General features: G+C 40.3%; 2 protein-coding genes across 5 annotated transcripts; both read left to right on the top strand.

Moving 5' to 3' along the window:
- Positions 1-3,324: 3,324 nt before the first annotated feature.
- On the top strand, positions 3,325-15,831 carry gm2a (ganglioside GM2 activator). The gene is made up of 4 exons (XM_026184865.2): positions 3,325-3,529; positions 7,170-7,322; positions 14,074-14,256; positions 14,401-15,831. Exons 1-4 carry the CDS (start codon positions 3,434-3,436, stop codon positions 14,554-14,556), a joined length of 588 nt encoding a protein of 195 aa, XP_026040650.1. The 5' UTR covers positions 3,325-3,433; the 3' UTR covers positions 14,557-15,831.
- A 7,928-nt stretch (positions 15,832-23,759) lies between these two features.
- Positions 23,760-41,441, top strand: pcdh12 (protocadherin 12). 4 transcript variants are annotated; one of them, XM_080305527.1, is made up of 6 exons: positions 23,760-23,832; positions 24,117-27,068; positions 31,159-31,250; positions 34,397-34,548; positions 39,513-39,677; positions 39,866-41,441. In XM_080305527.1, exons 2-6 carry the CDS (start codon positions 24,216-24,218, stop codon positions 40,102-40,104), a joined length of 3,501 nt encoding a protein of 1,166 aa, XP_080161653.1. In that variant the 5' UTR covers positions 23,760-23,832; positions 24,117-24,215; the 3' UTR covers positions 40,105-41,441. The 4 variants fall into 4 exon arrangements, with proteins under 4 accessions (XP_080161653.1, XP_026040623.2, XP_026040616.2 ...); XM_026184838.2 differs by having other exon boundaries at positions 23,770-23,838; positions 24,117-27,062; XM_026184831.2 differs by having other exon boundaries at positions 23,770-23,838; positions 31,162-31,250.
- Positions 41,442-72,089: the final 30,648 nt, after the last annotated feature.

Below are 72,089 nucleotides of genomic sequence, written 5' to 3'. Positions count from 1 at the left end.
AAGTTTAAAGCTTTTTTTCTTTATTTTGTGTTCTTTTCTTCACTTCTTTATTATTGTGGTCATGATTATTATTTGATTATAAAATGTCTGGGCTTGAGTACTGCCCTAATAATATTCATAAGTATTTTTTTTCCCCATTACAGCTGTTTATAGTTCAGTTGCTAATGGGAGAAAAAAAAAAATCAGATTCATGTGAAGGACAACTTCAAATCGATGTGTTTAAATTTAAAGTGGTGTGTTATGGTCGTATTAACACACCATAACTATCATTTTACTTCTGGTTTACATTAAAAACATGATTTGAATAATAACCACAGAACCACATTAACACGTCAGTGTAACCATTGTTTTCTACAGTCAATGAGTGTAACTATCAGAGTATCATGTGTCCACTGAAGCTGAATCACATCAATTTTACAAAATTAATGCTTCCTGCTGCGAGCTCAACTTCTTCTGCACGTTGTGTTTTTAGGTATTTGATGAAGAATTTTAGATAATTACTAATCCTACTTCAAATTGGAATACTATACCCGTGTTCATGTTTTCTAAGTTAGGTGGCACTGAATTTTTCCTTAACTGTAATTTTGATATTGATAAAATCTCTATAAAAATCTCTGCTTTTCATCATCAAGCTTTTTTAGCATGGACTCTTATTTACAAGCATAACTTTAGTCCACACAATTATTATATCTCAAATAACAAGGATATTTTATTTAAAAGAAAATCTTTCTTCTTAGTTGGTTTAGGAATAACATTGTTTTAGTCAACCAATTATTTGATTCAAATGGTATGCTTCTCCTATGAAGAATTTTGTTTACGTTTCAATTTAGCTATAAATCGTCATTATTATACAAAAGTATTTGGCTCAATACCATCAGGGGTTTGTATGCAGTTTGAATCAACCTAATATCACTTCATTCCACAGGCTGTTGGCATCTCCTATACAAACTTTTGTCAGCAAGATTTGGTTTTCTAAGCAATCTAAAACAATAAATCTATCAGATCTTTATTTCAGAGTAGTATAACCACGGTACCATATGTAATTTTTTTTCTGGAACCGGTTGTCAGATGGTATTATGTGGAACGAAGTATGGAGACTCCCTAATCAGTTTTTAATTACCAACAAAATTAAAGATAGTTCTTATAAATTAATACACAGAATTTATCATTCTAAAGATTATCTTCAAAGCAAATTCAATTTAGACATTGATACTGTCAGGAGTCGCTGTGTGCACGCAGGAATAGGACCCAAAGTGCAGACTCACAGCAAGCAAAAGTGTATTTCAAAACGCAGCTTTTATTGCTGGATGGCAAAACGTAACAAAACAATCCAAATAAACTTACATGAGCGAGCAGGCAGGCCACACAGCATAAATGAGGGTAGATAACGACACAGACATAAAGAAACACAGGGCTTAAATACACAGAGGGAGCAATCAGGGAATGGGTAACAGGAGGGAAACACAGCTGGGGCAAATCAGGCGAGACAAGGGGAAGCAAAACCAGATACATTAACATCAGACATAGCCCTTCAACTGACACAAAACACAAACCAACACAAACCAAAGACAATTCAACTTTGATAACAGATATATGATTAACTTGTTAATTTTAATGGCTAAATTTCATATTCACAAGTCCAAATGTTTAGGAAGACATCCCTCTTTTTATGTATTCTCCTTTGAACTTGTACAGTATCTTAATTCAATTAAGAACTCCACTAACCCAAAAGCTATAAAAACTATTGGTGTTTGTGAAAAAATCAAGATCTTTCAATCACTTTATTCTTTGGCTTGATTGGTTACTTTCCTCCTAGCATATTTATATTGTAGGTTCTGAAAATTGTTCTTTTATTTGGTTGTCTATAGTATCCAATTTTTTTGTAAGTACAACACCATTAATACAGTACTGTTTAATTCTATTTTGTATTGTACTGAGGTTTAAATAAAGGTTTGAATGAAAAAAAAAACTTTAGATAATTTCTATTCTGTCCTACAGCGACATCTACAGGCGTTATGGTGCAGATACAGGACGTAATTTAATTCCATGCTGTAGAAAAATGATTTTGCTGTTACCACAGAAAGAATATTGTAGTGTTTTTGTTTTTGCATTGAAAAAGCTTCTGCTGATTATCATTTATTTATTTTCCACGGTAATACGTTCTTTAAACACTGTGCTCAGAGTCAATCAACTGAGACACACATGACCAGGTCAGGTACATGAGTGTGAGACTCCACCTCTGCTCTCCCCTCCTGTTTCTGCATTGTCTCTCTGTGTTCGGATGTTTTTATATGTAAAATAAAAATCTTTTCTGCTGCTTTTGAACAGACTTTGTCAAAAATACTTACTTCACTGAGAAAATAGTCAACTTGTTCATTTGGATGTATTTCACTGCACAGAGAACAAACACAACTTTAAAAAAATCTTTTTTTAAATTTTTTTTATCCAAATTTCACTCTGACATCTGAGCACCATTGAATTTCCACAGCAGTGTTTAATTCCTGGTTTAAACCCCCCACAAAGGTTGGATGTGATGAATGGTTTCAATACTGTTAGCTGTCCAGTGGATTGAAGATCCAAGACCACTGAGATCTGTGATACACTCAGATCCTAGCTCATCATTGGCTAGTTTGCTAGGCAGTCACTCAGATTGCAGACCTGATGTTCTGATGGAGATTCACCAAACAGTTATAAAGAGTTACTATGGTGGGGTTTATGGTCACTGTCTTATGGGTACCACTGCATCATGGAGTTAAGGGAAATGATAAGGGCAGTAGGACAGAGATTAAGAGCAAAATACAGCACAAAATGAAAGAAAGGTCGCAAAAGCAATGGGAAGAAGACAGGAAAAGGCGAAAAATCCAAAGGAAAACAGGCGAAATGAGAAGCACAGGAAGGAACAGGAGAGAGTAAACGATTATATCCTGACTCAGATTTGGGCACACTGGTTTGAATAGTATGTTGTTTTTAATAGGAAAACATCGTACAGTAAGTGTGACTGCAATAGAGAAGAAGAAATAATAGAGCATGTTTCAGTGCACTGTCAGAAATATGATGCTGAAAGAAGACAACTGATCGAAAAGCTTGCTGATATGAAAGTGAAACTGGACTTGGTTGATTTATTTCGTAAGAACTCGAGAAGTGAAAGTTATCAGGCCTTATTTAATTTTTAAGGCAGACCGATTTGTTTGCTAGGATTTGAATTTTGTATTTATTTATTTATTTTTCATTTCTGTTCACACTCCACACCAGTTGGTGGCGGTAATACACCATTTTGCTGTTTGGCAACCGCCAATAAACAATATAAAGAAGAAGACGTGCTGTTTCGTCACGTGACTACAGTCAGCGCGATCGTAAATACGGAAGTGCTGCAAGGTATAAGCCGTCGACGCTCTGTTTAAAGGCACTGTGGAACTGTGCCACAAACGTGAGGATGGACAAACGTGTGGCGGTAACGGTGCTCGTAGCTGCCGCTTTAGCTCAGGTGAGCTGCGGCTCCTTCGGGTGGAAGAACGTCAGGAACGTACAGGTGAGCCAAATCCCGCCGGGTACCAAAGCCTCTGTACGGGTTTTATTTATCCACACCGAAGCTCCCACCGTGCTGTTTTAGGGGACTTCACGTACTAAATGTGGACGGTTCATCCGTGAAACCTGACTGGTGTCAAGCCAGCCTCCAATTCGAGACTTGCAGTCAAGCCAGCCTCCAGTTTGTTTTACGTTCCCTGTGTATTCAAAGTATTACGGGAATGGATGTGGAAACCGGATTTCAAAATAAAAGCCAACTTCGAGTGAATTAACAGATATGTTAAGAACATAATAACATATAATTTAGGCTTTTTTTTTTTACAAACTCTAATGTTAGATCTATATGACACAGCCTTGTACCCTAATTGTGCCCTGTCACTATCAAGGCCATCTTATTTTGGATTTCAAAGTAAAAGCCCTGTGAATCTTCATTTTTGAACTACTCTTTCAATGACTTAATAATGCTCTTAAAAGCAAAAGTCGTATTTCCAAATACTATTTGAACTTTATATCAACACTTTCCAACCACAGTCTTTTTACAGTGATACCATATCAATATCAAGTCAGTCTGATTTTGCCTTTCATAGTAATGGCCCTTTGAAATTGTCCATAATTGACTTAATCTTCTAACGATTCAAAATGCTCTAAAATGAAAAATTCTTGTTTCCACAGGGTAATTCCACCTTAGATCAACAGTATACAGCCCCACAGTGATACCATATCAATATCAAGTCATTCTGATTATGCCTTCCAAAATAAATGCCCTTTCAAATTGAGCATATACGGCCTACTTTTTTGACGATTTCAAAATGTTCTTAAACAGAATTTTGCTGTTTCCACAGGATAATTTCACTTTAGTTCAACAGTATACAACCTCACGATGTTACCATATCAATATCAAGTCATTCTGATTATGCCTTCCAAAATAAAAGCCTTTTTAAATTGTCCATAATTGACCTAACTTTCAGTGATTTCAAAATGCTCTAAAATGGAAATTTCGTGTTTCCACAGGATAATTCCACTCCAGATCAACAGTATACAGCCCCACAGTGATACCATATTAATATCAAGTCATTCTGATTATGCCTTCCAAAATAAAAGACTTTTCAAATTGCCAAGATATGACCTACTCTTTTAAAGATTTCAAAATGCTCTAAAAGTGAAAATTGCTGTTTCCACAGGATAATTTCACTTTAGGTCAACAGTATGCAACCTCACGATGTTACCATATCAATTTCAAGTAATTCTGATTATGCCTTCCAAAATAATGGCCTGTTGAAAATGCCCATAATTTACCTAACTTTCAGTGATTTCAGAATGCTCTAAAAAGGAAGATTTCAGTTTCCACAGGGTAATTCCACTTTAAATCAACAGTATACAACCCCACGATGTTACCATGTCAATTTCAAGTCACTCTGATTTTGCCTTCCAAAATAAAAGTATTTTCAAATTGCCCGTAGACGACCTACTCGTTTAACGATTTCAAAATGCTCTAAAAAGGAAATTTTCTGTTTCCACAGGATAATTCCACTTTAGATCAACAGTATACAACCCCACAGAGATACGATGTTAAGATCAAGTCACTCTGATTTCGCCTTTCAAATTAATGGCCCGTCGAATTTGTCCATATGTGATATACTCTTTCAATTATTTCAGAATGTTTTAAAAATGAAAATTGCTGTTTCAACACATATTGGGTTTTCATTTTGAAAAGCAAAATCAGACTCAATTGATTATGACAGAATTGAATCATAAAGATGATGTAAAAGGAAGCTGAAATTGCCACTAGGTTGTAATTGATAGTACGTTTATATTTTAAGTCTGTGGAAAGATGTCATGGTTGGTTTGCAAGCTGTTTTGTAATTTCTTTATTTAGAATGACATCTTTCCACAGACTTAAAATATAAACGTACTATCAATTACAACCTAGTGGCAATTTCAGCTTCCTTTTACATCATCTTTATGATTCAATTCTGTCATAATCAATTGAGTCTGATTTTGCTTTTCAAAATGAAAACCCAATATGTGTTGAAACAGCAATTTTCATTTTTAAAACATTCTGAAATAATTGAAAGAGTATATCACATATGGACAAATTCGACGGGCCATTAATTTGAAAGGCGAAATCAGAGTGACTTGATCTTAACATCGTATCTCTGTGGGGTTGTATACTGTTGATCTAAAGTGGAATTATCCTGTGGAAACAGAAAATTTCCTTTTTAGAGCATTTTGAAATCACTGAAAGTTAGGTAAGTTATTGGCATTTTCAACAGGCCATTATTTTGGAAGGCAAAATCAGAATGACTTGAAATTGAAGTAGTACCATGGTGTGGATGTACACTTTTGATCTAACATGGATTCATCCTGTGGAAAGAGCAAGTTTCATTTTTAGAGCGTTCTGAATTCTTTAAAAGAGTAGGTCGTATATCGGCAATTTGAAAAGTCTTTTATTTTGGAAGGCAACATCAGACTGATTTGATATTGATATGGTATCACTGTGGGGTTGGATACTATTGATCTAAAGTGGAATTATGCTGTGGAAACAGCAATTTTCCATCTTAGAGCATTTTGAATTCGCTCCAAGAGTAAGTCATATATGGGCAAATTGAAAAGTCTTTTATTTTGGAAGGCATAATCAGAATGACTTGATATTGATATGGTATCACTGTGGGGCTGTATACTGTTGATCTAAGGTGGAATTACCCTGTGGAAACAAGAATTTTTCATTTTAGAGCATTTTGAATCGTTAGAAGATTAAGTCAATTATGGACAATTTCAAAGGGCCATTACTATGAAAGGCAAAATCAGACTGACTTGATATTGATATGGTATCACTGTAAAAAGACTGTGGTTGGAAAGTGTTGATATAAAGTTCAAATGGTATTTGGAAATACGACTTTTGCTTTTAAGAGCATTATTAAGTCATTGAAAGAGTAGTTCAAAAATGAAGATTCACAGGGCTTTTACTTTGAAATCCAAAATAAGATGGCCTTGATAGTGACAGGGCACAATTAGGGTACAAGGCTGTGTCATATAGATCTAACATTAGAGTTTGTAAAAAAAAAAAAAAAAAAAGCCTAAATTATATGTTATTATGTTCTTAACATATCTGTTAATTCACTCGAAGTTGGCTTTTATTTTGAAATCCGGTTTCCACATCCATTCCCGTAATACTTTGAATACACAGGGAACGTAAAACAAACTGGAGGCTGGCTTGACTGCAAGTCTCGAATTGGAGGCTGGCTTGACACCAGTGAAACCTGCCGGAGTCGTCGTAGAGCCTTAAAACTGCACGTGCGTGTGGGGGCTCGGCGAGGTCCAGGGTTGAGACTACCGAGCTGTAACAGCTCTTCTAAACTAAACCCGGAAACACAAACTGAGCTGAAGAGAGTGGATCCACAATGGAAACATTAGAGAGAGATAAATAAATAAATAAATAAACGAAAAGGAAAAACACTGCAGTATCCAAGAAACAAACATGAAAGTCGTGAATCCAATGATTCCTTGATTGCTGTCTGTTTGGACTGCGTCACTCAGCTTTCACGTCTGGACAAGTTGATTTTCCTGGAGTACGGAAATGCGGGAACGCTCTGACCGTGATGGGAAATATCTGAGGTTTAAACATAGTTTTATGCATTTTGCAGGTTTTGGGTTTCGACTGGAAGAACTGCGGACCGCCTGATGCTCCAGCTGTGCTGAAGACCCTCACCATGTCTCCAGACCCAATCTCCATCCCAGGTGATCTGACAGCCTCCGCTTCTGGGTCCACGGCCGTTGAACTCGGCACTCCTCTGTCTGTGAGTACGCTTATCTATGGATGGCAGTGACATGAGGATGCTTTCAGTCGAGTTTCACAAATAATTTTTCACTTATGACTAACATCAAAAGGAGCAGATTTTAAAGGAAGCAGTAGGGTACTTTGTTAGTTTTAGCACTTCCCTTTCAGCGCAGCCACAGTGAACAAAGGGCTTAAATGTCTCCCAGTTTGAAATGGTTTTTGTTTAATTTTTTTCATTAGAGGGAGCTGCATTCAGCACACTTCACAAACTCACAAGTTCCAAACACACACAGGCAAATTAACCGGATCAACCGGTTGAGCTGAGATGGAGCCTTTGTCAGCTGTCATCAGGCAAGAGGTGGGCTACACCCTGGGCAGGTGGTCAAACACAAACGAGTATCTCAAGGTTAAAATGTGCACTGTGAGTCTCCTACTCATCAGAAAACTGTGCCTAATATTGCTTATAACTAGAGCTGGGCGATATAAGATTTTTTCATATCACGATAGGTTTTTTCCATTTCAGGCGATAACGATATAAGCCAAATAACTATATTTGTAAGATTTTAATGTGCCGTTGCTCACAAGTAAAATGTGAAATAATCAGCAGCTTGTTTTGACTTAAATATTTATTTCCCATAATAAGTTCAACAGGGTAGATGTACTTAAGGAACATGAGACTTTTTCAGATAAATAAAGGCAAATATTGCAAACTACACAAAAGGCAGCCGCTAAAGCGTTTAAGTTTCAAAATAGAACAAACAAAACAGACTAAATTGTCAATTCCACTTAGAAACAAAATATTAATTCTAAAAATAAATCTTAGTTTGTTTTACAGAAGAACAGACAAAACTGACTAACTTTTGTCAATATCAAATAAACTGAGAACTAAAAGGAAATTCTCAATCTCTCCTTGTTGTATAGCTTAGCTTTTCAAACAGTTTTAACAGTTACTTTAGTCTGACAAAAGCCGAATGACGAATTAGCGCTTCCAGTCAGAGATTGAGCATGCACCGGTTTATTGTATTTCCAGACTTTCTTTCGGCACAATTTATAGTGCGCGCTACTGTTTTTTGTCAGACTTGAAATAGCCGAAATACCTTCACACTAGGAACTTCTATGGCTCTCCCGTTCGACAATCTCTCCGGCATTGGAACCATCATCGATTTTCTTTTCGGTAACCTTCGGTCACGCTCTCGGTTGATTTTTCTCTAGTCGGCACACTCATTTCCTCCATTACCCGGGCGGCACGGCGGCTGGCTGCTTCCCAAACAAATACACATGTGTGGCTTGGCACTTGTGCTGTACGTAACAAGTCACGTGACGCGACGCTGCGGCTGTGATTGGTTCGGCTCTGCGCTACTTAATTTGGATTGGCTGTTCTTTTTTTTTTTTTTTTTTTTTTTTTTTTTAAAGAGGACAAGAGCGGCGAGGTCTATCGCAATAGTTTCATTTTTTGATCGAGAAAAAGTTATATCGCAATACATATCGTTCTATCGCCCAGCTCTACTTATAACTCTTTGTATTTTGCAGGCAAACTAGAGGATATTTTGTTGATGCTTGACTGAGGTGAATAACTTGATGGATTTTAATTAATGAGTGGGTTGAATAACTTAGAGCTGATGGAAACGGACAAAATTCTTTCTCTTCATTCCTTTAGTTAAGTATTGAAATGTTAGGAAAAACCTGACTAGTTTATAGCAGTGTCATCCTCCACAGGGTTAACTTAAGTAACAGGCACAAGGTTACTCAACAGTGGTTTAACTGTCTGGTATAATATTCTTATTATTTGGCAAAGCAAAAAGTCGTCTGACTCTCTGTCAGAATCCTACAAAGTCCCAATGAAGTGTGCCTATCCCTAAATCGAGTACAGTTATTGAGTATTTTTTGAACAGTTATTGAGTTTAGTTAGACCTCGGCCCTGAGGAAACAGCTCCTCGTTTTATTGTTTCATTGCCCACGTGTACTTTCACTTTGACAGTTAAAGTTTATGTGGAGTGAAAGGGTCTTGGTTTTAGTCACTTGTGAGTAGGGATGGGTACCGGTATGGCACCGGTTCTGACATAAACGGTAGTAACCAGACCGAAAAGCAGCGCACATTTCGGTGCTTTTTTTTTCCTGAGATGTCACACACTTTGGATTCTAGCCAATCATTTTACCATTTTACCTAGTAGGCGGGCCCAGGTACATATGTTCTTTTAGAGCAGAGCTACAGATTAAAAACGCCCAAGGCGAAGCGGTCAAAGTCTGGCTGTACTTCATAGCAAAAGATGCAAACTCAGCAGCCTGCAACAAGTGTTTTAAGGTGATACTGTGCAAAGGAGGTAACACCTTGAATCTGATGAAACACCTGGCGACGCATAGCGTTGTTTTTTTTTTTTTTTTTTAAAAGCCGAGAAATGCACCGTATTTGATAGCTTGCTGCAAGAGCTCACATCGAGCACATCTATTGTGGGTGTGGTGCCTGTTATCGGACCCAGAGTTAGCAACATCCCCCAAAAACTCGAAGAGGAGAGTCCTGGCCCCTAGCCCTGCCAGTGTAGCAGAAATGATGACTGATGATGATGGCAGCAGCAGCAGCCATTCTTCTCTGGGTCAGTAGCTTAATGTTGTTTGTGTGTAATTTACGTTGAGTAGGCTCATCACGTTATTAAATTAATGCACGTAAGGTGAACTAGCAAACACTGTCGTAGTTACATGCGGCTGTCTTCTTGTTTGATGGCAGATACTCCCTTCATCCTGGCCAAAAAGGCTAAAATGACCAAAGAAAAAGTGGAAACGGCTAAACATGGGAGGTTTTTGGACAAAGTTGGTGTTTTTTTGTTTTTTTTGTTTTTTTTTTGTTTGTTTTTTTCCCCCCATTGATTAAGCACTGCTTCCAGCCAAGAGTGATACCATAAATCCCCTATACAGTGGGGCAAAAAAGTATTTAGTCAGCCACCGATTGTGCAAGTTCCCCCACTTAAAATGATGACAGAGGTCAGTAATTTGCACCAGAGGTACACTTCAACTGTGAGAGACAGAATGTGAAAAAAAAATCCATGAATTCACATGGTAGGATTTGTAAAGAATTTATTCGTAAATCAGGGTGGAAAATAAGTATTTGGTCACCTCAAACAAGGAAAATCTCTGGCTCTCACAGACCTGTAACGTCTTCTGTAAGAAGCTTTTCTGTCCCCCACTCGTTACCTGTATGAATGGCACCTGTTTGAACTCATCATCTGTATAAAAGACCCCTGTCCACAGCTTCAAACAGTCAGACTCCAAACTCCGCCATGGCCAAGACCAAAGAGCTTTCGAAGGACACCAGGAAAAGTATTGTAGACCTGCACCAGACTGGGAAGAGTGAATCTACAATAGGCAAGCAGCTTGGTGTGAAAAAATCAACTGTGGGAGCAATCATCAGAAAATGGAAGACATACAAGACCACTGATAATCTCCCTCGATCTGGGGCTCCACGCAAGATCTCATCCCGTGGGGTCAAAATGATCATGAGAACGGTGAGCAAAGATCCCAGAACCACACGGGGGGGGACCTGGTGAATGACCTGCAGAGAGCTGGGACCAAAGTAACAAAGGTCACCATCAGTAACACACTACAACGGCAGGGAATCAAATCCCGCAGTGCCAGACGTGTTCCGCTGCTGAAGCCAGTGCATGTCCAGGCCCGTCTGAAGTTTGCCAGAGAGCACATGGATGATACAGCAGAGGATTGGGAGAATGTCATGTGGTCAGATGAAACCAAAGTAGAACTTTTTGGTATAAACTCAACTCGTCGTGTTTGGAGGAAGAAGAATACTGAGTTGCATCCCAAGAACACCATACCTACTGTGAAGCATGGGGGTGGAAACATCATGCTATGGGGCTGTTTTTCTGCCAAGGGGACAGGACGACTGATCCGTGTTAAGGACAGAATGAATGGGGCCATGTATCGTGAGATTTTGAGCCAAAACCTCCTTCCATCAGTGAGAACTTTGAAGATGAAGCGAGGTTGGGTCTTCCAACATGACAATGATCCAAAACACACCGCCCGGGCAACAAAGGAGTGGCTCCGTAAAAAGCATTTGAAAGTCCTGGAGTGGCCTAGCCAGTCTCCAGACCTCAACCCCATAGAAAATCTGTGGCGGGAGTTGAAAGTCTGTGTTGTTCAGCGACAGCCCCAAAACATCACTGCTCTCGAGAAGATCTGCATGGAGGAATGGGCCAAAATACCAGCTACTGTGTGTGCAAACCTGGTAAAGACCTATAGTAGACGTTTGACCTCTGTTATTGCCAACAAAGGTTATGTTACAAAGTATTGAGTTGTATTTTTGTCATTGACCAAATACTTATTTTCCACCCTGATTTACGAATAAATTCTTTACAAATCCTACCATGTGGATTCATGGATTTTTTTTTTTTTTTTTTCTCTCACATTCTGTCTCTCACAGTTGAAGTGTACCTCTGGTGCAAATTACTGACCTCTGTCATCATTTTAGGTGGGGGAACTTGCACAATCGGTGGCTGACTAAATACTTTTTTGCCCCACTGTAGCTGCAGAAAAGGCTAAGATTGTTATCTTTTTACAAAAAAACCCAGCTAAACATGAGAGGTTTTTGGACGAAGTTTGTGTTCTTCATTTAAGCACCGTTTCAAAAGTACCGGTTTGGTACTGGTATTGGATAAAACCTAGACGATACCCATCCCTATTTGTGAGATAGATAGAATTTATTTTGAACATTCAAAAATAACAAGAGAAATAAGAAAAACTTTTAAACAAAATTAAAAAAATCAAGTTTTCATGTATATATCTATATCTACAGAATGTGTGTGCAACTTGTGGTGTAGACTTGAAGCCGTTGATTAGTCTTTAATCTTGGAAAATGAAATTAAACAAAGAATGTTGTTTGGGTTAAATGGTACACTGAAAACAGAAGCTTGTCTGTGAAGCATGGTCACATGTGCCAAATAAAGAGATGAATGAGCTAATATCATCAGAATGAGGAGACAGAAATATTAGAAAGGTATTATTACTTTATATATTTCAACTTTACTTAGAAGCACGCATGAAAACCACTTCCTGTTTCCAATCTGTGTTTGATACAGAGGAATAAAAATACTGTCCGGTTTGCCAAGATATATAAAGCATTTAGAAGAAACACCTGATGGCACAGAGCAGTCAGGTTTTATTGGATTTTATTCAGTTTTCTCAATCGGTTTATTTGTACACATATTAACCAAATAAATAACTAAATAGACAACCAGTTGCCTCCTGTGAGGCCTACACACGGACACCCCCCGGATCAGGGCTGTCATTTATTTTTACAGGTTTAAGATTTTTAAATTTAAATCATTCTGCAAACTAGACACAGCCATATTCTAATGTTTAACAGCAATATTAAAAACTGCAGTGTATGATTGATACACAGTGACACATTACATTCTTCAGGATCACAGTAATATAATGAGCTGCTGGACTAAAGTCAGTAATCACATCACACAGTTACAATTATGTGGTTACTTGTGTGACCAAAGTTCTTTACCTGCACTGCGAACCAAGAGAGAGACAAAACACCACCAACCACGTTGTTTTCTTCATGCATACGTCGCTACGATCAGCTGATTTCAGTTTGTGTGCAGGGAGGACGACGATGGTGGACATTACTTTTATTTTTATCACATGAAAGGACAAGAGCGTGACGGTAAAATTCAAACTGTGAATTATCTGGATTATACTGCTGACGCAGACACACACCGTTCTAACACAAAGACAACCCACAGCTACACCTGATCTTCAGCAGATAACAGTGATCCTGTTACAGTGTGAGCAGTCTGTTTCTAAAGTAGAATCACCATGACGATTGCTTTGAAGCCTGCTGTTTTTCATCTTTGCTCCATGTTCATATTTGAAAACTAAGATGGTGTGTGTGTCCTTATTAGGATGGGAATTTGTGTCGTGTGGGGCCTCAGGTTTTTATTGTTTTTTTGGTGATTATGTCACAGTTTATTACAGAGCAGCTAGAAGGTAATATAATGAGTAGTGTAACATGATGTAGTGGTGATGGTGTGTTTAAGGATGTGAGAGGCACTTGGAGGTTTTTTTTTTTTTTTTTTTTTTGTTTTTTTTTCCTTTCCAGCTGTAAAGCGGCAATCATGCGTCTGAAATGGGAAAAGAAACTTTATCACTCAGCAGAACTTGTTCTTTGTCACATGTGCAGTGATAAGCATGAACTGTAAAACTCTGATTATGATCCTCTTCGAGGTCTCCTAGAATTTCTTTTAGAGTTCTTGGATTTGCTGCAGTGGGTAATTAACCTGAGGCGATTGTGGTGATGAGGAGTTCTATTCTACCTTCACCAAATCAAAGGTCACTGCATCATGTTTGGCCACTTTTAGTTTTTACGTTTGCTTCAACCTGCTGATGTTTTTCTTTATTTTATCTTATTTTTATGATGCTTTTTGTAAAATTGAAAATAATTCTGACATGCTTATGTGGCTGTTGTTGCGTCTTGTTCACGCTGATGAAGGAACCTGCTATGTGGAGAGCTGAGGAAACTGGAGTTTCAAAACTCTGCACATACTGAGGCAATAAACTGAAGCTTCCTGCAGATTTGTAGATTTAAGTTAAAAACCAAATACCTAGCACTTGCACGTTAGCTATGATAAAGGTATATGGAAGTATGTCGGGTATCACCGTTTCCTCTCAACAGGATTAAGGTTGCGGCACGGCGCTGGTGACGCTGCAGCATTTTTAACACATGTGCTGCTGTTTCTCTGTCTCCTCTCAATCTTTAGCTAAATGTAACTCTGGAGAAGGAGGTGGCAGGTTTCTGGGTGAAGGTGCCCTGTCTGGATGAGGTGGGCAGTTGTCACTATAAGGATGCCTGCGATATCCTGAGCCAGCTGATCCCGCCCGGTCAGGACTGTCCCGAACCGCTTCACACCTACGGCCTACCCTGCCACTGCCCCTTCAAAGCTGTAAGTCTTTGATTTCAAATCAGATCACTTCTCAGTAGCTGAGATTGAAACGTGTAGAAAACCATTTAGGGATGAAACATGAGCCCTGAGCTCTGTGACCTTTAAACATGATGAAACACCATGACTCTCCCTCTCTGTTCTCAGGGTTCATACACGTTGCCACAGTCAATCTTCTACCTGCCCAACATCGATCTGCCCTACTGGCTGACTAACGGGGACTACCGGGTTCAGGGGGTCTTCGGCAGTCAGGGCAAAGAGCTGGGCTGCCTCAAAGTCACGCTCTCCATCCACTCAGACTGAGCCGTCAGCCGGAGCCTCATGGTTTTAAAACTGGGAAATGAAAAAAGTTTTCACCAATGAGGGAGGGGAGATGTGGGATAATAATCAGAAGAAAAGACAACAAAAACAGGTTTTATGGGATGAAACGCACAGAACATGAGCTCCTGCAGCAATGTACGAAACCAGGCGCAGTGATGCACTGAAACATTCTCTTTAGTGAAATTACAGGTTTTCTCCACGTTAAGATGCATCCAAGCTGCTCTTCTTTCACTCTGTATGAACACAAACTGCGTCACTGTATCTGCTGGACCTCTTATCGTGCTTTTTAACCATTGAGAACGATTTTACAGGAGCTGAAATTTTATTAAAACTACTTTTAATTGCTGGAAAAGCTACTGAAGTTCCTGTTGTTCATCAACTTTTTATAGTTTTCATCTCCTGCAGTAACAGAAAAACTAATTAGGAAAAAGCGAAGCCTTTATGTCGAAATATGACGTTATTATTATCACAGGTATGAAATGATCTGCTCATATGAAGGAAAATAGATTAAAACATGGATGACAGAGATGCATAAATATGCTGAAATAAATCACATGAATACTCTTAATGAAATAATAGAAACCAATCTCTTTAGACTCAAGTGGAGCTTAAAGCAAAACTAAATCTCAACCTTCAGTTATTCAACCAGTCCTGCACCTCAGTCAGTCCCCAAAGGTCTGACTGGTTTCATGTGTCCTGAGGAACTAAACCTGTCACCATTAACATAAAGAATAACCACTGGAGCTCTTGCTCCTGTAATAATAAAGACTGTAAGATGGAGGGGATGGCTGTCTGTTTATGATTTCTTCATAATTCAGCCGTCAGCGGTCCTCATGACAAAACTTGGAACAAAATGATGTTGCAGCTCACTGAATTTTAGTGCTACTGTCTAAAAACCTGCTAACATTTGTCTAATTTATTTCTTATTTTTAAACATTCTGTGCTTTTTTTTTTTTTTTTTCTTTTTTGGGATAATGTCACATGTGTTATTTTAACTGGGAGCCAGTTTTGACTGTTCAGTTATTGTGAATGACCTTATTATTAGTATTATTATTGTTGTTATCACTATGGGTTTTTTTTTTTTTTTGGTTTTTTTTTTTTAAACTCTTTGTTGTTGCTAAGTGCCTGATTCATTCTTTCTTTGATTCATGTAAATCAGAGTTCAAATTTTTCTTGTGTGATGATCACAGAGAAATGTTGCTGTTATACATTTGACTGATTCAACACAGCTTTAAATAAACTTTATCACATAAGCTATTCATGCTTTTCTGGTGCAGTAAAATCAATTACCTCAGAAAAAAAGGTTAACGATAGGGCTGTTCGATATAACGATATATATCGGATGATGATAAAAACGACTAATGTTTCATTTAATGCTATCGTTTGTTTCGTGGTGTTGCAAAATAAACTGTTTATGGCAATATTTTTTTCATCGTTTTGATGGTCACTGTAGTGGCTATATTAATTTCTTAAAGTTCTCTCTTTCTCTTATATTTAATATAACCATACTATGGATGGACAAGCGCCTGTTTTTATGCATTGTTAGCAACAAGATGGTAAAACCATCACGTGTCCGCTTGTTTATTTTCCACATAAACCTTTCACAATAAAGCTCAAGATCTTTGAGACTTTTCAAAATAAACTGAATCACGTGAAAGAGTATGCAGAGTATTTACCGATGACAAGCAAAAAAGAGCTGTCAGGTGCTAAAAAATAAACCTTAGACTCAAACGTTAGAACAGGCTTTTCCCCGCAACACGCTGTGTAATAAATACTCGCAAAGAAAACGGCAGCCATTACCACTTATGTCTAAAAATGTGTAGTTTCATGCATCAGTAAAACACTCGACACCAGACACACGATGCCCAGCTGGAAACACTTCAGCTGCCCGAGATTCACAGAATTTACAGATAATGTTAAATTTTTGTGATTTATATCGTTATCGGACGATAGGTGTTTTATATCGGGATATGAGATTTTGGTCATATCGCACAGCCCTAGTTCACGATGACTAAAACAAAGTTCAGAGGATGTTTCTGTTAGGTAGAGGTAAGGTTGCTACAGGAGTTGGTCCTCTACAGTGAATTGGCTCCTCCCAGATGAGGGAGACGCAGGCCGCCATTCGGCCTCTGCTTTGCATCATTGTGGAGAAGAATTAAGACTGCAGCAGGAGACACACCTCAAAGCGGCAAAGATCTATTAGATGAACAGCACGCACTGACTGTCATTGGGCTTCCTCTAACCTCGTGAACTCTGCCACACCAAACATTTACGGGTCACCAGGTCAACCGTTGTTGACCGGTTCAGAAGCTCTTTGGGACTCGCTTTGGACATGTGATCATCTCCGAACACGGGGCACTGCAGCTTTTATGTGTGCTTTTGTGTTTTCCCACAAGATGGCAGCATTTCACATCCAAACATTTCCTGAGCGTTCACATTAAAGAGTCACGTGTAGACCTGCAGCAGTAACAGATGATGATAAAAATGCTTCATAGTTATTTTTGCTGAGACTGAATTTTGCTGATTTAACTGTCAAGACCAAGAGTCAGCTTTGGGCATTTTTAATCTGCTTCTCACTGCAGGAAACTAAATGTGTAACTCACATTCAAGAACGCAGAACAATAGAAATTACCCGCTTTCTTTTTTTTGACCCAAACAAACCCACTTAGTGTTGAAGTCACGGCAGCAGTGAATGTTAACAGGAAACGCTAAAGAATACTGGAAACAAAAGGAGGAAAGTGAGGAATTACACACGAAGCAAACAGCCCAGCATAGAGTGGACCAACACCACTGAGTTTACATCCAGAAAAAACCCAATGGAATGAAAGATTCATGAGACTGTGCAAGAACGGGTTAAAAAAGAAGTCTCCACATGTGTTTCCTGCCTGCCTGCTGCATCTGGGTCTTTGAAGCTGGTGAGCTACCGATGAAAATCAGCCTCCATGGTCTGGAAAATGTTCATGAAGTTCTTCTTTTGTGGTTTCAGCAGTGATGAAGGAGACACAGGGTTCAGATCAGAAAGATGATCAGCACAGAATAAAAAGCTCAGCGAGGTTTCTTCTCGCCTTCCCCTGCAGTCTGATGCGTTGGCCACACACAGCAGGATCTATGTTTTAGAGTGCAGTCGAGTGTCACACCACCTTCAAAAAAAAAGTGTGTGTGTGTGAGATGCAGCTGCAGACCACTTGTTTCTGGGCTAATCTCAGACAGGAAGTGTTTTACTTTGGCAGCAGCATTTTAACCAGAAAAGGTAACGTGGCTTCACTTAAACACCGACCACAGCATGTGGACACCAGGCATCAGAGGTCATACGGTTTGCATTTAATGGCCACTTCATTAGGTACACCTGTTCGGCTTCTCGTTAATACAAATATCAGAGTACAAATGCTTTGTGGATGGCAGAGGTCCAACTGTGTCAAGTTGATAGGAAGGCAACAGAAACTCAAATAGCACTTGTTACAACCGAGGTCTGTAGAAGAGCATCTCTGAACCCTCAAGCTGATGACAACAGTAGCAGAAGACCACACCGGGTGCCACTGCTGTCAGCTAAGAACAGGAAACTGAGGCTACAGCTCACACAGACTCACAAAAACGTTTTGTGGTCTAATGAGTCTCAGATGGTCAGCTCGGCGTTTAAAACATGGAGCCATCATGCCTGTGTCAGTGTACAGGCTGCTGCTCCACAGCATGCCCGAGTGCTGCTGCTGACCACGCCCATCTTTTATGACCTCAGTGCAGTGTCTTCAGTAGGATAACAAAGCTCCGTGTCTCAAAGCTCAGACTGGTTTCTAGAACATGAACCATATTTTTAAAAGATTTTTTTCTTTGATTTGATTTTGTTTCAAAATCAACTCATGATGATGCTTTTTCACTAAAGACATCCACGTCACCTTAAAGCTGCTTCAGCTAGCAAACAGTCAGTCTTTGCTCCTTTCTTTAGCAGACTGTGTTATTAGGATGAAGTTCCTTTCCTATCCCTCAGTTCTCTTCTCTGATTTCTGCTATAAGTATAGCCATGATCTGACTCTGAGAAACCCTCTCTATGATTAGAATAACAGTCTGACTCCTGACTCTGTCGTGTTGGTCTGATGCCACGTTTGCCACAATTGCAGGACTGCTTAGTCAGCAATGTTCTGTTACTGAGGCACGGGCATGAGTGTAACAGGTGAACAATGGCTGCAGATTGATTTAGGATAAGCCTTTGATTAAAGTGTCATCTGAACATTGTTTCAATGGAAAGACAGAATAAGGAACTCTGACCAAAGCAGTTCAATAACACTAATCATCTTTAGGTGAGGATATTTCAGCTTCTATTACAATTTTCATAATTAGGCTAAACACAGACTCAGATAACAGACTGTCGGCAGTTTGAAATGTTTGAAACTCAAAAGTCTTTGTATAAAACCAGTTCTCCAAAGTAGCTGGACCAGGAGCACTGCTGGAGTAAAAGCTTCCAAATGGTCACGAAGGGGTTGGTTGGTTTTTTGCATGTTGTTTGTGATCAAAGGCAAAAGTCTTACTTGCCAGGAGTGAGGATTGGAGTCTAGGAGGAGTACTGACCTGGCAAAAAAAAAAAACCCCAAGGTGAATAGAAGTTCACAGGTGGAGAGTGGGAAGCAGCTGAGCCGTTTCCTCTGCAGAGAACAGAGAAGCTGACCAAGGCAGGAGAGAGTGGCTGATGGCGCTTACGGAGGCATGGCCACATTCAAGCAGGCTGGTTTCCAGGACAGGTTCCAAGAAAAGAACATGAAGGTGAACAGAGTTATCGGACTAATAAAGACAAAGGCAACATATAGAGAGTCTGAACTGTGGCTTCCATCAGCCTTGAAATGATTAGTCCGTCCTCCACAGGACACAAACAAAAGGATAGGACAATAGGAGCAGCTTAACCGCTCCACCTGAGACTTAAAGGTTAAAAATATAAAGTAAAACCCAAATTTGGTGTGACCATGGTGGCTTTTTAAATTTTAAAAGTTTTTCTTTGGTTTGTTTCAGTGCACCAACCCCCTCCCCCCCCCCCCCCCCCCCCCCCCACCCCCTCGCGCGCAAAGAATGGCGGAGATTGAGCTACACAAAAATATCACAGAAGGATCACTGAGGACAACCTCTTCACGAAAGTAAACCAACAGCCAAAGCCCAAACTTGTCCTGTGGTCTACGCCAGCGCCATCCCACCTGCCTGCTGATGCGGAGGAGAACCCAGTTCATTAAATGAGAGCCAGTATGTGATAAACTGGGAGTGAGAAGGATTTTTCTCTTACATGTTGAAACAGTCTCATAATTTTAGATGCTTCATGTCGATGTGATGCAGACAAACACGCAGCTGTCGTTAGCACAATCAGAGAATCTGATTCGACAGTGAACAAAAAACACACTTTAATGTTTTTGAAGTTGCAGCAGCTGCAGACAATAGTTTCTGTGTTTGGCTGTAAATTAAATTTGGTAAGAATGTTTATTTAATACACACACACACACACACACACACACACACACACACACACACACACACACACACACACACACACACACACACAGAGTTTGTCCTCACCAGAGTGTTTGGTATTTGTCTTCCTCCACTCTGATCCTTATCTAGCAACATGCAGGTCAGCAGATCAGTTACATCCTGCTTTTAACCACACACACACACACACACACACTGTTTGTGGAGGGGTTTTTGAGCTGCTTTCAGTGAGGGTTTAAGCCAAACAAAAGGTGAATTTACAGGGGACCTCAAAGCTAACGGGAGTTAATGGGGTCACAGATAAATACACACACGCACGCACGCACACACACACACACACACACGCACACACACACACACACACACACACACACACACACACACACACACACACACACACACACACACACACACACACACAGTCATGTGAAGCTTCTACCACTTAATGACAACCAACAATGAGCTTGAGTTTCCTCTCACCTTCTGCCTTTTACCTTTACATATCGTTTGGGGACCAACTCTGTCCCGTTTCCAGCCACAAAGCTTTTGCAGCAGAATCAGTTCTGCTTGTGGATTCTGCACAGTTGGAGTCTCTCTGTGGATATTTTGCATCTATTTGCTGGTTTGCACTTGGAGACTTGAATGCTGTTCTTTTTTGCCTTTGTGATCATTTTTGCTTCATACAAAATTCTGTTTTCTGTTTATTTTCTGCCAATTTACTCAAAGAACAAACTTAATAAATTAATTTACCTGAAGACAGAATGTTTCAGTCGGTTTTTTTGTGGTTGTACTGTAAATTTTGTTCATTGTGTGTCTGTCTGCCCCACTGAAGAGCATTTTGCATTTTGCATTTCATTTTAGTCCGTTTCAGTCTGTGATGGACAGGAGGACCTGTCCAGGTTTGCCACACCTTTCCAGGCTCCGGCAGCCCCACCCAACAGTGCACTGGATTAACAATGAAGAAAACAGAATGACCTCCATCAGCCTATCTGATCTTAGTTCTGGATCGTTTTTGTGTAAATGTTAACCGTACATGTTATTTGCAGTGCTATTCATGGTGTGCCTTATCAGTCGTTTCTCCTCAGTTTCCACTGTTTCTGCATCTAATTTTGTTAATTTTGTATATTTTTGTCTGGTTTCCCTCTGTCTGTTTGGATTTACATGAGTTCTGGTCTTATCATTACAATTGTTTTTTTTTTTTCTTTTGCATCTGTTTTAGTGTGTCCTGCATCTGCTTCTAGCTTTGCTTCTCTTTTTGCTCATTTATGGACCTTTAAGTCCCTCTTGCTTGTCTCAGCAGCTGTTCTGTCTGTTGCATGTATTTTAATCTGTTTGTGTTCATTTTGTCTCTCTTCTCAGAGAGCACCCTCACACTATCATTGATGTGCACCTCTTTCTTGAAGTTTAGTTTGTTGTTAACTCATTTTGCCATCCTCAGGACCCCAAGCTTCATCTTTGGGACTAAAAATAATGTCAATCATTAAACTTTAGAGTGGAGGGTCTGGGGTTTTGTTTTTTTATTTTCAACCCAACCCAAGAGCGACATTTTTATCTACATCTTCAACATCAAAAATGAATGAAAGTGAACGTAGGAACACCAAAAGAAAAACACTAATAAGAACCAACTTCAACTACGAGTACAAAACTGAGTATACACAGGAAGACTGATGGTATAGAACTACTTAACCCCCTCCTCACACACACACACATAAATATTCTTCCATACAGGTGGTAGATTAATTGGAAGCAGACATATGCCTGTGTGTGTCTGCGAAAACATTCTCGTCTGCAGCTTCAAGAGGGAATGTGGTCTTGCTCTCTCTCTCTCACTCTCTCACACACACACATAGCAGACAGGCGGGTGATGCTGTTTGTTTAGGAGATAACCACATCTGACCAGCTGACCTCTGCCCTGCCTGGCTGAACTCCTGCTCAGGTTTGTGTCGCCTGAACAGACGACCTCCATCACTGAGGGTTAAATTACACTTAAATGTTTTATTTAGGATTTATTCTGTTTGTTTTTTATATTTAGGCGTAATTCAGATATTTTGTTCTCCAGTACTGTCTTGCTATTCTGGAACCTGATGTTTGTGTCCCTTTCACTATCGCTAATGATTTCTTTAAATCACATTTTGAAGTCAGTTTTGTGCCTTTTAATTTAATTTTGCAGCAAGGACCACAGGATACTTACATTTCAAAGTGAGCCCGCAGTTTCTGCTATCACTTCATTCAGTTTCACCTGAGTTCTTAACCCCAATAAGAACTGATGGAGAAAGTAATCTGATCCTTTGAGTAAACACTCTAAACCACAGAACTATTTTTTTCCAAAGTGCATCTAATGATTTGTAATTATTGTAGCTTCTTTACCTTTCAAAATAAAACACCCTGAGATAACTCTTGTTGTGATTTGGTACTATATAAATGAAACAGAACTGAATCTGAAATGAAACGATCTCCTTATGATGTCAGTGAACTGGACGGTTGTTTGGAGATTTCACATCACTGCTGATTACTTTCAGCTTTTTAAAATCACTCATGTTGTTGGCTGTTCAGCAAATTACATGTTTTGCTTTTACACTTTAGTTACAACTTTATTTAAAAAAAAGTCAGTTGCTTTGTGCTTTGCTTTCATTTCGGGCAAACTAATCTGTGGATCCTATGTGTGACTATGAGTTCCATAAATTATCTCTGATATATGTTTCTGAACAGGACTCTCAGCTCTGTCGTCTTGCATTTCTTTGATTTCATCAGTCATCCATCTTCCTCTCAGTCTTTCACTGGCAGGTGACAGCACTGATGGTTTTAGGCTTCGAATAGTCCCCCTCTGTCTGAGCCAAAGGAAAGCGATATGCTTGAACCTTCCTTGGCATAATTCTGTGTGTCTGCAGGATATTCTGAGGACATGCTGGAAAAACATTAAACTACAAGACTATTCTACTCTTTTTACTTTAAATTCTGAACTAAATAAAATTCAATTCTAAATTGACATGAACTGACTTTTTTTCAAAGCATTCAACTCCTCTCACTGATAAACAAACCTTTAAGTGCAAAGGAATGAGCAAAATGTGTTTGCCATGGCTTTCTGGAAATGTTTTGACCTCATGTGGCAGTGTGGTTGAAGATGAAACTCTCTGTAATTATATTTGGGAGAAGGCTGGAATGTGGGTTTGTCACATTAAGGACAGGCTTCTGGATTTTGAGCATTTACTTCATAGCTGGCGAACTCTTCAAGGATTGCTTTTCCAGGAGGTAATAAAACAATGTTGCATATTTCCAAATACATAAAACAAAGACTACTGTTCAAAGAGGGGGAAAGTCATCACTGTGTTCAGGCAGACTGCGCAGTAATAATACACTTTTAATAGCATGAACAATAAGCCTGTGTGTTATGGTTTATCTGTGTTTGTATTCTTGTGTCAGATATAGATCACTGTGATGAAGCTCGGGTATATATCCTGCAGCCAGTTATCTTCCCACTGGTATACAACAAAATTTCCAAGTGATTTAAGGTCCCACACTGCAGGTTGTGATGAAATGCAGACCAATGGGGGGGTAAGTGACAGAGAGGCAGTGTCATATTTCTCTGAAGGCACTCCAGAGTTGAGCTGAGTTTGCTCGGTACAGGGGAGAGCGTCTCTTTTGTGTTCAGTCTGGACTCATTTACATATGACCCTCCTCCTGCTCTTGGATTGGCTGGTGCCCTTCTAGCATGTGGAAACCCACTTCCAAGCTTTCTCAGTTGGAACCAAACTTTACAGAGTCAAGGAGGATGAAGTGAGAGGCTGGAAGCCAGCAGCTGTATGTGTGAGTAACAACAGCAGGCAGACGTGAGGGAAGAAAAGAGAGGATGATATCTTAATTGTAGGCTTCTATAATTGTATCCTGACCATGTTGGATTTTTTTTTTCTAGGTATTTGTGTTTGAAAACCATCAGTTTTTCTTAACTTTGTTGACTTGGTCGTGGTGGTTAGTTTGGGAGAAATGTGAATTTTATCATTTTATCTGACAGCAGAGAGAGTCACAAAATAATTTCACTTAACAGTCTTTCGATTTTAAAATATCTCTTATTTGTTTCTTTACAGGTCAGCGCATGGATTCTTAGAGATGTCTGTTTAATTAGTCTTTCACAGAAAAAAACAAACCTTTTTTTAGACAGCAGCTAACTATTACTTTATATCATCATGCTGCTCGCTCTGCTTCTCGTTGCGAGTCTTTGCTCCAAGACCCTCTCCTCACATTGCTCATCAACAACTATTCAGTACCAGGTTTCGGAGGAGCAGCTGGCGGGAACCCGGGTCAGCTGTCTGGCGGATGACCTGCGGCAGAGGGACGAAGGCGGATCTCTGGAGGATTTCCAGGTGGTGGAGCAGGGAAAAGCCCTTCCTTTTTCTGTCACCACTCGAGATGGGGTTGTCTCCACCCAGGGCCGATTGGACAGGGAGGAGTTGTGCCGAGGGACTGACCTGTGTGAGGTGGCGTTTAGTGTCCTCTACAGGAAACGAGGTGCTGTGAAGTGCCTGCGGGTTCACGTGAAAGTAATGGACTTAAATGACCACAGTCCCAGCTTCCCCAATACTTTGCAAGAAGTGGAGATCTCAGAAACTGCTAGCCTTGGGAAGCGAATCCCATTGGACTGGGCAGTGGATCCTGATGCAGGTTCCAACAGCCTCCAGACCTACTCACTGTCTGTCAACCAGCACTTTGATCTCGATGTGACAGTTGGTCCTGGTGGGACGAAACAGGCAGAGCTGGTGGTTGTCAAAGAATTAGACAGGGAAATTCAGGCTTCCTTTGATCTTACCCTTGTGGCGTGGGATAAAGGGAATCCACCCAGATCTGGGAGCACATTAGTCCGTGTTAGTATTCAGGACTCAAATGATAACAGCCCCACATTTGAGGACAGCAATCCAACTGTGTCATTACCAGAGGACACAGCACTCGGGACTACTGTGATCAAGCTCAAGGCCACTGATCCAGACCAGGGAGCCAATGGGGAGGTTGAGTACTCATTTAGTAAGCACACACATCCAGAAGTTCAAAGGCTCTTCTATGTGGACCCACAAACGGGAGAAGTGAGTATCAGGGCACCATTGGATTACGAGGCCCAGTCTTCTTACGAAGTAATTGTACAGGCCAGCGATCATGGGCCAAATGCGATCCCCTCTTACTGCAGATTGCACGTCAAACTCATAGATATTAATGATAATGCACCGAGGATACGCCTGACCTGGACCCCAGCCAGCTCGCAGGTTATAACTGTGCTGGAAGGAGCTCCAGAGGATACTCTCCTTGCTGTGGTGACGGTCTCTGATGCAGATTCAGGAAGAAATGGAAATGTGACTGCACAGATTCAACAAGGCTCAGGCCCTTTCCGACTTAAAAAGATGCACGGCAACGACTACATGATTGTCACCAGCGGCTCCCTGGATCGTGAGAAGGTTATGCAGTATAATATCACGCTCTTTGCCCGGGATAGCGGAAACCCCTTACTTTCTTATGTCGAACATCTACCTGTCTATGTTCTGGATGAGAATGACAATGCCCCAGTATTTTCGATCCCCATCTACAGAGCTTCGTTCAAGGAGAACAACATGACAGGCTACCACATTCTCAAAGTCGAAGCCCATGATGAGGACCTGGAGCTCAGCGGAAAAGTCTCCTACTCCATTGTTGAGGAAACTAAAACGCAGACTTTCTCAATTCACCCCAAAACTGGTGTCATAAGTGTCCAGCAACCTTTAGACTACGAGGCATTCAAGAACTACTCTTTCATTGTGGAAGCCGTTGATCATGGACATCCACCACTCACAAGCACAGCTAGAGTACATATTGACATAGAAGATGTAAATGACAACTTCCCGGTCATCAAGGAGCCAAAACCAAGAAAAGGTGTAGCATCTCTCAGTGTACCCGTTGATGCATACAGAGGTGAGATTGTGACAGAGTTGGGGAATGCCATCAAAGAGGAAGCCACCAATGTGGCAACTGATCACTCAGTCAGAGAGGGGCTTGGATTTCTCGCATCAACAATCAAAGCAGAAGACCAGGACACGGGACTCAATGGGAAACTCCAGTACCTCATTACTGATGGAAACCCGTCTGAGCTCTTTTGGCTGAATAACACCTCAGGCCAGCTGTTTGTTAATACCACTAATGCTACCGAACTCATTGGGAAAACCTTTAAGGTGGACATCACTGTTTCTGACATGGGCACTCCGAGGTTGGCTACTAAGGCAACTCTGGAGGTGACTTTCATAAACCTCAAGGACCATCTAAAGAACTCATCACCTGGAAACCGTGGACAGCTCAGCTTCACTATGATGATGGCAATCTGCCTCGGTGCTACATGCCTGCTTCTTCTATTGGCCATCGCTTTGGTGACAACATTTTGCCGCCCTGAGAAAAGGGACAACCGGGCCTACAACTGCAGACAGGCTGAATCGACCTACACCCGCCATCCTCGGCGCCCACAGAAGAACATCAGAAAATCTGACATCCAGTTAATTCCCGTAATCCGAGGAAGAAAGGAAGACCTCCCTGAGGACGATGGTGAAGCCCAGCCACTAACTCCACCTCCAGCCTTAGATGATCAGCAGATTGAGAGTCACTATAGCTTAATGCCATCAGTTATGAATGCAAGCTTCCATTCCCAAGGCTATCTAGAAGAGGATGTCACTCAGCCCAACACCCATCACTGCAGAACACTTAGGAAACCTGGAAACATTGAACTTGATGGAACCTTACCTTCATCTCCAGCAACATCATACCGGACTCTTCACAAATCCAGAAACACTTCATCCTCTTCCTCAGTCTCACATTCCAGCACCTTAAAGAGGCCGAAGAACTCTGAAGGAGAGGAAACGGTTTCACAATATTCATCAGCATCTGTGGCAACTCTCAGGAGGCCAAAGACCTCGGATGGACATGGAGCACGTGATGCAGCTCACCGGCAGATCCTTCGAAACCTGGTCCGTCTTTCCATGGCTGCTTTTGGAGACTCCATTGAGCTTTCTTCAGCTTCTCCAGAGGTGCAGGTGAGTTTTCTTCTTTTACTTATTCCATAATATTTAACAAGACTTAATCTTATTGTTGTTTGTTTCTTATCTCTAAGGTAATGATCAGTGGCATTAATCTACAATTTTGGCCACTTGAATGTATTTATTAATTCAAGTCTTTGAAAATAAAATAAGTTTGGGTGTCTTTAATCAAGTAAACTGTTTTGTGTTTAAAAAGCCTTTACTCACCGGTATATACAACTAAACCTGCATAAAAAGACGAATTAAGGTCTCATTTGTGGAGAGATCTCTAAGTAAAATGAAGTCACACATGACTGATTTCAAACATTAAAACTATTTAAATTTGCTGCAAGAATGAAACTCATTACAACAAGCCACGTTCATTCCAAAACACAACTTTCCTGCACGTTGAATTGACATATTTATCCATTTATCTGGTGTTAATGATTTCACTAAATCTGCATGATGATTTTTTAATGTGCTCTTATTTACATTCTCTTCTATAGCTTAAACATTAAGGATAATGTGCTGCTGCTGGCTCTCATCTAAATGCCATTTACTTAGGTCGAAAATGTGTGATCACATTTATTTCAACATGTGCTTACAGTTAGTGTTGGAGTAATTAAGTGTTCTCCTTTGAGGCTTGGAGATTAATCTGAAGTGAAGTCCATTAGAGAGTAGAGATTAAAAGCACCCCACACCTCCTCCACCACCACCACCACCACAGCAGCACACATACACAGAGCAGCTTCCCTTACAGTTTCCCAGCAGTCTTTGTGCTTTTTCAGCCTTCTGTATGATGACTTACTCAGACTGCCTGAAGGCTGGAGTCAGCCGAGACGTGTGAGTGTAGGGGAGAATAACCCGCTGATGGATCACTCTGAAACCAAAAAGTAGCACATTTATTCATGTGCTCATGTGTCACAGCCAAAAATCCCCCACGAGAAACCCCGACAGACTTTTAAACTAAATCTCACATATCAGATTCATATTGGAGGAAGGGCCTCCATGCTCTGTAGGACGTGGGCCAGAAGAGGAGTGTGTGAGGGAGGCTGGCTAAAATAAGCTGTCATGTGTTTATAGTGTAAGCTAACACTACTCTGACACGCTGCTTTGTCACTTTCAAATGGCTTAAAAAAAAAAAAAACTTACAGAGAGCCTGTCTGCACAGGCCTAAAATAACTCAACAAACAGGATTTATTTCATGCAATAGTTTTTCTTATTTAAAAAACCCCCATTATATCTCATGCTGTGATGTTCTAGGTTGTGATCCTGAAACCAACTGAACATTAATTCACCAGTGAAAAATAGTTCCGACTGTTCACTCTTTCTCCTGATGACTGGCCTTTGTATGGCGGGTAGTTTCAGGATTCCTTCTTCACCATCTCCCAAAGGAAATATCTGGTTCCTTGGCTCCTAAATACGCCACTAGCTTTGTTTCCTGTTATGTCTGTTGTTTGGTGCTGAGTGAATAGCATACAGTGGATTTTTACAGCTTACTTTCAGCAGTTCCTTGAACCTATCAGTGAACATAGACAAGCAATGATAATTGGAATTATAAATAAACATCAGTTATATGTGCTTAAAATGTTACTCAGGAAATGTGGAGTTTCATTTTAACACTTCACGTGACCACAAGGGGATAAATTCTTCAGTATTTGGAGTTACAAGCACATTTTGAAAGCTTCATTTAATTTGTCCTTATTTGATTTTGTAGAGAGGATGCCACCAATTAATGGTGATAAAAAGAAAAGCCAGTTTATATTTTAGAAATGCTTTACAAGCGTCATAGTCATGGTGAATTTAACTTTCAGCTGTGGAAATGCTGCACTGTTAAAACAGATCTGCATTATTGAGGGAAAAAGTCGCTGCCAACGCCCTGCAGACAGAGAACAAAGACCTTGGCCGGGCCCGACATCCTCACGTGAATCCCATTAGAAACGGGAAGAGGCCTTTTTGGGTTCTGCCCAGTTCCTTTCCTTAACCCTCCCAGCCGGCCCAGTTGGCACTCCTTGGACTTCAGATATTTCTCTCCCACCTCGAGGTCACAGAGGAAGAGGCCTGCTCGACGCCTTGGAGGAGGGGGATTTACTGTTCACCTCCACCTCACAAAGACACAGACAGACACACACACACACACACACACACACACACACACACACACACACACACACACACACACACACACACACACACACACACACACACACACACAAATGATCATCACTGTGCATACTTTGGAGTTCGTCCTGGAAGGAAACCAGCCAGAGAAGAATAGGCTTTTACGTAGAGACCATTTCCTGTCACTGTAGCAGAGTGCACGTGAAAAAACACACAAATGTCACGGCTAAAACAAAGTCATAAATTAGCATGCATGCACACACACACATTATTCACCTTGTACATGTGTGTGTGCTTCCTCCCTGGTGTGCAGTGTGTATCCGCTGTATAACAGAGTTGTCAGCAGAAAGCTCAGAGCAGTGAGACGGACTTGGCCGCTCAGTTCTCACACTGCAACACTAAAACAAAAATCACAAAGAGCACGAATTAATTTCCTTATGTCGCTCGTATCACGTGCACTTTTTGTTCAACCAGCAGAGAAACCCACTCACCTTAACAAGGCAGTTACATTGATTTATTATTGACTTCTTTCAAAGTTCAGCTGTTCATACATTTACTTATAAACTACTGAAGAGTAAAAACACTGGAGCTTCAGTTTAATCCTTTAAACATGAGCTGCTGCAACTCTGAAAGCAAAAGAAAAACCTTTTACTTAAAGTGATGTTTTGCATGTGATGGAGATACAGCGACTTATTAAATAATCCCACACGCACATGTTCCTTTCCCCTCAGTTACATCACAGTCTGTAGAAAATTTGTGAATCATATCGATTTGATTTGCAAACAAAATGTTTTCACTTTAGGAGTGAGATTATTCAGTGGACCTTCAGCAGGAAAAAAGCTCAGGAGATCCTCTGTGGATGCTTGTTCACTGTCATGGGTCTCTGAGTGTTAATCAGTTCAAAATGCCTGCAGTGAAAAGGGTCTGTTATCACTCGTTAGGCACTGATTTTTAACTCTGTGGTCAGTAAATGTGCAACAAAAAACAGCTTCAAGAATGCCATAAACCACAAACTTGCTGTGTGTGGCTGTGACTGCAGATGAGCTCGAATGTTTGAAAAAAATAAAAATCAATCAGAGTGAGCCAAAGCAGACAGAAAGAGATTTAATGCATGAAAACCAGCTTATGTAGCAATCAGCTCAGTGGCTCCACTCTGTCTACCTCCTACACAAAACCAGGAAGAAAACAAAGAAAACGCAGAGTGGGAGGGATCATCACGTGTGACCAAAAAAAAATCAATGAAATGGCTTTTTAGCAAATTAAAATAAATTTAAAATAACCGCACTGGCCTGCTGACTTCTGCTCATGAAACTGCTTTGCTTGGGTGGTGATTTAGAGCAGCGGTCTCCAACCTTTTTTGCGCCACGGACCAGTTTATGCCTGCCAATATTTTCCCGGACCGGCCTTTAAGGTGTCGCGGATAAATACAACAAAATAAAACTAGTACCGGTACCGAAAAAAAGAAGATTTATTCATAACACACGTGAAAAGGCCCAGGAAAACCAAGTTAACGATAAAAACGATAACAAAATAACGCTGAAAACCAATAAAACCCCTGAAAACCATACATTTCACACCTGAGCCTCAACTCTCGCGGCCTGGTACCAAATGACTCCGGTCCGTGGCCCGGGGGTTGGGGACCGCTGATTTAGAGGTTTTGAGGTTCTACACCTCCAAACCCCCGCTCTTCCAAACAGGCCCGATGAGTAACCCACCAGCTTTCTGAGATATATATATATAATATTAATGTCTGACCCTGCACAAATATGTGTGCAGCATGTGTGTATTGAAATATCATGTGGCCAGTGCCTGACTTCTGGTAGAAGTACTCACTGTGAAGGAGTAACTCTGGTTTGCTGTCAGGTGAACCTCAGGTGAAGCTGGATAAACTGAAATGTGATGTCTGAAAATGTGCGTTTAACCCTTTTTTTCTCCTCTTGTTTCTCACCTTCATCTCTCCTCTCCCTCCATCTTTTCCTCCTTACAGCAGATCTCCCAGCTCCTCTCTCTCCTCCATCAGGGTCAGCTGCAGCCCAGAACGAACTTCCGTGGAAACAAATACTCTCACCGCAATGGCAGGTCAGTCTGACTTCTCCTCTCCATCCTCCTCCTCTGGAGTACAGACGCAGCAAATCAAAGCAAGGTCACAAACCTGCTTCTATCTGGCACAAAACCACGTTATACTCAAAATTTGCTCCAAATAGAAATACATTCACATTCTGTACCTATATGAATTTAAACTGCTTTTAAACTTCTGGAGCCTTAAAAATGGGAACGAAACTAGGATGGGGTGAAGTGTGATTAAAAAAAAAAGGGTCAATCAGCTGGAAACAAGATTAGTGAAGAATCCACTCTTTAAGGTGACACAGAGTGCTCAGACCGAATGAAGTATTCATGTTTATTTGGTCATCATTTCATCAAAAAGAAACAAATAAGACTCAGTCCCCCCCCCCCCCCCCCCCCCACACACACACACACACACACATTCCACACACACACACCTCCCGAAGAGTTTTAACTCTGATCAGATGCCAGCATGTTTTTAGTTTTAACTCTTTGTAGTCTATTCAGCTCATGATTTAAATTCAAACATGAGTAATGTTTTCTAGTAGAAGTGACTGCACAGTGGACATGCCAGGCACACTGTCTTCTTCAAAGTGTCTTTATTTCATCCTTTAAGGCTTCAATATTTGTTATTCTAGCTAAAAATGTGGCCGGACACTAACACGGGTCACCACAAGTCTCTTCCTGCTGCCCTGATAGGAACTGCACTTGCACACTGACTTAAAAAAAACAGACTGATATCCTGAAGGAAAGATCCCGATGTAGATGCAGAACTTGTTTTTCCTTTAATCAGAGGGTTGTTTAAGAGCCAGATGGCTGCTGGCTTCAGACTGTGATCACTGTTGCGCGCTCTGATGCAGTCTTCTTCTGATTGCAGAAATATGAGGGGGGGGGGGGGTCCCACCAAATTTAAGAACCTGCATATGTTATAATGATCAATCTGATCCACGTACAAACACGTGTTGTTGTTCTGTGGTTTTATTAAGTGAAACCCAGTGGTGAGGGTTAGAGATCACCACGCTGAGTATTTTATGGCTGCGCTACTTTGTGCACCAAACACCTGAGCTAAATCTAACTTGAAAAGTTTAAAATGAATTCAGATCTTTGTAGGTAGCCTAACAAAATTACTTCAACACCATGAAATGCGTATTAAGCATTGTCTGTGTTCAAATACTCTCTTTAATGGAAAAGTGAAAATACATCTCTTCAACCTGATTTAGACTAAAGAAGATTTTTCACCTCAGTTTAGTGTTTCAATGTCTAGCAAAGTGGCTGCCGTGAGGGACGCTCCTGGCTTTCATATAAATAAAATGCACTTGGGAATATGGGCAGCTCCTGACTCAATGTGGTTAGTGCATTATTCCAGCATCTGTGCCTTCATAGCAGTGACAGTAACGCCACACTGTTCAGCTGGAACTTTTGCTTTTGCTTAAAGTCGTGAAAGCTGCAGCTGACAAATGTCTTCCCTGGTGTTTCTGACCGACTGACCTGCTGTGACTGAAATAACAGCAACAGAAAAACAGGACACAAAGTCAGTGTCGCAGGAAGAGTGTCTCATAACCCCGCAGCGTGTGCGCCAGAGCAGACTGCAGCAGAGTGATTCAGAGGCTCTGACAGGAAGCAGGACTTCAGCATCACTGTTGCGCTCAGATAAGATCTGACATCACCTTGATACACACGGTGCACTGTTTCATCGCACTCACAAAACACACCTGAGTGTGCATAAATCCTGTGTGTGAGCTCACCTTTATCTGTGCGCTGGTTCCTGCCCGAGCCTGCTGCTCTGATGAGATGTGCTTACCAAAGGACTTGTCACCTGAAACCTCAGGAATTTTATCACCTTTTTAAAACCCTTAAAAACATCAGACCTCAGCTGTACTCTGGAGTTCTGTCTCCTGTGACTCACTGTATTTTAAGGAATATATGTTTTTAACTGGATATCAAAAACTCATTCTAACGCCTAGCAACATTTTCAAACTTGTCCATTTGTCTCCCAAAGATTTCTGATTTCTGCTTCCTACACAGCTCTGACACTCGCAGGGTGAGGTCACCTGTGGCTGACAGTTTGCAGTCAGCACTCAGCTCATTACCTCCACTAAGCAGGTTCTGTTTTTGGTAGCGTTAGAGTGTCGTAAACACGATAACTGAAAAAGTTTGGAGTGAATTCTGATAAACTCTGTAGGGCTGTAGAGTGAGGTCACCTAAACAATCATTAAAATTTGACATCCATCCACCTCAAGGTCAACTTCATGATTTATTGGTGGGAAAAGAATGTCTTAGAACTTAACCATGATTCATGACATCAACAAATAGAAAGTACAGATTTATATTATAATGTCACATTTGACCTCTGACCTCTCTATCACATAGATTGATCTGAAGGTCAGACTGATAGTAATGCTATATAGAGCTATGGCCATATAAGGAATGATATATGGGAATTCTAAATATCACGTTACACTGACCTCTGAACTTTCCCTCAAGGTCAAATAAGGTCAAACTTTGTATTGGCAACAATTAGGAAATGGTTCTGACATATGAGAATCCTAAATATCACATTATAGTTTGCATCCAAACATCATGTGGACTCAAAGCAGAGCAGTGCTGCTTGGATGTGACTTTAATTAGCAGTCAGACTGTAACTGATATAAAACAGTGCTGCCGGCTTTAAAGTGTTTTAACCACATTATGTTTGCGATGCCTCTCACTGAGTTTGAGGATTGAATTGTTTTTAAGCCTTGCATGGCCGTGCTCCTGCCAACTCAGCATGAGCCTCACTGTTACTGTGAGCTGGGGACTTCTAATCATCCCTAATGTATAGACTCATCACCAAAGATTTTATATGTTTATATTTCATGTTCTGGCTCTTATTAAGCATTAAGAATTGTTTTAAAAATAAACAACCAAACCAGAGAAAAGGTAAATTGGGCAGATTCTGTTCTTAAATGAGTTTGGACTGCATACCCAACTACTTGTTTAACTTTGTATAAAGTGAATGCTCCCATTGCAATTTTAGATTAAAAAAAAATATCTTTAATAGTTGAAACGTTTCTATCAAGAACTCTGTGACATCAAACTATCAGCTTAAACAGACACGCTGCCCAAAGTTAAACAGATACATGAACGGAGAGTTTGTGAGTCAAGTTCACGTTTGTCTGCAGGTATGGAGGTCAGGACTGTTCTGACTGGCAGAGCACCAAAGACAGTGGACATGGCGAGAGCGAGGCAGGAGATGTGGACTGGGAACCAGGAAGAGACTCACCGATAGACCCACAGCTGGAGGAAGGACTCAGCAACCTCCTCAACAATCCTGGTAAGCACACAACATCTGACAGACACCCGAGGTTAGCAATAATTCTTGGAAATTGGAAGTGAAATCCTATCTTAAATCAATAATATCGTCATCACCACTGAATGGGAAAGCACACGTTAAAGGATCATCAGAACTCTTAATCAGATTTCCACGTAGCATGGAAATGAACAGACGTCCAAGCAAAAGCAACCAGCTAACCCTCACCGACTCAACTGCAGTAAAATAATGATGTTTAACTCTTCAGCACTTGTAGATATTTTTAGTAATGAACTCAGGTTCCAGGTTTTTTGACCACAAAAGCTCATTCTTGTTCTTTTTTAGCTGATTTCTTTAGTTTAGCATGAGTAGCTGTAAGCATTGTTTGCATCCTCCCACCATAGAGGTCCATAAAATAAAACAGTGTGTCCTGACTCTGTGTGAAGGTTATTTGATGTTCAGGTTTGTTTGACTGATGGTTAGTCTATTTAAAGATCTACTGAAACTAAACTGGTGAATTTAGCTGGAACCTCCCGGTGAAGCTCTTTGATTTGTCGGATAAAAGCAGCCAAACTTTAACCCTGCAGCACACACACAGACTGATCACTCACAATGGACAGTCAAAGACAACTGTAGAAAACAGGATGAAAGCAGGAAATAACACAGTGGCAAGTTACATCCACATCCACCCACACACACTCCACTCAGGACGTCTTGCTGTGTTTTGAGATTGAATCTCTGATACACTCTTTTTTACATTCTTCTGCCGTAAGGAGACAGTTGTTTCCCCCGTAAACAAACAGCTGGTTTCATTACTTCGTGTTTGCAAAACGCAGTAATGATTGAGGGATAAGAAATGTCGATTGTCCAAAGTTTATCTAACATCTTGGGAATTCCTCAGCGGTATGAAAGCCAACACTCGCTTCATCCAGTGTCTGAGCGTGTACCGTAGGTGTGTTAAAAAGTTTCTTCCTGGCATTGTGGTGGTCACAGCTTGGAGGTGAGCAGAGGGGGTTACCGGCTGATGATGGAAGAACGAGCGTCACTTTATGATAGGACGAGAGCGCGGGAGAGAAACAAAAGAGCGAGTGGGAGTTTGTTGAGTTATGTATGTGCTTGACTCACCTTTCAGCCCGCAGGCTCCATCATCAGTGTAAGTCACACTGTGCTGCAGACAGCTCAGCTCTGAAGAAAGCTTCAGGGCAGCACATTCCTCTTTTTCCTGACCTGCACCTTTATGAATCACACACATAAATGCACGTCCCTTTGTTCATACCTGAGGATGATGTTATGGCTGCTGAGGGGAGAGAAGCTGTGCGTTTATGTTGGTTTGTCTTGTATTTTGTAGTTACTGGTTGCACTCATGGTAGATGAGCATACTGCTTCTGTGCTTTAACTAAAGAATCTTTATCAAAGTTTCCACTCTGAGGACTGACAATAACTTTGAGAGGAAAATATATATGAAAAGGAAAGCTCTTATTGTCATTTTTAGTGTAAAATAATTTAATGATGAACAGAATTTATGTTTGTGTATCCATAGCAGGGGTCTCAAACTCGCGGCCCGGGGGCCAATTGCGGTCCACGTCACCCCTAGATGCGGCCCGTATATTGCCATGAAGAAATATAATGCAATTTGTCCCTTGAAGTGACTTTTTTGTTGGGAAGGATTTGTTTGTTCTTGAGTGCAATGTTAAAATAAGTTCATTAAAAAGCCCAAAATGATTGAATATGAAGGCAACATGAGCAGAGAATACAAACATTCTGAGGGATTGGCTGTGTTAGTTCAGTGAGACATTTAAAAACTAATGTGTACATTTATGTCTGCACTTTTATTTTGTTAAATATGAACAGAATGATAGCAGAAGTGCTGCCATGTGTTTGGACAGAAAGAGGACCAATGTGGTCATTTGGTAGTTCAATGAAAGGCGTCAGTCAGTTAAAATCTGCATTCACGTTTGTAGTTTTGTCTTGTTATACAATATTTGAAATTAAACAACACTCCTAGTAGCCTAGCAATATGTAACCCACAATGCACCGTGATGTAAACATATTAAACGATCATCATAATATATGATGCGACAACAGCATGTCTTTCTCACTCCAAAAGCGCAAAATTGACAATGAAAACTGTCGGTTTAACCCTGCCTGGACTGACAAATACTTATTCATTTTACCGAGTTTAATAATCTTACAACCGGAGTTGTACTACCATGGTGGGTCCTGTACAGCCCAAGAGAGAGCTGCAGCATCTTCCCTTCGTGTTTGCTTCTTGGCGAAGAACAAAAGGCCTTTCACAGATTCTGAAACAATGAAATACTGCATGCTGGCTGTGATGGATGCGGTGAAAAGTAAGTGTGACATCTGCTATTAAAAACGTACCCCTGTAGGACAGTTCAAATATTCGTAGAATTGAAGTTCTGGCGTCAGACGAGTTTGAAATGCTGTTAGATGACCTGAAGAAAACTGATGCAATGTCTATAGCAGGAGATCACAGACAGAACTGATAATGCACAGTTGTGCGCATATGTCCGTTTTTTGGATGGGAAATTGCTCGGTTTACTACCGTTAGAGGGACACACAGCTGGCGAAATAATGTTTGAGAAGATTTAAGCTTTTTGAGGAAAATGGTCTGGATATGAAGCGTGTCTGTATACTTGTGACCGATGGGGCTCCATCCATGGCAGGAAAAGTGAGTGGTCAGCGAAATATTTATTTTAATTTGAAAGGGAATTATCAAAATGTTTTTTGTTATTATTATTATTATTATTATTTCAAATGTGCAAAAAATAGTTTAGTTATAGCTCCCTTTTTTTTTTTTTTTTTAAAATGGACCTTTTGGTGTGCATTTGTGAGAGGTCACCACCAGATTTATAGGGGAAAAGGAATAAAAAAAATACTTGTTTTTCAGTACAGTTGTGTGGGTTTGAAATTGATCATGATCTGCTGCTTACTGGCTTCAAAAAAAATATCTGGCCCAGATAAATTCCTCGGTTTGAAAATCTGGCCCAACTAACTTTGTAGTTGAATAGGCATGCTTTAGGCTCTCCTGTTTAGGGGTCAAAAGCACCTTCTGGTTATTATAAAAAAAATGATATAATGACTAATGAGCCAGGCACTGCTTGGCTTCCTGCTCCGGTGATTGGTTTCTCCACCTTGAGTCTCTCATGTTTCACCCACCTGTCTTGTGAATTGACTCTGTTTTCTGTCTCTGTTAGAACAGCTGCTTCCCCCCCCCCCTGAGTGTTTGGTTTCTTTGTATTTGGTATTTATGAGTTCATGGATTTTACAACGCTCTGCTTTTGCATCCTGGCCAGCATTGTTGTGAGTTTATGGAGCTCACAGCACAAACAAAACAGTTGTAAAAAACAGTTTTTGATTTGCAGTTTTTTGTGTCCACTGAGACAAACTGGCACATTCTTCATGACATCCAGCACAGATTGTAATATATTACAGTAGGAAGTATATTGTGTGCTTGCAATGCATTCAGCGCCAGTAGGGGAGAATAACTTTGGTTATAAAACTAGTTTCAGCTGCAGCACGTCTATCCAAGTAATGGATATTTAATTCATAACATATTTTAAAAAATACAAAAGAAGTGTGAAAATCTGAGACATGCACGTCTCTGGTCTCAACTATCAACCCCTGCGGCCTTTTTTACCCTGTTAAACAGAGAAAACAAATTTTTTTTCTTTGTGTATGTGGACACAAACGAGTCTCTATGAGACCTGTTACTTCCACTGCTGACTCCTGTTTCACAGGTAAAGAAGATACAGGCTAAGAAGGCCTCGCTGTTTTTCGACGAGAGCTCAGTGTTTAAAGCTTCCTATTGGAGGAGAAACCCTGAAAGACTTGTTCAGATTAAATAAAGTATAAAGATGGATTCAAATTACAGGCAGAACACTTGGATAAACAGGAAGATGATCTGAAACTCGACACGTTTAGTAATTTTGAGGATTTTGAGTTTGGGTGCTCTGTGGTGAAATACTCCTAAAACAAAGAGAGGAAAGGGGGTGGACGGTGGGTGGGTGATTTGGGGGCGGTCTTTACCATTCTGCATGTAAGCACTAGTGTGTGTTTGTGGTGGTACATTTAATCCTCCATCTGGTTGCGGTTAGATGAAAGAGACCAAGCTCGTCCGCAGGCTGATTCTCACAGTTTCTGCTTTTTAGTCCACGACGGCTGCAGATACAGTCTGGGAGTACATGTATGTTCTTATAGAATTGACTGGCACATTATCCAACATCAGGAATATGACAAATGAGCAGCTTCCTATAGCAGGTCTCCAGATGTGCACTGACAAATGCTGTTAATGAGAAAATAAACTGGTGTTTCTGCTCATCCCGTCACTCTGCCAAAGTTTTCCACAATCCTGCTCGTACTTGAGCTTATCCAGGTTTTGGCTGTAAAGATCTTTTATGTTTTACGTTAAATTAGGGTCAAGAAAAACTTTATTAGTGCTGGTGTGAAATCAGGTTTTTACAACAACATCTGATAAAAACACAAGCAGGAAGCGCACAACATCAACAGGATGTTGTCAGGGTGAGGAACAGGATGAGGAGTATACCTCTGTGTTTTCCCCTCACACTCTGTCCAGCAGACAGTGTATTTACAGTAGATGAATAAATGAAGTCAGACATGTAATCATGTTGAATGTTTGAGTGAAAACACACAAACCAAGGTTAGAGCTCCGAGACACACCCGACATTTACGCCTCTGACATCGACTCGCCCGCCAGGCAGCCGGTAGGGCCGGGAGGAGTTTTGTGTCAGCGCGGACGTGATCGTCGGCATACGGTCCAAGCATGCAGGATGCAACTGATGGAAGAAGAAAAAAAAACTTGTTTATAGCCGCCAGATAAAGCCACTGTGTCATTTCCTTCTTCTTGTGCATCCTTCATGTCTGCCCTCACCTGTGAGATATATTATAATATTACACTATAAATAACCTGAGATGGTTTGAGGACAAAGCTATCGCTTCTCTTTCTGCAGATGATGTTTTCTCAGAGGTCAGTGACCCTTCCTGGATGGCCAGACTCTCCCTCCCACTCACCAGCGATTACCATGACAACGTGTTTGTCCCCAACAGCCCTCCATCCCCCGAAAGTGAGACCCTTCCTCGGGATGGCCTGGAATCTTCATCCTTCTCCACGTTTGGTAAAGTTTGCATTTAAATTTATTTTACTCTTTTTTTTCCCTCAAGTTGAAATATTATCCTGAAAATAAAAAGATAATAGTTGATTATCATTGAAGATCGTGTTGATCATGTTCACTTGAACCAGAAGCGGGATTTATAAAAAGACGAACAGAAATCTGGAGTTTCTGACTCTTTGTGTTCTCCTCAGGTAAAACCCCAGAGAAGGACGGCCCACTGGGCGGAGCTCTGCTATCTGAGGTGAGCACGCTGTTCGAGATGCTGATGACGCAGAAGGCCGATGCCCACCCCGGCCCTCGGCCTGACGTCCTGTACCGGCTGTCGGCGGCGTACCGTCGCTCTCTGGGCCTGGACGGTGGAGCCGCTGGCAACGCAGCCAAAAACTCTGCGAGATCTGGGCCTTCCGCACCCTCAGGACTTTGTCAATAACTGTAGCATGTGTTCACTGAAGACTGGAACAGACTGGCAACTGTGCAACAGACAGTGTTTTTCAGGTGTCTGTTTTTGTGGAGGATTTTAGAGGCATTCAGTCACAGAAACATAATTCAGGCATGTGCAACAGTAAATAACACCACAGTGGATCTGTGATGGATTTAATTAACATACACTCGGCCCTCACACTCCCCTCAGCCAGCAGCACTCTTCCCTTTCCTCTGCTTGACTAGTTTGTGCACTTAACCATCTCCCACTGGCTGGAAATGAGCTTATTTATTTTACAAACCAGACTGAAGACAGCACCACAAAGATAACACGTTAATCAGAGTAAAATACATTTATCCTATAAGCATGTTTAAAGCATTGCCAGAGACCAGAGAAATTACATGAAATAAATATTACATTTTTTGTTTTAATGAAATCATCATATGGTGGGACAACCTCCATGATTCTAGTTCCCAGTTCTGTACAGTACAACTATAATGAGCTGCCAGGATGTTAAAAGAAAACAATACTAGGAAATGTAACTCAGGAAATAAACTACCTCTCTGATGCTAAACACAACCACAAACTACAGACAAGAGGAGCAGGAAGACAGAGCCTCCAACATTTGAAATCATATATAGGTGCAGCTTCGCCTCAGTCCTCTCTGCCCTATAATGAACGTGGATTCAGGACTTTATGTTTTCACCAGTTTACCAGTCACCAGTTTCCACTTCACATTCTTCCTCTACAGGCTGCACTATTGGACACAACATCATGCTGATGTGCAGTTTTTAAGATAAAATATAGACGTTATGCTTGGGGTCAGGGTTTAGACAGGTGCACAGACTGAAGATCAGCTCAGATTTTGTTCAACTGGTGCTACAGTATCAGATTTTTTCAAAAATTCACCCGTGCGTTGTGATGTCAGGTTTTAAAATACGTGCAGGGAAAACACAGCCAAAGTGGACCTGAAGACTTCAGCATCTCCATTGTCCTTAACTCGGACACAGGCAGTAACCTGATGACCTCCTTCTGTCAGGACCTAATAAACCCTGTTGTTGTTCAGGGTTTGGCTGGCAGAAGGCGAACCAGTGACTGGGAGGAAATGTCGCTTTGTCCTTTTGTTTTTCCTCAAGAATGAACTAAACATCACGCTGAATGTCAGACTGAACTTCCTCCTCAAAGTAAGCCAGCAAACTGCTTCAGTCCTTTAACCTCTGGCTTAAAACGCTTCTGAAAGTTGTCTCACTAAGTAGCAGATTTTATCCATTTAACAGCCAGCACTGTGTATATAGTTTTACTTTTGTAATATGAACTTTTTCAATAAAATGTGCATCATATTTAAACTTGTGGATCTTTATGAACACAACCTCTATGTGCACTTAAGAGCTTCACTGTTCTTTGTATATTTTCAGGTCGTTCCTTTGCACAATTGTTTACACTCATCCAGCTGTTCAAACATCTGCTTCCATTAAGCAGATTTTCTTCATTTTTTATTTAAGACGATGATGATTACTACACACTAAAGCCACCACGCAAACAGTCTGTGTGGACTTTGATTGCTCAGATGTTTTCTTTGTGCAGAGCACCCTCTGCAGCCTCAAAGAAACAGTTACACTGCGTGATGGTAAAAAAAAAAAGAAAAAAAGTCATGCCAGCTCCTCCTGCAGAAAGCAACAGAAATGATTTTCTGATCAAAACAGTGTTCCTGCATTAAAAATAAATTCAAGGCCAGACCAGTGATGTCAGAAAGGTCAAGGAGGCTGTTGTGTTGGTTCAGAGACAGCATCAAACTCTATGCTGTGATTAGTCCTGAAAAAGCAAGAAACACAGGAAAAGTAACGGAAGTTTAAAAAGATGAGTGACAGAGAACACCGAGTCCACAGATCTCAGGCTCACAGGGAGTGAGCTGAGCTCGCCAAATAGTAACTCAATATACTCACATTACACATGCATCACAGATCAGATAGTTAAGGTTATAATATGTAATGGAAACTTACAGGCATGTGGGCAAAAGTTTCACCTCCACTGCGCACTTGTAGGAAATTAGCTGCGCATAACAAACTTCCCAAGTACCAACTGTGGCCACAAGAGGGTGCCAAATCATACAACACAAAGGCATATTAACACATTAAAGTTATAACAACACACTCATCCTGATCTATATGTGCAACCTCGAGGTCACGTGTAAAGTTTGTATTTATGGGGCAGCTAAAAAGTGAAGCAGCTGCAGGTGAGGCTGGAGGAATCAGCTGATGCAATTCGTGAGAAAGTGGGGCAGGTGGAAGCACCTGTTCTGAGATCAGCAGGGTCAGTGAAAAAACAACCAAAACAGACTAATGCTTCAGCACAGTCCTGCTTCACCAAGTAACACTCATACACTGAAAGTTCACCGTCAGCCAGTTACAGGCCTTTACATTGTCACGCAGAAGAACACAAAAGAATAAAAAGTTTAAAACATAAACTAAAATGGATCAATCTGTTGACAGAATAAACAGCATTGATGCAGTGAGAGATAAATAATGATCCCAAACTGAACAGCTAGCAGCAGAACCCTGATTTAAAGTCTGCTTGGAGCTGTTTGACTTGTTCTTGTTCGTGCCAGTGATTTAATCATAAACCTCCATGAGGAATTCAACTTAGCATTCAAAGTATTTCCTGTGTCTCAGTTCAGATTCTTCCTTTAGTAGTTTTGCAAATATACTGCTAATTTCATTAGCTTATTGCTGATTTACAGCTCTGTGTGCCAGCTGCTGCATTTTGCAAACATTGAATATTTATGATGCCTCTGAACGTTCATATTATTAAAGTTCTCTACAGCAAAGTCAACAGTGTAACTTTGCATAATCACTGAACAAACCCCCCAAATACCCCAACACATCAGTGATTATGAACGTCTGTTGCTTTTTATAGTAGGTAAGCATCTGTGTTACCATCAGTGCTGATGTTGTTCCCGGCCTTTTCGTTGAATGACGAACACACCATCCTACACTGATGGAGTCAAACCTGATAGTTTGGACACGTTCAGTTGTCCAATTAGGAAACATAAGACAGCATTAAACCAGGATAAACTGGAAGTTCCACACAAGCACAGGGAAACATGCAGACTTCCCGGAGAAAGACCCTGTGAATGTCTGAGCCCAGGATCAGCCTGCTGATGTTGACATTTCATCCAGCTCACAGATGGTAAGTTTTATTCCTAAAAATAAGTTTATTTCCTTCTGCAGATGCTCGATGACCAACTGAGAGTGCAACTTCAGTGAGAATATTTGTAAGTGTGAATATTTTGTATGTAGACAGTGACAGCAAAAGACAAAGAAGCAGTTTTTTGATTTTTCTGCAACCTGTTAATGGCTAAAATATTATATTTGCTATATGAATTTTTTGTGAGCTTTTGAGACTTCTACATCATCGGTGTGATTTCTTGCCTTCCTCCAAAGAGTAAATTAATCGCTGAAACCATTTCTAAGAAATAAGCAGCAAAAAAAGAGACAGAAATGCTGGATGTACACATACCGTATATGCACATTAATATGTAAATTATTTCTATCTGTTCTTTACATGTTCAATAAACACACACACAATAATAAATTCTAATGATCATGATTATCAATTCATGATGATCATTTAGTCTTTACTGAATTGTTCTCTGTGTCCTCCTGACATTTGATGCAAACTTAAAGGTCTTAAATTTCTTCTTTAATTCAATTTTGTCTAATGATTCTTTTTTTAGGAGAAGTTTCAGATATTAAAAATGTTAGATATTTTAATGTGGTTCATTTTGTCTATTTTTCTGTGAATGATTATAAAACTTTGAAAAGTGTTCACTGATTTGTCTCAGTAACTTCTGTTCACTAGTTTCTTTAGTATTTGGATGTCGCTGTAACGCGCAGTAAGCAAAAGTCTGCAGGACTTCATTTTGTTCTGTAGCCACTTCAAAATCTCACTGGGCTCAGGAGAGACTTTTATTGCGCTCCAGGCTTTTATAGTGATCTGAATTTAAAGGAAATATTAATTTAAAAGACAAACTGGTTCAGTTTAGATTTACTGAACAACAAGAACAAAAACAGCAAAGCAAACAGTTTCCCCCCAAACCACCAGGATTAGGATCGGTGGCCCTGTGGTAGGAAATAGATCTGGAAGCTGCTAATGCGCACTTTGCTATTAAAGCGTGCCACCTGTGAGTTACTGAATGCGAGAGAAACCAAAAATCCAATAAAAACTCGATTACAACAACACTTTATTTGTAAGCTCCAATAATACGAGCAGAGTATAAACTCATTTCTGGCAGAAATACGAGCATGTTTGGAAGCAGAGTGAATCCCAAAAGGACGACGAGTAGATTCACCTGCTGCAGAATAAAACACAGCCAGCCGGTCCTCTGTGAAAATATATAAAGAAATGATAAATAAAAGCAGCGGCAGAAACAGCATTAAAACAACAGGTGTTTAATTTTGCTGCAGTCATCTTGGATGATGAAAGAGCCGGAATATCATTTAAAGCTACAGAAACGAACTGTTGTTTGTGCTGAAGGGAAATGACAAAGGAGATTCATTTTCAAGCTGATGGACGTAATCGTTCACAGATATCTGCCAATCATGTTCATTTATTTCTCTGCCTCTTTGGCCCACAGCAAGATCAATTGATTGATTAAGATTGATCAAAAAGTAACATTTAAAGTCATAAAAGTAGAAAAAATGCAGTCTCCTGAATCTAAACTGGCAGCTGATTCTACAGAAGAAGAGCCTGAAAGCTGAAGACTCTCAATCTAGTTTGACTTTTGGAAACTATGAGAGTGACGTGCTCTGTTAGAACAAAATGATGCTGTGAGGTCTCTAAGATTTTAACCCAGTGAAGAGTTGACGAAGGAGTTTTTAGGACAAGCTGATAATAATGCATTGCAAAGTCCAGCAGAACCAACACATGCATGAACTAGTGTTTCAGCATCACTGCTTGCTGGTCCGATATGGTAAAAATGGTAAATGGCCTGTATTTGTATAGCGCTTTACTAGTCCCTAAGGACCCCAAAGCGCTTTATACGTTCAGTCATCCGCACACATTCACACACACATTCACACACACATTCACACACTGGTGATGGCAAGCTACATCGTAGCCACAGCCACCCTGGGGCGCACTGACAGAGGCGAGGCTGCCGGACACTGGCGAAACCGGGCCCTCTGACCACCACCAGTAGGCAACGGGTGAAGTAAACTAAATTATAAAATCTGTTAAGTAGATTTCAGGTGACATGTCCATGATAATTTTGAGTAATTAGAAATAAATACAGGTAAAGTTTGGGGATATTTGATCAAATTTATTGTGATTAATTTTAGGGTGAAGTTGAAAGTTGTTGTGACGTATGTTTGAAGTTGGTGTGTTATGTGTGTGTTACGTCAGCCAAGAAAAGAAATTAGATTAAGAAATTTGGTCAACTGGCGGTTAGAGTCCAAAGTGATGCTTCCAGAATTATTTAAAGTACTTAGGACGGGAAGTTGGACTTCCTAGGGGTGCAAAATGTTCTGAGGGTTATGCCTCCACTCTGTTCCGGACGTGGAACATTGTCCTTGGGCGAGAGGGTTAATTCAGTTGACAACTGCGAGCACTGGGGACGCTCGTTAATAGCTAGTGGTCAAACACCACTTTTCTTGCACTGTTTGACCGACAGGGGCGGGGCCCCTGGGTGTGACCATTTTAAACGTGGCTCACATGTAAGCTTTACGGAAAGCTTCAGGCGCCAGCAGGACGCTGGGTGTTCATGAGGTGGAGCTTCTTGTCAAGCTGCGGGAAGCGCTTATAGATTAAGATAGGACTTAGTAATCAGGCCACTGTCCCGGACAGATAACGGCTACAATTGACCAGCAAGGTGGGCGAACCTGGGCTTAGATGCTTTTAAATTAGTCAAAACGGTAGGATGACTAGTACTAGAGGAAGATGAAGTGAAGATGTGAATATGGTAATGGAAATAATTTATCTTGGCGGTTACTGGCAGTCTTTTGTTATATATAAATGTGTGAATGTATAAATGAAGGGTAAAATTGTCATTTGGAATGAATGATTAAAGGTGAACATTGTTTTGAGAGAAAAGTGTGTGTGAGATGACGAAGTTCAGGGAAGTGTGTAAAATGTTGATGAAAGTATTGCGTGGATGATGCTTCAAAACTGAGCTGAAAGAATGGTGATATGTGTGGAAAATTGTTAATTGTCCTGATGTCTGAAAGAGCTTTGCTGAGCACGTTGAAGATTGTGACGTGAATGCTTGCAAAACCAAAGAGCTTAGTATATTTAAAAGTGTGTGTGTGTGCGTGAAATAAGGGTGCATTGTTTTTAGATCAAGACTCAGCAGAATTACAGAGGGTTTATAGACTGTAAATACAAAAAGAAAAAAAAAACAAGAGTTCGATTAGCCTGTAGAAACAGGAAAGAGAGAAACAGAAAAATATGAGTCTGTGTTGCTGTGTGTGTGTGACAGGAAGCAGTGTGTGAGATAGGAACATTGCATGCCCATAAAAAGAAACTGGCTGGTGTGTGAACTGTCCAGAGAGAGAGAGACGAGTTAAAATCTAGGCAGATGAAGCTAATGGATGTATTAAGAACAAGTGATCAAATTATATTAATTGAATGTTTTAGTGTTAATACAGGTGGACTCTTCTCAACCTGAAAATGTGAGTACAGCGGCAAAATGATAGATTAACAGAATTGGGATGAAAACAGGCCAGGCTTTGGCTTAAAATATGACAGCTTCACCTCTCATTGTCTCCTTATCCTGAGAAGAAGCTTAAAGGACAGTCAATCTCCTGATGAAGACAGAAGACAGACAGAACACAGTGTACTTGAAGAATTAACAGCAGGCAAGGCCCCACAGGAAACTGTGAGAACAGTGAGCGGTGAACCTGGACATTATATAGTGAATGCATATGGGAAAATTGGATTGAAGGCTGAACTTATGCAGGTTTAGAAATTTTCACCACATCACAACAATGAGGTTAAAAAGCTAGACAACACACATATAGAAATGGTTACATGTGAAATTAGTTTTGGGGAGAAGCAGAATTGAGATAGTTTGAATCCACAGCTCAGTGCAAAGAGGCATGAGTTAAACCTGATTATAAAATACATATGCAATGAAGAAGCAGCTTACACTCCATTAACATGATCACATAACATGAACGCAAGGAAGAACACGCTTACATTTATCAAGGTGAATACATGAAATAAATTGGTATTTTTGGCCGGAGAGAGAGAGAGAAGTGGGTTGTTTAAGCACTGATTATAATAATGAAAGTGTCTAAGTTTGTCATTTTTAGGTCCATTTGGATCAATTTTCTACATGCGACGGTCGGTTATTGGTTAACATCACTGGAAACATTCAGGCCTGGTTGTTTACAGCGCCATGCATCACTAAACCTGACAAGAGAGCTCTAACTCCTGGCTGAAGATAAGGAATGCTGTTATTTAAGGTGGGAAATCAAAATTTGGGTTAGCAAACTTGGGAAAGAAAAAACTGACTGCTTAAGTGGGAAAATTGTGAAGGAGTCTGAAACACCGCAAAAAGAAACATATACAAAATCACACACACAAACAGAAAATGCATTAACCTTACAAATACAAGAGAGCTCATGAAGATTAGACAGCATGTTGAGCATGGGAGTCTGTTTATTAGTGTTAAAATAGTGTGAACACACTTAAACCCTGAAGTTGAGGAATAACGCGGGAAAGTTTCATGACAAGAGAGTGACGTTGGTGAAAATGAAAAAGTGATTAAAAGCTTAAAGTAGTTTTAAAATAGTGAATTGGAAGTGTTCTTGTGTCGATTGAGCAAAACAAGTGATTACTCTAGGAAGAAAATAAAATAATTTAATAATGTTGTAAGATTTAAATATGTCTTCCTCTTGTCACGGTAACGTCTTGTGATATGACTCAGTATGCAAATTAGCTGAAATGAGTGGTGAGAAAGAAGCTTCCTGTGTGGCTGTGTGACTGAGGCTTTGAATGGAGGAAACATAGCAGAGACTGAGAAGAATTAGTTGGTGAAATATAATATAATGGTAAAGTACCAGGATAATTAAATAAGGTGGTCAGGTCTGTTCAGAGGTGCAGAGTTGGACAAGAAAGTTATAATTTAGTGATGACACATTGTTATAACGGGTTTATATGTTATGCTAAATCTAAGTATGTTAAAGTGCTTAAAGGGGATTGTGTATTTAGCAGGTGAAATTATGTCAGAAAATGAACAGAGGGAGTGAGTTTAAGTCTGATTTCAGACTATGTAAGTATTAGTTAAACCAAGAGTAGGGCAAAACTTTTGTGGCCCTGAAGTTCTAACCTCCATAACATATTGATAGATAAATAAGAAAGAATTTTGTGTTTAAGATCTTTGGGGTTGTTGTTTGAGTGATGGGTGGATTGTGTCAGTTAGGTTTGGGTTGTTTTCTTATTTTAACAGAGGGAGTTTTAGTAAACATGGACATGTCTAGAATTGGGCCCATTATTTTTGTAACAGTGCACTTAGAGAAAACCTGTCAGGTGATTATGTGTCGTGTTTTGATGAGCTAATAATCAGCTCTCTTTTTTCTCATTTTTTGTAAGCAGGCCTGCAAGATTGAATTAACAGCGCTGAAAACTTTTTTTCGGGAGAGCAAATATAAGGTGACCTTTTCCAGATTACAACTGGCTGAGGAGAAGGCCACCTGTGGGAACCTGGGAGTTCCTGTCTAAAAGGATTGCAGCGTGTCAATCCAGACCAAAAATGATAGATAAGTGTTTTTATTTTGAGTGACTGTGTGTGAATGAGTGAATGAGGGTGAGCATGAATAAAGGGGGACAAACAATTGACTAGGTTGGGGAGAGAAAGGGGATGCTTTGCAGACTTAATGTTTTGGCTGCTGATTTTGGGTTGCTGAGGTTTGCTTTAAGAAAATTCTGTTTTATTGACTGGGTTTAGATTATGGTACTAGATTATATTGTTGGGAAAATGCCAAATGCTAAAGGGGAGAAACTTTTTGATATAACTCATGCCATTAACAAAATAGGCCACTGTAGAAGTCAATTAAAGTTTATAGAGGAAAATAACTAAAACAAAAGTAATATTTATGAGTCACATAGGAGATTGCTAGACTTTTCATATAAAATGCAGTTATAGAATAACAAACACTTGACGAAGTGACCAACGTTTTTTCCTTTAAAACAGGAGCAAAGTAAGGAAAGGACATATATTTAGGTTAAGTCTGGTAAAGTATAATTAGAATGTACCGTTACATTAAGAGGAGCAAAATGAAATCAAAATATGATGTATCAAGAACATGTTATAACACATGAAATGTGAGTTTTAAAATGAAGTTAGTGTTAACACACAGGTGTTGTTTCTGGTTTGAATGGAGCCAGTGGTGTAAAAGGTTTAACATGATGATTAGACTGATCTTATTCCTACAGGTTTGGAGGTCTGGGGCAAATATACCCTAGAGGAGAATTGCTGAGAGTTTTAGAGAAATGATGTGACTAAGCTTTTCCTGTCATTTTTATAAGGGGTGGTGAAGTATTTTCAGTATTTTCAGTTTTAGTAGCTGGCTTTAGCGCATTTGACACATGAGATGTGCCAAGAAGGGGTGATTTTGGGTTTAATTTGAAATAAGGGGCTTTATCAAGGGAGCTTGATAATTTAGCTATGATAAAACTTACTCATAAGTAATTGCTTCTACGCTTAAACTTAATTGATTGAAAATGCTCGTTTGTTTTCCCTTTGATTTTTTAGTAGAATGTGGGGGGGTCAATGTAAAAACAAAATGTTTCTAGATATAGATAACATGAAGGTTTATTTGTAGGTGAGAGTTAAGACACATTTTGCGTGGAAACTTTTGCACTTGCAAGAGTTTTTTTTTTAACCCTTTAAGACCTACCAAGGCCGCCAGAGCTTACTTTATATTTTTACATGCTGTAGTGCCATTTTTGGGAGCATTTCAAGTTGCTATACATCAATACAACTGTTATAGCCCATATTTTAATAATATGTATGCATTAAGTCCATAGTAACTACATAAATTGCAAAAAAGTGCAATAAACTACAAAAAAATTGAAAATCTTTTTTTTTTTTTACATATATTTCTACTTGGAGAAATTTAAGAGGTTTATCCCTCAAAACTTTAAATACAAAAAAGTTGCAAAAAATAGTTTCCCACCACAGGAAATTTATTTTGAGTGTCTTCATAGTTTTCATAGTAGTTCATAGTTTTGAAATACACCAATTTTTATATACTGCAGGAAAAACGAAAACAATCCTATGATGCAAATTTGCGAAGAAAACAGCAGGTGCATCAAAATAAAGATCATTTTTTAAAGTAAAAAGACCACTTTTGAGCCGTGTCTTTCTTGGCCCTAAAGAATCCAAAAGAACTGGAATTTAATACTAGCCAGCAACAGCTCTCGTCACTCCACTTGTTATTGCTCTCGCCGGCTCCCTGCAGCTGTCCACATCAAGTTCAAGGCACTAATGTTTGCCTACAAAGTGGCCACTAGCGCAGCACCCATCTACCTGAATTACCTCATTCAGATTTATGAGCTTTCACTACAGTCTGCTGAAGAACAATGACCTGCGGTCAGTGCGAGGCATGAAGTTTCAATCCGATTCTCCACAGTCAGCAGAATCGCCTACAAAGTAGTTACTCCCCTTATATGCTATTTACTCCCATACACGAATGACTGTACAAAAGTTGTGGGTGCTTTAGGTGTTTAGAGTCTTATTTATGAAGTCAGCATGGTGTCTGATCATCATACAGCACCGAGTGGCTGAACAGGTGCTGTACTGAATGTATGAACGCGACGGTGTCTTTACCGGTAAGTCGTGTTTTCAAAGGAAAAAAAAGGAATTTCCCGGGTTGCTTGCAACCTTGAGGTACTTGTATCAGGTTGATCTTGGAGGCTGGGTGTAGAGGCATTTATTTTCAAAGGCTTCTCTGTCAGCTACTGTCGCTTTGATTGGATCTCATTTGTAATTTACTGTGAACAAAAGCCAAATGAATACATGTAAATGGAAGATGTAAAGAGTGCGGTCAGGGCGAGGAAGGAGTTGCGGCAGCCGTCACTTCAAGGGTAAGATAACGAGCACTTTCTACATGCTTCAGTTCCAACACTAAACAACTTATACTGTATACCCTGTGTCAGAGGGAGCAGATAAGCAAAAATGAAAAGCTAACCTCGCTTTGATGTGACGATTTTATGGTAAAGGCTACATTTGTTTTACTGCAAGAAGAAAACTCAACAGTCAGAGATCTGATTTTGAGATGATTCAGTCTCATGTAGTTCCAGATGAATGCAGTTAGTAGAAATCTTTTCACAGTCTTGATTTGTGTCACTGAGGTAATGGTGTTTGATTTGGAGACAGTGGCTGTGACACAAAGCTGAAGATGCTCAGATGTTCATAGGGAGTCCATCAGAGGGACAGCTCAGAGTCAGAGATGGTTTGGATCTGTGCAGAGGAGGGAGGGGGGATATACTGTACTGGATAAACGATTAAGGAGGAAAAGAGGAAGATCTCAGAGAAAGTATACGGATGTAGTAAAGTGAGACATGCACAGGGTTGGAGTGACAGTGGAGGATGGTGGGATAGGAGGAGATGGAGAAAGATGATCCACTGTGGGAGTAGCTACAGAGGAAGGTAAAAGTCTGTTATTAAGCATGTGAGACTACAGCGTTTCACAGGTGTGACGGGTTTTGTTTTTAGCTTGGGTTTCAAACAATGAAGTGCTAATACGAAGCATCTGAGCTTTAAATCTAAACTCTGAATGTTCATTTTGCTTCTCCCGCTCATGTTTCCATGAAAACAGCACGTTTCAGTATCGACAGAAGAAAAGACACAATTACTGTTCATGCCTCTGATGGTTCATTTCTCCATTGAAATTGCTCACAATGAAACCATTAGAACACTTCAACCTTTGTCTGTGACCATACTCATCAATAACAGGAAATATCTGTATGAAAGCAGCCCTTTTATTCATTTGTGTCTGAGCTGGCTCTTGATATGTCTCAGTCCAGGTCAGGGTCAGTATCTGAGCCAATTTTGAAAAGCTGTTGTTCAAAAAAACCTTCACACCAACTTCAAATTATTGCTGCCAGAGAGGCTCATGTGAACACGATGAGTATCAGATCCATTTCTAATACAATAACAAAAAAAAACATGCAATCTCTTTTATTCTTCAGTCACCTTTCTCACTCACTATGTGCTAATAGACTTCCCGTCTTCGTTCTCTCACACCAGCCCGTCGCGGCTAGTGGCCGCCCCTCCCTGAGCCCGGTTCTTTCTGTTAAAAAGGAGTTTTTCCTTCCCAATGTCACCACAGTGCTTGCTCATAGGGTGTCATATGATTGTTGGGTTTTTCTCTGCATGTATTGTAGCGGGGTCTACCTTACAACATAAAGCACCTTGAGATGACTGTTGTTGTGATTTGGTGCTTATGTATAAATAAAACTGAATTGAATTTTATATTAATATAATTCGGACAAAATGTCCAACAGGGGCTGTGTGGATGTAAGAAGTAAATATAAAGACAGGCAAAGACAATGCACAAGACGGGGTAGTGACATAATCGTGACTTCATTCGATTCATTTGTTTTACCATCATTTCAGGGTCGTGGTGTGGCTGGGGCCTATCCCAGCTGCCAAAGGTGTGCTACACTTTGGACTGGCTGCCCACTTATTGAGGGTGGGCTGCCAATTTAATTATTATTTATTAAAACAGTGACAAGGGCAGACATTTACACCTACAGTCATTTTGGAAACACCAATTAACCCAACATGGATGTCTTTGAACAGCTGTAGAACCTGCAGGAGAACCTGCAAACTTGGTGCCTGGCCATGTTCACACACAGACCATTGGAAGCGGCGAGGAACAGAGCTGACATGATGATGATACAGCATGGGCTGGGCTAGAGCAGGTAACTGTGGGCGGGATGAAGGATTAACAACACGCCCTACAGCCTGTTGGATGTGCTGAAGGGTTTGAGCTGAGCTGAGTGTGACTGCCTGATCTTATGCTGTGATAGATTTATTAATTATTACCAATGAGTCATATTATTATTATGACTCATTGATTCAGAACTGATAATAACAAGTAAAAACAGGCAAAAAAAAGTTCATCTCTTCAACTATCACCAACTTGTCATCAGCAACCACACCCAACCCTCTAACCGCTAAAACCAAGCAGTGCTTTGCTCTGTGGCGCTGTTAGCGTAGCATACTTCTATAAATGTGCATATGATTACGAGTATGAATATTTCTGCTACACGTTAACATCTGCTGCTCTGACACGTTTTTTGTAAACATACTACATAACACAGTGAAACTATTTTGTATTATCTAACTCTTCCACGCTGTTAAAACTGCCGGGGGCTTTTGGCCTCCAGGCTTGCCGTAGGCAGCTGCTTTGAGCTGTCTTTTGCTGTTTTGTCTTCACGCTCACGTCTTCCAAAAAACTTGGTTACTTGTGTGCAGCTTGGGCATGAGTTATTGATTATTTTGGCAAAAACTCCTGCCAAGCGGACTAAAAGTGGAATAAAAAAGAAAAGATAAAAAGCCTTTGTTGGACTGTTCTCTTCACTTGCTGTAATTCACCTTAAGTTTACAACCTTGAGCTGCAGGAAAGGGTATTTATGGTGCTTTCTTTTACAGATTCTCATTTCTTTATTCAGACAGGGCAGGATGACTAATGAGTCCTTTTACTTTATATCTTAAGTTTGGTGAACGGTTGTTTACAGTTCAGTAAGGTTAATTCATTTTTATGTACAGACCAAAGAATTTCTCAGCCTCATTTTTGATCTTGTATCTAAGGACGAACCAAACAGATGCTGGTAAAGCTTTGCTTGAATCAGGAATCTTTTTTAAAAAAATATACACTTTATGTGCAAATGCGCAAAACTCTACCCAAAAAGCAGTTTAGCTTTACATCCTCACAACGCTGCTAAAATGTAATGTGGTCCAATGGCAGCCACATTTGAAATGTTTGACAGTATATTATCCAAGTTTACAATAATAGCTGTTTATTTTCATTAAAGACAAAAAAACATATATATTTTTAAAGCATCATAGAACCCAACGGGAATTCTGCAAACAAATGTAAATGGATCAAAACATGATTTCATTCTTGTGAGGTTAGCGGCCTTTTCTTCGAGTAACAATGATGGCAGAATTACAAGGACACTCTAACAGGCTAAAAACAAAGAGTATTAGTAAATAAGTCATCTATCAGTTTAGTCTTAAAATACCAGGGTTTTATATTTCCTGTCCCTCTGAAACACATCTCACCTATGACAAGCTGCTATCATCAGTAAGAGCCTATGAGTGTGTGTGTTCAGTGAAAAAAACACTGTCTACGTTGCGAGAGGAGGAAGATGCTGGTCAGTGTGATGCAGTGGCTACAGGAAACACTGGAGGGCAGCAGCAGCCTGCGAATGAGCAGGAGTGAACAAACCTGGAGGAGACGGGTGAAAAATGTACAGATTCTCCCAGAATGACTGAAGGATTTCAGAGGGAACGGTCCCAGTTACACATGACAGCTCAATAATCAATCACCCAGAAAATAAAGATGCATCCAAAAATATCATAACATATTGGAGAGACACAACAGGGTGGAGTATTTCTGTTAACGCAGCAGCTGCAAAGCTGTCACCATAAACCACCAACTACACGCAGCAGCTACACACTCCGTCAGCAAAGTCTTTAAAAAAGGTGGCATTTTAATAACACAATCCTCTCAGATGTTACTGTCAGCTCCCTGCTGAGGCCTGAACAGGGCAGGGCTGTTTACAGCTGTTACCATGGGAACCAGCCTGGACACGAACACACGGTTTGGCTTGGATTTTCCAGTATCGATAAAAAATGTATTTTCTAACATTAATTGGTCACAGTTTACATGTCTGCTGCATTTTTAGGAGAGTTTCTCACTGTCTGAACGTTCTCACTATGCATGTGGCTTCTCAACAACAATCCTCTAACTTTAGGCCTCAGTAATCCCTAAAACAAAATACAATCACACTTATGAGATTCAACATTTCACTGCAATATCACTGCACACATTGGATTAAAAGAAATCCTTCAAAGTTTTCATCATCATCAACCTACAACTCCAAATTTTAAGTTTGTATATTTGTATCCAGCTGGTGGAGAAACTAACCGGCTCCAGGACCTAAGCGATAAAAAACGCACAGAGCAAGACGATATCCTAAAACTGCACGGTCCAAAAGGTGTAGGACTCAACAACACTGGAGAGGTTACATAAAAAATTCAATATGACAGAATTACTGTGAAATGGAAGAAATTCTGTTGCTGCGTGAGGTTAGAGTCTGAAGATCTTTTTGGAAAGATTAACATGAAATTACCTCAAAACTCTGGATCAGTTCAGCAGCTACAGAACAGCAGACTCAGCTAAAGCAGCAAAAGTACTCCAGCGTCCTCCAGCGTGTTCTCATCCCAGCGACTAACACGCTTCCCTTCTGTTGGACGGTGCTAATGTATCAGAGGTCTACACCAGGTGTCCTTTGGATGTGAAGCTTTGACCCTCCGGTCACCACAGTATTGGAAATCATTTGATAAAGGAGCTGAATTATCTGCATTTGGAAGTTGGAAAGGTGTTTGTGTTAGAAACTGTCTGGTTATGTTTAAAAACAAGAATAAGGAAGTGAAGTAAAGGAGGACACGCACACGGTTGGTGTGACGGAGAGGATGTAAGGATAGGGAGATGGAGGCAGACAATCCACTACAGTAACAAGTTGAAAGAAGAAGAAGAAGAGCAAAAGTTTGTGGTTTTGGTCAAATGGTGGTAGAAAAATGCTGGATGTTCAAAAATGACACTTAAACATTGCATTAAATGTGATTCCAGGGGTTCTTTACAAGCATCCTAATGTGATCAGCTGGGAGAGACTCACCTGTTTGAACACCATCAGGCACTGGGCCAGAATCCCAGATGGTGACGCGGCTCCTGGTCTACATTGGATTTTTATTCTGGAACGTCATTACAAACTATAAAATACAAGTGAAACAAGTAGTTCTATTATTTTACGACAAAACTTCACTGAGTTGTTATTAGTGAAAAAAGTAAATGACCTTCCGCAGCGAGAAAAAGGACAAGGCTCGGAGTCAGTTGGCTCGGCCAGCGGTTACGCTCACTGCCAGGTAAAATCAGCGTGTTTGACAGGTGGCTGAGGGACAGCGCACAGCAAACAAACAAACAGCCAGACGCACATGGAGCTAAGGAGAATGTCCAACTGCAGGGACAGATGCAAACGATTCAGTTCCTGGAACAGCGCTAATGCTAACGGCTGCTACGCTCCACAGATCTGCTGTTAGCTTCTCTGTTTATCTGAACAGCTGCTCAGAGATGAGCACGTAAGTGTCCCTTCAGCTGGAGGCAGTCATGGTGCCTTCCATGCCTTCCATCCATCTTCTTAACCATCCATTCTGGTCTTTCTTACATGCCCGTTTACGCCATTTCAGGATTTTGAACATCGTTTTTAGAGCTGAATCAGAGTAATTAGAGTAGTTAATCGTGGAGATATTTCTGGTTTCCCGATATTTCTTGCACTGAAGGTTTTCTCCGTCTTTGGTTGTAAATCTTGTTGATTGTAGGGAGGGGGTGGAGCCTCATTTCTCCAACTCTAACAACAGAGTTTGAGAGTAAAACGTTTAAATAATTTGCACGAGCGTATTTATCGGAAAAATTTATCAGAAGCATGCTGTCATTTTTATCTTTATTACTGATTTCCATAACAGTGTTCTGTTATTGTTGCTGTTTGTTTTAGTGCTTATGTTTCAGTTTCTTTTGCAACAAAAGCTTTTAAATAGTCATCTGACCTGAAAAAATGTTTTATGCATGCTGTCAGTGCCAGTATTGTGTCTTTATGTTCATAGAGATGTTTTTTTGCTAGTGCTGCCATCGTTTACCAACTCGGTGTAACAGTTGCTGTTTATAAGAGCAACTTGTTTTGTTCAAGCACAAAATAAATAAATAAATAAATAATAATAAGCTAAAAACAGCTTCGGCACTGAACACAACCCTGAGCTAAAAATGTGTCGTTTATTACCAAAATCGCAGAGACCCTCCTGGGCTTTTATGTGCCATATGGAGCCAAAAACATACACACAGGTTTTTTACTGCTGCCAAATCCTCCACCAGATGATTTCAGTGATAAACACATGCGGCATCAGAGGAGGAACCAATCCAGCTTCATCTGAAATATGTTGTATTCCCGACATAAAAGCTGGCTTAGCGCTTGCTTCGGGACTCCGTTGTGGTCTTTTTGCTGGTTGCAAATAGAGAACTAAAGCTGCAGATAAACCAGATGGAGTCAGAGAAATGAGAAGAATGTAAGCATTACACACAATAAAACTCAAGTTAAACACAGAAGGAGCGAGAGGACGAGGAGATGATGAAATCCTGGCCACCTTGTCTAGCTTGTTGAATTAACATGCTCTTTTTTCCTCCCTATATTCCCGTGTCCACAGAGCAGATAAATGTTTATTTGCTCTCCAGGCCTCAGCAGTGGAGAGAGTATGTAAGAGCCCCATATGGGTTTTTTCAGATGCGAGTTCAGAGGCTGTAAAGCTCTGTGACAGAGCAGACTGTGGTCAAACACCAGCGGCCAGCAGGCAATTTACTCCACACCAAACATTTATTAGACTCTAAGCTGCTGCTGCTGATGGAGGTTTATCTTCCAGGTTCACTTCTCTCTCTCTCTCTGATCCTCTGCTCACTTCCCCTCCTTGAATTGTCTATTTTCATTCGTCCGTGTTTATTTGAAACAGAACTTTTTCGCTCTTAAATCTTCACTTTCATGCTGGACGTACACTGAGCTTAGAGTGTTGTTAGACTTTTTCAGCTAATGACGATTTCTAGGGAGTAAAATGTTCCAGCGTTCATGCACTGACTGATATTTTTATGCTGTTAGTGTGTGTGTGTACTGATACATGTTGTGCTGCATGCAAACAATAGAGGAAGAGCTGCTGGACAATGGGACAGTATTCTTTATGAATTAAATAGAGACTTTTTTCTGTATTATTCTCTGTAGAAAAACTATAAAGGCTGACACTTTAATACCTCACACACATTTAATACCTGATTATTTATGGCAGATACACACTGGCTGTGGGTGCTGTCAGCTGTAGTGGTTCTAATTCTGAAAAAAGACCTTCAGATCATCCTTCGGCTTTTGGATGTTGTGGCCAGTCTTTTTCCAGCCTTGGTACGTTCGTCCTGGCAAATTACTTGTGTGTTTACGGTAGCTGGGTTGAGGCAGCTGAGGGAATGACATAAGATTCACACGTCAGTACTAACGTCTCTCGAGATGCCAATCCTGACTAATCGGTGCTGTGAATATCTTTATGATCTGGAAATGCTTTCAACTGATCTGATATAGAAATGTTACAAAAAACAAACTGCTGATGAGTAACATCTTTATCTGAGGTGTTGTCAGAAAAATTCTCTGGTGTCAAAGACAACACTCTCCACCCCACCACCTGACACTCGACATGCTCCATTATGTTACTGTGACAGCTCAGAAAACCTGAATCTTCTGATTCATATTTATAGACACGGATCCACTTCCAGTTTTTCAGCATTTCTTAACATGATTCCTCATCTGTCCGGTCTCATGTACTGATTTGTGTCCAGGTACACCAGGTGTCCAGGTGTGCACACTCACACAAAGTCAGTCATGGAAAAGCTTCCTCCTTCTTCTACCTGCTTTGCTTTTATATCACCGAGCTGCCAGCTACATAAATGAAAGCCTTAAATAGTGTTGCTAACCCACCTGAGCTTTATGTGACAACATTTAGCTTTAAGCAGCTTGTGTTTTCACTGAATCTTTTCCCCCCTTGGGGCTCACTGCAGCTGTATGCACTCACATCGGTGCCACAGACCCTCATGCTCAACTTTACCCGGCAGATGCTTTCGCCATCTCTCGAACAGACTACCCTTGAAACTCTCTGCACATGCTGAATTGCAGTCTATGCTCACTGAATCCAAAATGTACTTAAAGCAACATCTGCAGATTCACGTGTTAACGAGGTAAGAACCACTGATTTTGGCAGCCAGCAAACTTTGAAGAGCCTTATTGCTGCAGTTTTATTCACTTACAAAATGGTAAATTTGATCTTCGCTTTAGGTTTTATTTTAAAAATTTTTATATTTTTTGAGAGGACAGGAGGATAGGATGGAAGTATTTTATTTATTTTTCTCAAGTCGAGGTAAAACTAAGTTAAAGTTCTGTACAGCATATCTTCTGTGCATGACTTGGCTCAGATTTCTGTGGAGTAGAGACCTCCAGTTCGTAGCACGATTGCTAATTGCTAGTTGCCATTCCATTGACTAACTGCTTGTATTCAACACGACTTACAAGATGGTAGAACTGAAAAATACAACATCTGGAGTGCTCTGCTTCTCCACTGTTTCATGTTGGATCGCTGCGATGTAGAGGTCAAATGTGCTGCTATCTGGTTAGCAGGCTAACTGCCTCACCAACCCAAAACATCTTTGCTTTTCACATTTGATTTATTGTTTTAGTTAACTGATGCAACTGATATAATGAACTTTCAATAGTACTCTTGTACACCAACCAGAAGCCAGGAGCCAGATACATACAGTGGGGCAAAAAAGAATTTAGTCAGCCACCGATTGTGCAAGTTCCCCCACCTAAAATGATGACAGAGGTCAGTAATTTGCACCAGAGGTACACTTCAACTGTGAGAGACAGAATGTGAAAAAAAAAAATCCATGAATCCACATGGTAGGATTTGTAAAGAATTTATTCGTAAATCAGGGTGGAAAATAAGTATTTGGTCAATAACAAAAATACAACTCAATACTTTGTAACATAACCTTTGTTGGCAATGACAGAGGTCAAACGTTTACTATAGGTCTTTACCAGGTTTGCACACACAGTAGCTGGTATTTTGGCCCATTCCTCCATGCAGATCTTCTCGAGAGCAGTGATGTTTTGGGGCTGTCGCCAAAGAACACGGACTTTCAACTCCCGCCACAGATTTTCTATGGGGTTGAGGTCTGGAGACTGGCTAGGCCACTCCAGGACTTTCAAATGCTTCTTACGGAGCCACTCCTTTGTTGCCCGGGCGGTGTGTTTTGGATCATTGTCATGTTGGAAGACCCAGCCTCGTCTCATCTTCAAAGTTCTCACTGATGGAAGGAGGTTTTGGCTCAAAATCTCACGATACATGGCCCCATCCATTCTGTCCTTAAGACGGATCAGTCGTCCTGTCCCCTTGGCAGAAAAACAGCCCCATGCTTCACAGTAGGTATGGTGTTCTTGGGATGCATCTCAGTATTCTTCTTCCTCCAAACACGACAAGTTGAGTTTATACCAAAAAGTTCTACTTTGGTTTCATCTGACCACATGACATTCTCCCAATCCTCTGCTGTATCATCCATGTGCTCTCTGGCAAACTTCAGACGGGCCTGGACATGCACTGGCTTCAGCAGCGGAACACGTCTGGCACTGCGGGATTTGATTCCCTGCCGTTGTAGTGTGTTACTGATGGTGACCTTTGTTACTTTGGTCCCAGCTCTCTGCAGGTCATTCACCAGGTCCCCCCGTGTGGTTCTGGGATCTTTGCTCACCGTTCTCATGATCATTTTGACCCCACGGGATGAGATCTTGCGTGGAGCCCCAGATCGAGGGAGATTATCAGTGGTCTTGTATGTCTTCCATTTTCTGATGATTGCTCCCACAGTTGATTTTTTCACACCAAGCTGCTTGCCTATTGTAGATTCACTCTTCCCAGTCTGGTGCAGGTCTACAATACTTTTCCTGGTGTCCTTCGAAAGCTCTTTGGTCTTGGCCATGGCGGAGTTTGGAGTCTGACTGTTTGAGGCTGTGGACAGGTGTCTTTTATACAGATGATGAGTTCAAACAGGTGCCATTCATACAGGTAACGAGTGGAGGACAGAAAAGCTTCTTACAGAAGACGTTACAGGTCTGTGAGAGCCAGAGATTTTCCTTGTTTGAGGTGACCAAATACTTATTTTCCACCCTAATTTACGAATAAATTCTTTACAAATCCTACCATGTGAATTCATGGATTTTTTTTTTCACATTCTGTCTCTCACAGTTGAAGTGTACCTCTGGTGCAAATTACTGACCTCTGTCATCATTTTAAGTGGGGGAACTTGCACAATCGGTGGCTGACTAAATTCTTTTTTGCCCCACTGTATGTATCTGGCTCCTGGCTTCTGGTTGGTGTACAAGAGTACTATTGAAAGTTCATTATATCAGTTGCATCAGTTAACTAAAACAATAAATCAAATGTGAAAAGCAAAGATGTTTTGGGTTGGTGAGGCAGTTAGCCTGCTAACCAGATAGCAGCACATTTGACCTCTACATCGCAGCGATCCAACATGAAACTATCTATCATTTATCTATCTATCTATCTATCTATCTATCTATTAGGGGTGCAACGATACACAAAATTCACGGTTCGGTTCGGTTCGATACTTTGGTGTCACGGTTCGATATTTTTTCGATACAAAAAATGTTCATGCATTTTTAATTTGTCATTTATTAAAATTATAAATATATATTTTAACTCAAAAGTACAGTTTTTGAATTTAACCCTAACCCTTGTGCGTGTTTTTTATTTTGACAGCGAATGCGCACCTGCGGACCACTTATGTGCAGCCCTGGTTATTTAGCTCATCATATTGCAGCCACAGAAATTCTTTTGTCCATGAAACCATAAAGCTGCACTTTCTTTTTGCCTTATAGTCTGATTTGTCATAACTTCTCCGTTTTGTGGTAAGCTTTTCTTTGGCTGTCACTTCTTCACCCTGACCTGTCTTATTTGGCTCAGCAGAACTGAAATGCTTTTACACACTCACTCACATAAGCTCAGCGATTCTCTGCACGATCAACCTCTCACATGTTTAAGCTTGCTGCGGGAGATTTCACTTGTCATGTTTGCATAGTAAGCTAACGATTAATAAGACGATGTCAGAGGAATTGGTGCACAAATTATCATCACTCACAGATCAGTGCTGTCGCTCTCTATACACAGTTCGCACGATTGCAAAGTGAAAGCAAAAAAACAAGCGCAAATTCAAACGCGACTTCAATATGTCACATATTGACAGTGGCTCACCGATGCCAATGACATAATTACCCAGCTACATTTCCGAAAGAATGCAAAAGCATTGACATATATTTTTCCTACAATAGCCTGACGGGCAGGGAAGAGATAGATTTTGGTAGCCCGACTGAAAAAATTGCTAGCTCCAGGACGTCGGGCTAGCGATATTGCAAGCCCTGTATCTGATTGAGGAATCACTCATCTTTGGAAAAGAGAGTTTATTACAGAGAAATGTCTCTTTCCAAAATAAAAGCTATACTATCCGCTTCTTCTGGGCTATATTCTCAGCAGCATAAGGAGAATCATGTGCTAACCGCTGTCTAAATGACTCGGCTAAAGTTAGTAGCATGCTTGCTTTTTTTTGTCTGCTTCCACTTGTCTTTGCACTACGATGATGTCGGCGTAAATATGCAGTCATATTCGTTGTGTTCCCGCTAGTGCTTTCAGGTTAATCTCGTTGAAATTACCTTAACGCCACAACACGGCAAATCTCCGTTAACGAGCTACCGCCGATCACTCCGTGCATGGGGCTAGACGGCCAACACGTTAACGAGCTAACTGCACTAACACACTAGTTCACACCAATGTAATTGAGCATTGCATGGCACATTCAACATACTGTTTTACTTTAGTCCATGACTCGCTTACCTTCAGGGTCATACGTCACATGAAAACCAAAATAATTCCAAACGCCAGATCTGAATGACGTTCAATTTGCCTGTTGCAAGGAGAGCTTAACTTCTGTCTCGCTAGCTTGCTCTGCGCTCTTCCCTCTGACTATGCTGTCTGTGTTGAGCGCTCAGTGGATCTGCGCTCGACAGTGCAGCCTAGGCGGAGTAGTCGAACACAGATTCACTGAGCGCTCAACACAGACAGCATCGTCAGAAGGAAAATTGATAAAATAAATTACAAATGTTGTATTGTTCGATACATATGCGTACCGAACCGAAAGCACTGTATCGAACGGTTCAATATCGATACGAATATCGTTGCACCCCTACTATCTATCTATCTATCTATCTATCTATCTATCTATCTATCTATCTATCTATCTATCTATCTATCTATCTATCTATCTATCGTATGGGTTTATTCCCAGAGAGGTTTATTCCCATACTTCATATACTGTAACAGTACATATGGGCACTTCAGAATCACTTGGGGAGGAACAACATGATCAAGAAGAATTGGCTGTGTGTGTGTGTGTGTAAAACCATGAATGTTGTCTGAAGCCTCAGTGATACAGCAGTGTAACCAGAGGGAGAGAAGCTCTAATGAAATAAAACAAAGCTCTCAGGGTTAAATATGTATGCAACGATTTTGAAAACCCCAAACGTACCCCCCCCCCCCCCCCCCCCTTGTTTTACATTAACAGAACAAAACTACAACTGCAGCAAAACCTTCAGCAACATATTACATATTACCATATTTAGGTGACCAACTTCTCTCATTTATTGAACTGGTTTGTCGGTCCCATATGGCAGAAAACAGTTGGAGGAAACAGTCTGCGTGGCTGCTTTAGGAAAATATTTGGATTCGACTCTTCAGTTTGGATCAGTTGCTTCCTGTCTGGAGGCAGAGATTTCCCACAAGTGGCCAGAATGACATCAGAATTTAATATGGACAGACTGGGAGCCTTAAAGTGCTCAAATTTTTACACCAAAAGATGGAGAAAATGGCCGTTCCAGCTATTTGGTCCAAATTGAGATATGCTGCAGGGCCAAAAGAAGGCTGACACATGGATGTTAGACCCATACGTGATAGTTGAGCATCGCTTTTGAAAATCACGCTTTTAGCCAGTAATTTGTTGCTATAACAGCCAGCACTCCTCTGATTTCAGACTGTACTTTTCCTTCTATTTGGACAAAAAGCATTTGAATGGTCCAAAGGGAGACTGGGTAACAAGGTTCCCGCGAATCCCAAAAGTGTTGTCAGACATATTTCTTCACACCAAACTTTAAAGAGCACTGAAGCAGAAGAAGAGCTTGTTTGGAAGTTTAAGCTGTAAGATTAGGATCCCTCTTTAAATGTAGTAACCAGTCTAATTTAACCCTTTAAGACCTACCGTAGAACCAAATCCGCCAGAGCTTATATTCTATTTTTACATGCTGTGGAGCCATTTTTGGGAGCATTTCAAGTTGCTATACATCAATACAACCATTATAGCCCATATTTTAATATGTATGTATGCATTACATGCATAGTAATTACATAAATTGCAAAAAAGTGCAATAAACTACAAAAAAATTGAAAATCGTTTTTGTTTTTTTTACATATATTTCTAGTTAGAGAAATTTAAGAGGCTTATCCCTCAAAAGTGTAAATACAAAAAAGTTGCAAAAAATAGTTTCCCACCACAGGAAATTTATTTTGAGTGTCTTCATAGTTTTATTTTTGAAATACACCAATTTTTACATACTGGAGGAAAAACAAAAATAAATATTATAATGCAAATTTGCAAAAAAAAAAAAAAAACAGCATGTGCATCAAAATAAAATAAATTTCCAGCAGTGCAATTTGAGTTCTAAGCATCCTAGAAACGACACAGAAAAGCATAAAGTCAAACATAACTTTTAAAAACACCAGTTTAGGCTGATGAGGCCCTGAAGGTAAAAAACTACATTTCCGCGAAAATGACGTCACTTCCGGTTTTGGGCAGGTCATGGTGGACATGTGATAGTTCGCGCTGACGTCGTAGGAACGTAGGGAGTGTTACGAACATCTGATCGGATCGGCAAAGCATGTTTCTGGAATATTATGTTTTTGTTGCTGCAAGTGCTTTTTATGCAATTTTTGCAAAACTATATGTGGAAGGAAACCGTGACCTAGGACAAGCTGATGGCATAAGATGTAAGTACAACTCCTCCATTGCAAAGCAAAATCCATGCTGTAGCTGGAAAAAAACAGGAAAGATCTACAAATTTGCAAATTTGTGAACTGAATCAGATCAAAGAAATTACAGGAAACTACATGAAAACACCCCTGGAAGACATTTTGACATACAGCACACATGGCACAGGTGGAAGCAACTAAAATCCACAGTCACCATTATTAGAGTGATCTGTGGAATAGAATAACTCAATTCAATTTTATTTATACACCTCCAAATATCAACAACAGTCACCTCAAGGGGCTTTATATTGTAAAGCAGACTCTACAATAATACAAATGACCCCCTATAAGCAAGCTCTTTGGCAACTGTGGGAAGGAAAAACTCCCTTTTAACAGGAAGAAACCTCAGGCAGAACCAGGCTCAGGCAGGGGCGGGGCCATCTGCTGCGACTGGTTGGGGTGAGAGAAGGAAGGCAGGACAAATGACATGACATGGAATAGAATGGCAATAGAAGTGTCTGTATCACTATCACAGTCAGTATACATATAACACCTGTGATTTTGCCTTCCTTGTTAAAATGCCCCTTGCAACTGAATTTGATTATTTTTTTAATATTTCGTTGATCTTTAGGACAATCACAATGATATTTCAGCTCAGCCATCACAACACAATACCGGCTTTGCAAATTTATGAATTTGTTTACAATGAAAGAAAAACTGCAACTGGAAGAGGTCATGAAACACCCCAGACCAACAGCAACATAACAGCATACAGTAACATCTGAGTCCAAGAGATCTTTACACCACACAACTTCTGAATACTTCGTTGAAGTGAGGACTGCACTGCCCTCAGTGGATTTTTGGTTGAGATTTGTGTGCAATGCATAAAATAATGCACAACACACCTAATAAGTGAGTAGCTAGTGCCATCATCAAATCCATCTACTGCAAATAATATTCATAGGAATCCTCACAAAACACACACACACACACTACATTTATGCTCTGCATCAGTGACAACAGGAGGTGTGTGAGGGTGTATAAAGCACACATCAGACACCTGAGTTCACACAGTTCACATCAAGACTGCCATCTGTGGCTGCATTCAGGTAACACAAGTGGCCCGGTTAAGGAAAAAAAAAAAATCAACGTTTTTGTTAAATGTGAATAAAAGTGCTTTAAATGTTTCATGTCACTTTCATAGTGTGTTTCTTCTTTTGGGAAGAAAACAACCCAACCTCTCGCCCTGTGACAGCTGGGATAGGCTCCAGCCCCTGTGACTGATATGGATAAGAAGAAGAGAATGGATGGTAAACAAAACTGCCCGACTGTCTTACCCCTAACTACAGGTAAGGAAGGGTGGTGGTTACTGCTAGAGTAACATTTAGAGGTTAAAACTCCAGCAGCAGTGTCTTGATACATGCTTAATCATGTCAATCATCCAGGTTAGGAAATCCCAGAAAGGTGAATCTGTTCTTCTGGGTGTTATCGTTTCAGCATTTTCATCTACAGCTCAGCTCAGCATGTTTCCAGCCTTTCAAACAGAACTCCAGCAACAGTTCATCCAGGCAATGTTCTAATTACTACGAGCTGATGGAGTTATAACATCTTCATATTATCCTGTTCTCTGTGGGTCTTGGAATCTTGGAATCTTTACTCTGCAAAATGAAAATTCTGTGGTTTAAAAAAATGTAAGCAATCAGATAACCAAAAAAAACCACCTATCATTATGGTTAGAGTCCACATTCCCAAAACTTTCAGTATCAACACATTTGTGTCACGCCAAATCAATCTGCCTGGAGGAAATAAAAGAAATAGAAAAATCAATAAGCACTTCACATGTTAAAGCCAAATTCTTTGGCTCTTTGTATATGAGGCACCTGAGAGAATATTTAAATATCGCCGTGTCAGAGCAACATGCAGACCTTGGAGAGTAATCAAACCAAAATCAACCTCGTCTTTTTGATGAATCGGAAAGGAAGACGCTTCACTCAGTCTGAGTGTAGTCGTAGTATGGCGTCCTCTCCAGCGACTCTGTCACGCTTGGTAAACTTCTCAAAACTGCAGTGACTTCAGTTTTAATATGAAGCTGCCGTCTGGCACTGCTACAGGAACCCCCAGGGTTTAAAGGGTTAATTAGGAATATTTTGCCCGCTCTTCACATAATATTAACTGTTGAAAATTAATTGTATATAAATGAAATTTATCAGAGAGTGCTTTGAAATATTAAACACCCATGGGTCCCAGGGCGAACCCATATCAGTGGCGTGTGAGTCCTTAGATATCTGCATGTGTTTTTGTACTGACGTGACATCACAATGTGACATCCAATCACAACTGTCCGTGTTTCCCTACATGTGCTTCCTGAAGAAGCTGCCTTTTTACTATTTTCACTCCCTGAATTGACACCGTTCGCATCAATAAACATTTTTCTAGCCCAGCTGCTCATCGTTTGAATTTATGATTTAGGCTGTGAGCCACCTAATGAACGGGATTTGGAATTGGAGACCTTTTCTTGAAGGAAGGACGAATCCTTAGACTCTACAATTTAATGCTTGACTTCATACATTACAGGACAAAAAGGTCCATCCTCGTCTTATCTCTCTCCATCTGAGTGATTTGATAGCTGATATAGAATGAGTGAACTAGAAGAAACACATTGCTTTGCACTGCAATGAGTTCCCTTTGACTTTTTTTTACCAATAAAACACCTTTGTATTGAAAATCAAATAAGGGAGAGTGTCGGTGAGTGCGTCCTACTGATATAATCATTTCCCTGTTTTATTAGCAAATTGATATGCCATCGGGCTGCACCATCGGTTTAACCTCCTAATCAGGTATCGCCTCGATCGCCCCACTGCTACTGCTTCAATTAAGCCTGAGACGGGGGAGAGAGGGATGGGCAGAGAGAGCGAGAGAAAGCAAAATAATGAGAGATGATGTAATGAGAGATGGTGAAGAAGATGCAGGAAAATGAAAGTGGCTGACAGAGACAGATAGATGGAAAGATTCTCACATATGAAAGAGCAAACAGAAGATAAAAAGCGATGGAAGAAGGGCCGGAGGATGAGCTTGTTTATATTTTCATTTATTCCTTTTGTCTCAGGATGCTGCGGCTGCCTGTGCTCGGGCCGTTTTCATACTTTTCCATCCGTATACCTCGAGGGTTTCTTTTAATCTCCGTCTCTGTTATGCTCTATTGTGGTTATTTCTGGCAAAATCCATACTGCTTATTGTTACTTTCACCTTACACTTGTTAATTACAGTTGCGTTTTATAACACAACTCATATCCTGCACTAGTTTCTGCTTGCATCTGATATGGTTTTGCAGGGGAATATTCTTATTCATTTGTAAGGATACAATGGGAAAACAACCAAATGTATATTGATGTAGGTGGCGGCAACATTCATTTTTATTTTATTTTCATTTTTGAACAGAGATATAGAATCCACTAGGAACCCTGCCTCCTTCTCAGGTTTCCATCATTATTTTTTCCCTTCACCTCCCATTTATGGACTCCTTTTACAGTATGTGATCAATGCCAAGTTCTCTGCTCCAGTGAGAAACTTTATTTCAAACCTGAGCGACTTCCGTGTATTATATTGGTATCCTATCATGTCACTTTTAAAATGTGCTTTTCTTGAAATTATTGTCAGATAGGTGTAGCTGTGGCCAAGGCAGATCTTTGAATCAACAAACAACAAGATAGCAGCTGCCATGAGCAAACAATTTGTGTTCATGTGCTTCAGATTTTTCAGAGAAAAAAAATAAGTGTGATAAGTTTAGAAATTTATATTGAAGACTAAAGAAGAGCAGCAATCAGACCAAGGATACCGCAGCAAATAACCCTGGTTGTGCTCCATATTCACTGCACAGTGTTTCTGTTTGCGTTGTGCTATGTGCCGATCTGATGACAGACACATCTCGGTTAAGATCGGGCCTTAAGGACTCCCAAACCGAGCAGACACTGTGCAGGTTTTGCTTCAGCGTCTGCCTTTGATGTTGCTCAACAACAAACCCCTGAAATGAGTTCCTCCTCTTCCCTGTATGGGTTTAACAGACTTGATTGCTTGTTGCTACACACCACAAAGATTGTACGACTTGGTTAGATGGCCAATTTTATTTCCAGCAAAAAGTCTTTTTGATCTTGTTTTCAGTGTGACGCACAAAGCAAGATCACAGCCTAGATTTTATTTTGATAACATAGGTCTTTTAATTTTTACTTAGTTTCTAAGTCTTGATATTAGTACTGAATACTTAAATGCATACTGGACTAAATTATATCACCAAGACACTGTTTGAGATGAAATGTATGCTACAGCAGTTTTGAGGTGTGAAAGCTTGTTTCAAGACCTCCTAGTGACAATTCACACACTTAGACATTTGCCATACAAACATTATCACAGGGCTCGTGGTGATGTGGTAATTAGCGCTGCTGCCTCACAGCAACAAGGTCCAGACTTTAACTCCACCATCTGGCTTGTGCCTGTCTGTGTGAAGTTTGCATGTTGTCCCTCTGGGCTCTCTCCGGGTGCTCTGGCTTCCTCCGACAGTCCAAACACAAGGAGTTAGCGGGGTTAATTGGTGATTCTAAATTATCCATAGGTGTGAATGGTTGTCTGTCTGACCTTGCCTCTTGGCAACTGGAATAAGCTCCAAGCTGCAACCCCCCCTCCCCCCATGTGTGCGATGCTTTAAGAAATTGCTGCTATTTGGAGAAGTGAGTTAAATAAAGCTTGTTGTATTTTGTGCTTGCATTCAATTTGTGTAAATGATTTGTCTTGTTTTAACACAGTAAGTCGATCAATAACAATTCTTGAATTCAGATCAAAATTAAGATTTTTTATCTCAAAGTGCACTGAAAAAAAGGTCATGTTGGATTTACTTGATTCAGTAATGGACACTGGTTGCACACAAACGTTTTGCTTTGGCAGAAACTTAAACAACTGAGTTAAATCAACACAACTTATTCATAGTCAATAAACCTGTGCATTTTGTGTTCATAAAACGTGATTAAAACATGTTTAGATGAAGTAAGTTGAGCTCTTGGAATATTTTAATCCTTCACAATTTTGTCATTTTATTTCAACACTATTCAATAACCTTTACCACAGTACTACTTGATTACTTAAATACTACATGTTGTCTTCATATTACATAATGTTCAACAAAGTCTAGATATCATAAAAGTTGAATGGATCTACAACAACTAACATCCTCCTATCTTTATCCTGGTTGCAGGGGGGGTAGGTTACGAGGCAGGGTACACACTGGACAGCTCACCAGTCAATCACATAGAGACAAACAACCATTTGCATTCACATTCATGGTGAATTTAGAATCACTAATCAACCTAAGCTGACTCTAATAACTGCATGACTTTCAACTGTGGGAGGACACCAGAATACCCAGAGAGAAATCAGTGCAAACTAGCCATATTGTGGATTTGAACCCAGGATCTTCTTACTATGAGGCAACAGTGCTAACCACCATGTCACCAACCCAGGATTGACGAAAAGCTATGATTTCAAGGCTTGATGCAGAATTTTCTGTACGTTTTTGTCCTTGACAGGTTAAACCACAATAAAAAGCAATAGCATACACGTTGTGTGTGTGTAGTTATCCTGCCTCTTATAACTCTAGTGATTTTCCTGCAGTTTGAAATCTCATGTGATCTTGTTAATTTCATGAGTCCAGCAACTAACCACTCTTACTAGATTGTATCAAGTCATCTCAACAAGAACAAATTAAGTTGTTGAATTTTGTACAGATCCTACATGATTTAATTACGTTCAAGATAGAAACATGAAAATTTTGTGTTCAAATTACAAGGTAGACTTTTTTTATGTAACAACCACCCAATTTACTTTTTTCTGTTTACCAAAAAAAGTAGAGGTGGCTGTCTGACTTGACTGAGATGGATGCCTTCCTCAAACCACGATCCAAAGTGTGCAAGACTGAAATCCCGTGCAGTGTCGTGAGATTTAACATTGTTATATCATTGACTACTTCACTCGAACATGATATGAACAATTTAATCTACCCACTCTGCATATTATGAAGTTTCTAAACTATATAGTGACACTTAAACCATGAGGCAATTGTGTTAAATACACGCAAGACGCTTACATAAATCCAAGAGCTGGCCAATCACTTTTTTTCAGTGTGAGAAGAAGCCACACTGACAGAAAAAAAGTGAGATAAGTTTAGAAATTTATATTGAAGACTAAAGAAGAGCAGGCTAGTTTTGTTTGACTTAATACAGTACCTGCAGTGAGTGTTTTAAGTGATTTTCACTGTCCAAAATATAAATGTATTTTTTTTTAATTTCAAGAAATCTCACCAAGTGTGGTCATCTTACTGCACTGGCAAATAATTTGCACTCGATTATAATCTGGATCTTTTCAAATTAAGATTGTTTTCCTTTATATTTAGATTGTTGCAGAGCACACACTGTACAAAGGTTTATTCCATTCAGATGTTGTATGTATCCACTGATAATTTCAGCAAAATGCCAGTCAAACAAGATTCACATACATAACATATCAAGAATATCAACATATTCATGCTGAATCCTGGAAAATAGATTGCAAAACGACCATCAAGTCCACTTTAACCCCCTTTAAACTGTGTGTGAAAACACAACAGATTAGACAGTAGTTCTTCTTGATTCTAACATGGATTGATTTTGGCTTCAAATTTGCAGTTTGTCTATAATCTTCTCTTGTGCTCCAGTCCACACTGGATGTTCCCCAGAACACCATGGTGCTTAGAGCTTGCTGTTGCTGTAAATACTTGGAGCATCTTAGCTAGTGAGGCTACCACGACAGACATCTGGAAACAGGCTAGTCCCCATCAGTAAGAAGCTGACAAGGATGGCTCAGCATGGATAGGTGAGCACTGAGCAGCTCCTACTCCAGCAGACCAGTACTGAATAAAGAGTGGATGGCTGAGTGATGCTCTGAATCCTTCTTTTGTTGGGACTTGGAATGATTAGGATTGATTGAGAGGGAGAAAAAGTCATTATAAAGAAAGGTTGGG

The sequence above is a fragment of the Astatotilapia calliptera genome, chromosome 2 (assembly GCF_964374335.1).
Source record: "Astatotilapia calliptera chromosome 2, fAstCal68.1, whole genome shotgun sequence".
NCBI classification, from domain to species: Eukaryota; Metazoa; Chordata; class Actinopteri; order Cichliformes; family Cichlidae; genus Astatotilapia; species Astatotilapia calliptera.
This window is presented reverse-complemented; position numbering and strand designations above follow the sequence as displayed.

Bases quoted from the DNA above. Each gene is read 5' to 3' on its own strand.
- gm2a (XM_026184865.2), top strand. From the start codon at position 3,434: ATGGACAAACGTGTGGCGGTAACGGTGCTCGTAGCTGCCGCTTTAGCT. The intron at 7,323-14,073 runs GTGAGTACGCTT...CTCAATCTTTAG, and splicing joins AACTCGGCACTCCTCTGTCT to CTAAATGTAACTCTGGAGAA. The intron at 14,257-14,400 runs GTAAGTCTTTGA...CTCTGTTCTCAG, and splicing joins GCCACTGCCCCTTCAAAGCT to GGTTCATACACGTTGCCACA.
- pcdh12 (XM_080305527.1), top strand. From the start codon at position 24,216: ATGCTGCTCGCTCTGCTTCTCGTTGCGAGTCTTTGCTCCAAGACCCTC. The intron at 34,549-39,512 runs GTAAGCACACAA...CTCTTTCTGCAG, and splicing joins CAACCTCCTCAACAATCCTG to ATGATGTTTTCTCAGAGGTC. The intron at 39,678-39,865 runs GTAAAGTTTGCA...TGTTCTCCTCAG, and splicing joins TTCATCCTTCTCCACGTTTG to GTAAAACCCCAGAGAAGGAC.